Here is a 72,089-nt window from a genome sequence, read left to right as displayed (position 1 = left end):
TTTTGAATTCTTGTTCAACAATGGTGGAAAGTTTGTATCATCCATTATTAAACCTGAATTCTTAGATTTTATCTCAACAACTGGCTCTTCTGGTTTTACCGAACCAGAATCATTGCCTGAATGTGGCTTGTCTGACTTTGATGAGCCAGATTCATCGCCTGAAGGTGGCTTGTCTGACTTCGGCACGTCAGATTCATCGCCGACCTTTTCCTTCTTCTTCTCCTCTTTTGTCCCCAGATTTGTATCTGATGAATTCTTTTTGCTTGTCTTTACAGCTGAGGGAGTAGATTCATCAGAACTTTTATTCGATCTGTCGGGTGAACCCGAGGACAAAATCTTTTCCAGATATTCTCTGGCCTTCTTCCTCTTCTTTCTCAGTTTGTCTTTTTGCCCTTGAGAAAGCTTCACTTTCTTTCCTTGAACTTTAGGTTCTTGGACCTTCTGTTCTTTGACATTCTGTTCTGAAACTTTCAGTTTCTTGGGCTTGACAGTGACTGGTTTCTTTGCCAACTTCTGAGAATTAACCCTCAATCTTTCACTTGATTTCCTTGGGCAATCTCTCGCAATGTGACCTTGGATTTGGAAATTATAGCATCTCCTCGTCTCAAATCTCTGTCTCTGGCAGTTAACAGCAATGTGTCCTTGATAGCCGCAATTGTAACACACTCTGTTATCGTACCAATCACCATTTTCATACCAAACGCTCAGATCAAAGCACTGTTTGTCTTGGTGATACTCTTTCCTCTTCTTGATTGTTGGATTTGTCTTTTGAGCACTGTGGTCTGACCTGCACCACTTATTACCAACAATTTTTGAGTTTTCGTTTTTCAATTTTTGTGATTTTTGATTGCGATTGGATGATTGATCTGATGAGCTTTTATTATCTTCTTGAACAATTTTCAAATTTTTAACTTTTTGTTTTTGTTCTACACTCTTCTTAACAGGTTTCTGCTTTGAGCATTCACCTATTTCAGTAGATTGCAAAACAGTATTTTTGAATTTTTCTTTTAATTCTAAAAACAATTTTTGTTTTTCAATTTTTCCATTTACATCATCAGATTTCTCATCACAATCTTCAACTTTGACAGTGTCAAAGTTTGTGACATTGTCACTTATTGGAACAGAATTGATTGGTTTTGGACAGGGAAAATTCAAACTGTCTGATTTAGTCACAAAACCTATCAATTTCTTCTCAAGTTCATCAATTTTGTTCCTTGAATTCTCAGCTTCACTTTCAAGCTGAGATATTCTCCCAAAATGAGACTTGATTGTTTTTTCATTATCATTCTTCAAATTTTCAAGAACAAATTTTTCATTCATCAAAACTTTTATCTGTTCCTGAAATTTTGATTCATTCGCTTTCAGATTCTTGTTTTCAAGTTTAATCCAGAAATCTAAATCTTCTGAAGATTTCTGTTTGCTTTCAAGCTCTTTTTCCAACTCTTTGATTTTCTTTTGAGCACATTCACCTTCTTTTTCAAGTTCGATAATTTTCTGAAGATGGGAATTTATCATTTTCTGTTTTTCAATGTTGTTTTTACTGAACACATTTCTCCCATCTTCAAGAATTTTCATTTGCCCTGCAAATTCTTGATTTTTCAAAGTCAAACTGTTAAAATCATTTAACAGTTTGTCATTTTCTGCTTTTAGTTTCTCACAATTTTCATGTAACCAAAGAATCTGGTTTTCAGCAGCGTGCTTCTCGTCTTTCAACTTTTTCACTTCAGATGCCAAACTTGCCATGTCTTTCACAAGTTTGTCATTATCAGTCTTGACGTTATCGCATCTTGAGCACATTGTTTCATTCTTCACCGATTCTTCAGCTTTTGGAGTTTCTTCTTCCTTTGGTGTGAATGTACCTGCACAGAACATTTTAACGAAATCAAGAGGATTTCCATTATTATCAATATAACAACCTCGTTTGAAATCGTATTTCAGCACATGTTTTGCCCTGATACATTTACCAATCCTTTTGATCATCTCCTCAAACACATCTAAACTCAGATCTAGCACATTATTCTCCAATACCTTGATCATTTCTTTCTTTTTCTTTCTAACTTCAAGTTCATGAGCTTTAAGTTTGCTGATGAATTGATTTAGAGGTAGTTTTGAAAAATTTGAGTCCTCCCTTAAATTCTTCAAACATTCACCCCATTCAATCGGTAATGCATCTGCAAATTTCTCCAATTTCTCAACATTTGACGGATATATCTCATGATCTTTCAGATAATTCAGTAAAACACTATATCGGTCTTTAAGATCATCCAACGTTTCGTCTTTCAGACACACAAAATATTTAAACCTTTTTGCCCATCCATCTTTGCTCACTTTTCTATAACCCTCATCTAGAAATCCGTGATGCCAATCATTAAATCTTTCGAAATAATAGTTCTCCTGTTCATCAAACACCATTGCCATTTTTCGCAAAAACCCGATACGTATTTGTTGACAAATAAGCGAACCAAGGATGACGGAAAAGCGGACCAATCAACAATTTGACACAAAAGCGGACCAGATAGGTTAAATGAGCGGAATGGGATTAGGTCATATGTATGTGTCACAACAGAAATGATTTAACCTTTTTTTTTTAAAAAATAGTGGGCGGTGACAAATGCTTTTATTGGGCCTTTTTGAGTTAATGGGGCGGTGGAATGGGCCGTTGATTGGGTAATTTGGGTGGTGAAGCTATTGTTTAATAGGCTGATTTCACAACAGCAACAAATCAACTCATGCAATCGCTGATTGGGCCTCTTTGTTTACATGCAAGTGACGGTGTAATAAGGATATTTAATCAAAGATTGGGCCTTCACTAAAGACAAAAGGGGCGGTAAACCGTGACAGGTCTTCAAATTTTTTTATGGGCTGCACATGGGCTTAACATCACAACAGCAGACAACTTTGTAATGGGCGGTTTTAAAAGTGGGTCGGTGCACTTAAGGACTTGTCTTTATTGAGCCGCTAAACAATAAATGGGTCGATGGAAAAAAAATCAACAACAACAACTTGTAGTGGGCGGTGAACACAAAGAGCTGCAATTGGGCCAATGTTTAATCAAGTGGGGCGGTGTAAAGTTTGTTGATTGGACCTTAAAAGGTAATGGGCGGTGCTACAAATGGGCGGCACCTCCAATTACACACTCAGCCGGCAACCAATTTTTTATTGTTCAACCACAACCTGATTGAACCTCCACTTCAAATGGGGCGGTGATGCAATGATGATCTGCAATTAACCTGCTCCTGTAATATCAGATACATGTGAAGACGATGACATAAATGCGAACCCTCAAACTTACAATTGGAGCGGACCACACGCTGACAAATAAGCGGTTCTGAAATTGTCTTAAAAGCGGTTCAAAGAGTGTCTCTATGAGCGGTTTATAATACTTTCTTACGAGCGATCCAAGAAGTTCACAAAAGCGGTTCTCAACTATTGCCCTATGAGCGGTCCATGCTAATTTCAAATAAGCGATCCACAATAGTGCCACATAAGCGATCCACAACTGAAATTTTGACGCGAATTCGGACCGAAAAACTGCGATATCTCCAAAACGGCTTGGAGTTTCGAGCTGAAACTTGGTAGGGTTGTAGATCGAGTCTAAACGCACATCATATCCAAAAATCAGACGAAACGGACCGTATTTACCTGTTCAATTTGATGAAAAACGATGAAAAACGAGAAAAGTAGGTAGAAGATGAAGAAATAGGAGAAATCGGATCTGAATCGGCTCAAATCTGGTACGAAAATGATGTGTTTGATCTTGCAATCGAGCTCCTAGCTCTGATACCAATTGTAGGACCGGTTTTGCGACCGTTCGATTGCGTAATGAACGTTTCACGTGCGGAATCCGTAAACAAACGTGACCGAACACACGATAACGTACTACTAATGTGATTCCATTGCTAAACTTGACGTGTACGGTACAAGAATCACAAATACAATACTTTCTCTCTCTACTTTCTCTCTCTAGAAAGTCTTCTCACCAAGTCTTCTCCAAATCTTCTAAAAATCTAACTAAACTAGTGACATAATCCCCTATTTATATGGTCAAGGCTATTTAATGAAAGTTCACATTAATTACAAGTTTGCCACCTTGCCATTTCTAACTAAATATGACATTATGCGCTTGATTCCTTCCGGCTTTTCACTATGACTCGGATTGACGAAGGCGATAGACAAAATATGCATCAACACTTGACCCATCATCTATTGATAACCAAAAGGATGTCTGTTCACTCTTGGTTTAGATGGCTTTTTGTAAGCCTCATAAACATGTGGAATCCTTTGGTATGATGCTTTTTCCTTGCCTTTTCTGAATTGATTGGCAGGGGGTGCATCAGTCACCTGTACATCTCTTTGGACAGACTTTTGGTTCAGCTGTTTTATGACAGCTGTTTGGACAGGGACAAACAGTGGTTGTTTCTTGGTGAACTTGACAGATGATGTTGATGGACTCAAGGATGTTTTTGCAGTGTATTCATTCTTTTTTATGTCAAAGTTTTTGAGATACACACATGCCTGAGTTTTGTGATTATCTTTACCACAGATGGTGCAACTTGCAGCAGGTAAAATGATGCTTGTTTTGTTTATATCATATGCTTTTAGATGAAAACAATCTTTTGTTAGATGATTCTTCTTTTCACAGAATTCACAAAACAAGTTTTTGATCTTTTCTCTTTTCTTCCTTTTCTCAGATTCCTTTGCAACAGAGTTTTGAACCTCTGTTGGGATATCTTTGATAGGAATGACTCTTGCTTTTGGAGCTTTACACCATCAGTGGTTGTGAAATCCATTGGTTTGAAATTTTCAAGGATATCACACTCATCAGACCATGTGGGTTTAAATTGGTATTTCTCAATTTCCTCAAAAGTTGAGGATCCCACAGATCTTTCCAGAGTAATTTTGTTACCAAGTTTGTCGGTTATTTTAACCTCTTGGCCATTTTTGTTGGTTGGTATAATCTCAGAAGAAACAGCTTGCATTGCAGCAGTGCTTGCAATATCATCATATTTTCTGTGACCTATACCAAACTTGACATTGCTTTTAAGCTGTTTCTCAAGCATAACCTCATACCCTTTGCAAGACTCCATCCATCTTTCACAGGTGATCTGGGTAGACTCTAACTCCTTTTTGCAAACTTGGTATTTTTCTACCATAGTTTGGAGATGAGTTTTGGTTATGCTTTGTTCTTCTTTCAAGCTGCTGATCTCTTTATCTTTTTCAGCCAATTTGTTTCTAAGTTCTTTCAATGACTTTTCAAATTTGACCTCATCAGACAAGATTTTATCTCTAAGGTTTTCATTCACCTCTTTAATGTTAGCAAATGCAATAACACAGTTGTCTGAACACAGTTTTTCAAGAACTTGAGGTGATACCTTAGCAGCAGCCATTATGGCACAATCACATTGATGATTATCTTCTTCATCAGCTCTCTCTTCTACATCACCAGCTTTCTTCAACTCTTCTTTTTCCTTGTCTTCTTTGGACCAAGGGTCGGTCAGTGGTTCAATCAGGGTTTCTGAACTTTCTTCCAGCAGTAGTTCACCAGCAACTGCAGTAATGTAACACCCCGAAAACGGGTTTGGTAATTAAACCCCGTTAATACTAGGAACGGGTAAAATACCGTTAGGGGTAAAATACCGTTAGTGGTAAAACTAACCCGGTGAAAAATTAGGATTTTAATAAATAATTTTATGTTAATAAAATTAGAAAGAGAATAAACGCTTTGAGAAAACAAAGCGTATATAAAGCCCGACGGGTTAACGGGACTTAGAAATACTACGGGTTATGACTTCTCCAAACCCATTAAGTAACTAGGGATATCAACCTAGTTGGTTAAGTGTTGTTAAAACAATAAAAGAAACAAGAAATTGATAACCCTTTAAATAACTTGGGTAAATTGAGGGACTAAACCTGGGCAAATGAGATAAGTTTTTATCAAAACAAAATAAATAAATAAAACACACACATACGTGTGTGTATGTCTGCGATTTTAACCAGAGCCAGGAAGGCTCTCTTGCTCAAAACCCTAAAGTGCCAAGAATCACCAAATTGAAGGGCAGAACTAGCTCAAATCAGATGCATGAACACGAATTCATGATCACCTAGTCATGGGGATTACAAGGTATGTCGAATTTTACGATTTGGTGACACTTTGAGATTATGATGAATAATCAAAATCGAAATTCTGGAATGAATGTTGAATCCATGAGTGTTGTTGTGATTATATCTTAGTCTAGAAACAAACCCTAGTAGAAAGCTTGATGAATTGTTGTCAAAACTAGGGATTTGATGATTAACCTATTTTGTGCTAAATGGGTTTTGATTATGTAGTGAAGATGATGGTTTACACATGTTTAAAATCATCATAGTTGTTAGTAGAAACAAGATACTTGAACGAATTGCAAATTTGAGTGTTTAACATACATGACTTGAGATGGGTTTTTATGATATGATGATGTTAGTCTCAAACTTGTGATTAGAATCATCATATTAGTTAGTAAGACAAAGTACTTGAACCATTTAGGTGTTTGGGTACATAAATCATATTTACCATGAAATGGGTTGTTATATGATATAGAGGAATTGATGTTAAGATCGTGATATAGATGCTTGAAATCATGTTACCTAGTTGTAAAATGTGTAAAAACAATGTATGCACATTAGGTGTTTGTTAAAATGCCTAAATGAAAACTAAGGTGTTTGAAATTAGAGTGAAAATGTGCAATGAATAAGTTGATAAGTCGATTGACTTTAAAAAGTCAAATCGACCATGTGTATGATCGGATGGTAAATTCAATATAAGAAGAGTAGGATGGAATAGTCGTAAATGATTATGACTAACCTAACCATCTTACAATTACAATGATAGTTTGACGATCAACAAGCTAGGTGAGAGCTTGGGAACAAAGCGGGTCAAACGAAGCAAGAATGACGGGAAAAGCACAATTCGGATGCAAGGTAAGTATAGCTTACACTAGTCATATAGTTTAGAATGTCCTTTTTGTTGTTTTGATTTCGATCAAGACAAATGGGAAATTGAGATATGGTGTTTCCGGCTTGTAGTCGTACGGGACAAGATAACCAATAAGGGTAAAAAAAATTGAAATTTGGACACTTGTTGACAATAATTATCGGTTTTTGAAAGATACATATTTCGTAAGCCTTAATAGGCCAAAAAGCGTTAAGAGGTGAATTATAGTTAAAACGACCGTGCGATGTAAATTGGAACGAGTCGTGTAGACGAGATGGCAATAAGCTTTATCTCGCCAATATCATCGGTCATTTAGACCAACGGGTCAAAAGGTGAAAATATCACATTTTGACAATATCGACTAATGGTTTGATGAGTTGTTTGATTTCAGAAATAAATATCGAGTGGATATTTACATCGCTATTACTTAGTAGATATCGAGGCAAGGTACTTAATTGGGTCAATGTAATGATCCGAGCCAGGTACGCATAATAAGATAACTCTCATTTAAATGTAAGACTAATGAGAGTTAAACAAAGCCTAGAATAAGTTTTTGATTACCCTAATAGGTAAACCAAATGTTACGGACGATGGTCATTATATTTGAAAGGCCTAGTGCCCTTTTAAATGAAATCATAGTTAAAAGATCGGAGTTTGGGTTAAACAAGTAATTAAAAGTCATTCGTCGTAAAAGAATGACTAAAATTGACTAAAACGCCCTTGTTGGCTAATTCGAATAAACAACCTTTAAAGGTAGTTTTGAAACGAGTTTTATGATCAAATAAATAATTGGAATAAGTGTAAGAAGCGAAAGATGTAAACCTTCGGTCAAATAACTTTATATGAGTCTTTATCGTAAATTAGCAATCAGACGAGAAAAACTCGGATTATATAGATCACCTCTTTAAGTCCACCACAATTATAGTTGTGGTGGAAGATTACTTGATAAGAATGTTGTATATAACGCTAGAAATGAATGAAAGCGACTTTAAGCTTTAAAGTGCTTAAATACCCTTAACGGGTCAAAATAAGCACTTGAACGTAAACGGGTTCTAACTAAGTAAGAAACCCATGATTTATGATTTATTTGATAGGAAATATTGAAATTATGATTTTCATGAGTTTATAGATCAAGTAAACATGTTTGTTTGATAAAATCGCGAACGGGTCAAAATTTGGTAAAAATGGTAATAAGCCGAAGACTTAAAAGTCTTAAATTTTTGTTAATCCGGATGTCGGATTTTAACTCCATATGATGGAGAATTAAATTACGGACGCGTAGGAAAAAGAATCGTGTAAAACGGATTAAAAACGAGAGAGTTATGTCCGTTTCGGTAAGAACTAATGAAAAATAGACGTGCAGAGTTGACACGGGCGGGTGACTTTTGACACGGCCGGGTGGCTGGGCTGTGAAAAATATATGTTAACTGACACGGCCGGGTGACTTTTTGACACGGCCGGGTGAAGGGGCTGAAAATAAAACAAAAATAATTTCTTGTTTTGTTACGTTAAGCACGGAACTTGTTTATACTCGATTATTAAAGTGTCAAAACTAATTATTTACATGGTTTTGACCGTAGGTGAAGATGGGATAAGCGGTTTGAAGGATACGAAAGTTTTCGTGCAAATAAACGGCAAAATAGGAAAGCTGGAATGCAGGGGCCACCGTAACTTACGGTGCCACCGTAAGTTACGGTGGAGCTGAAGGCTTTACGGCAGCCCCCCTACTGAATTACGGTAGGGGCATGTCACACCAGGGGCCACCGTAACTTACGGTGCCACCGTAAGTTACGGTGGAGGCCAGTTGGAATTCCATGTTTTGAGATCAAAAGTTTAACGTTGGGATTCTTTTTCCTTCCATTATTATTACCGGATTTGTTTAGACTTATTTCAATCCCCGTATGACTAAAGCATTTCATGTTTATGAAATGTAGGTGCTTTTAGAATGCCGGAAGACGACCAAGCTCCTCGAAGAACCGAACACGATATAGATTCACGCTTCCGCACTTTGCATCGTCTCAAATTTTAAATGACAAATCTGATCACGTTATGTCAAATGACTTATGAAAATTAAAAGTTTTAATAAACCCGTATTTCCGACGTATATGTAATCTAAATTACATGGCTGTTTTTCTTATATTTTACGTTAAAACTTGATTTTTAAGAACGAGTGTTACAAGTTGGTAATCAGAGCTCAAGGTTGTTAACAAATGTGTTCGGTTCGAGGCTTGATCGCAAATCCGGTAAGTGTATGTATGTTAATCGTTTAGCGTATTAAAGTGTTGTAAACAACACATAGGGTTATCGTGAAATACACATTACCCCAAATTAAATGATAGATATGGTTAACAACATTTCGTGCGTCGACACATATAGTACAAAAGCCTTGTACTATGATACGGGCATTTAGTAAAGTTGACATTACTAACTTTGTGAATGTCTTGATTGAAGGACACTTACATTTAAAGATGACAAAGGTCAAACAAATGCAGGATGTGATAGAGGAACAGTCCGAGGCATGACAAGAGGAACATGCCCATCAAGGACTAAATCGCGTAACGACCGCGAACAAGGCTAATGGCAAGAGAAGCCCGTTAGGGCAAGCATTATCAGGTGCACGTTTTAAATTATTGCATAAATAGTAATATGCAACAAATATGTTGAGATTGAAAGTTGCATATGTAGATTGAAAACTTGGAAAGACCTGAATAGAAAACCTATCCGGGATATTGTTTCCAAGAAAAACAGATAGAGGTATTACTTACATAGGGCGTGATGTGAAAACTATAAAAAGGTCATGCGTGTCATGTGTTAATCGCTTACTCTGGCCATGTAAGTAGCGGCATATGATACCATGAACTTCTTATGGCGGACACGTTTACATCCGATGTAGTAAGGGTGGGGTGAATGGGACTAACTTAAAAGTACCCAAATGAATCAAATGAGCAAAAATATTTGATAAAAATGTAAACGCACAGCCGGGTGACGGGAGCGTATTACATCAGAATAATGAGCCCGTGTGAAGGGACAAAGAAGCATGTAAAATGATTTAGACAAGTATTGGGAGGGAGTGATACTTACACTCGAACCCAGAAAACGCAAGCATGTAAAATGATTTAGACAAGTATTGGGAGGGAGTGATACTTACACTCGAACCCAGAAAACGCAAGCATGTAAAATGATTTAGACAAGTATTGGGTGGGAGTGATACTTACACTCGAACCCGGAGAATGTAAACATGTAAAATGATTTAGATATGCATTGGGAGGGGGTGTACTTACACTCGAACCCGGAAAATGCAAATATGTCCCTTAACGGGTCGTTTTTGTAAAACGTCAAACTTAAGGACAAAGTCGGAATATAAAAATGAAACCTTAGACTACGGTCAAGGTCAATTGAAGTTCAAGAGCGAAAATAAACGATTCCAAACATAATAAGAGATGCCTTGAAGCTATATATATATATAGGGTAAAGTTCTTGTACAAATAATCTTAACATACTAAACATACAAATTGAAGGAAAACTCAAAAAGACAAGGTGGCATTTTTGTAATTATCAATAACTATCAAAGTTACTCTACAAATATACCTAAAAAAACCTAACCACTCCCCCCACCCCCAAAAAAAACCTAAACCCCCCACCCCCCACCCCCCAAAAACCTAAAAAAAACCTACCCCCACCCCCACCCCCCAAAAACCTAAAAAAAAACCTAACCCCCCCCCCCCACCCCCAAAAACCTAAAAAAAACCTAACCCCCCACCCAAGCTAAAATGCTAAAAACTAAACCCCTAAAAAACCTAAAAAAATCTAAAAAAAAAACACACAAATTATTTTATTTTATTTTTTTAACATTTTTTATTAAAAAATCGCTACCTTTAGTAGCAGCCAATTTTTTTTTTTTTTTTTTTTTTTTTTTTTTTTTTTTTTGCTAACGAAATGTAGCGATTTTTTAATAAAAAAATGTTAAAAAAAATTGTGTTTTTTAGGTATTTTTTGTTGTAACTTTGATAGTTGGTGGTAATTACAAAAATGCCACCTTGTCTTTTTGGGTTTTCCTTCAATTTGTATGTTTAGTATGTTAAGATTATTTGTATTTGATCTTTTGCCTATATATATATATATACACACACACTTGAATATAGACAAGAATAAAAGATGATCTACGGGATCATCATAACCTACGGGATTAAACACAGTGTTAAGGTCTACGGGACCAAAAAGAACCTACGGGTCAATAGTGTAAAGCAAGGGAACAAGTTATGATTCCCCGCGTAAAATGAGAACGGAAAAGAATAAATTATGGATTGTCAATTTCCTTAATATGAGTAATTGACATAGTTAAAAGAAAAAAAAACGTTAATCTAAAATTCAGTTTTAGTAAGAAACAACGTTTTAACAAACATGAATACTATAAGACGAATTTGGAAATAACAAATATCAAAGAGTATGGGTCTTAACATCGATAGGTGCAAGACAATATATTCGAAGAAGTGGTATTTTCGAAAATGAAAGGTTGATATAAGTTAAACATGACGTGACACGATCACGGTCAAGAAATGCAATGTGAAGTGTAATCACATTATCACCAAGCGAGCGGCAAAAAGAAACCGGACTAATAAGTCTAGTTAGTGAAACCGGTTAAGGTCAGCAATTTAAGTTAAGAAATTTGGTTTGCTTGTAAGCAGTAAATTCGGTATAACTAAACCGAATAAATAAATTTGAAAATAAAAGGAATTGTTGCTAAAAGTGAAAGATTTCACTAAAGACCTTTAAACGGGTTAAAGTAACGGATTCATAAAGAATTGAATGATATATGAAAGAGATGAATATCGCTAAGTTGATTAAACTAGTGGAAATAACGAGATTACGTTATTCAAGTCGCATTATGTCATGTAAGATACGTAGACAATTATTAGCTAAAAAGATGTTACCATACTTTTCTGGTAATACTAACAATTGGTTAAAAGTATAAGTAATGTTTAAAGGAATTCTCGGCTCAAATACATTGAGTGCAAACTCAATGAATTATATCATAAAAGGTTTCGAGGACGAAACCTCTTTAAGGGGGGTAGACTTGTAACACCCCGAAAACGGGTTTGGTAATTAAACCCCGTTAATACTAGGAACTGGTAAAATACCGTTAGTGGTAAAACTAACCCGGTGAAAAATTAGGATTTTAATAAATAATTTTATGTTAATAAAATTAGAAAGAGAATAAACGCTTTGAGAAAACAAAGCGTATATAAAGCCCGACGGGTTAACGGGACTTAGAAATACTACGGGTTATGACTTCTCCAAACCCATTAAGTAACTAGGGATATCAACCTAGTTGGTTAAGTGTTGTTAAAACAATAAAAGAAACAAGAAATTGATAACCCTTTAAATAACTTGGGTAAATTGAGGGACTAAACCTGGGCAAATGAGATAAGTTTTTATCAAAACAAAATAAATAAATAAAACACACACATACGTGTGTGTATGTCTGCGATTTTAACCAGAGCCAGGAAGGCTCTCTTGCTCAAAACCCTAAAGTGCCAAGAATCACCAAATTGAAGGGTAGAACTAGCTCAAATCAGATGCATGAACACGAATTCATGATCACCTAGTCATGGGGATTACAAGGTATGTCGAATTTTACGATTTGGTGACACTTTGAGATTATGATGAATAATCAAAATCGAAATTCTGGAATGAATGTTGAATCCATGAGTGTTGTTGTGATTATATCTTAGTCTAGAAACAAACCCTAGTAGAAAGCTTGATGAATTGTTGTCAAAACTAGGGATTTGATGATTAACCTATTTTGTGCTAAGTGGGTTTTGATTATGTAGTGAAGATGATGGTTTACACATGTTTAAAATCATCATAGTTGTTAGTAGAAACAAGATACTTGAACAAATTGCAAGTTTGAGTGTTTAACATACATGACTTGAGATGGGTTTTTATGATATGATGATGTTAGTCTCAAACTTGTGATTAGAATCATCATATTAGTTAGTAAGACAAAGTACTTGAACCATTTAGGTGTTTGGGTACATAAATCATATTTACCATGAAATGGGTTGTTATATGATATAGAGGAATTGATGTTAAGATCGTGATATAGATGCTTGAAATCATGTTACCTAGTTGTAAAATGTGTAAAAACAATGTATGCACATTAGGTGTTTGTTAAAATGCCTAAATGAAAACTAAGGTGTTTGAAATTAGAGTGAAAATGTGCAATGAATAAGTTGATAAGTCGATTGACTTTAAAAAGTCAAATCGACCAAGTGTATGATCGGATGGTAAATTCAATATAAAAAGAGTAGGATGGAATAGTCGTAAATGATTATGACTAACCTAACCATCTTACAATTACAATGATAGTTTGACGATCAACAAGCTAGGTGAGAGCTTGGGAACAAAGCGGGTCAAACGAAGCAAGAATGACGGGAAAAGCACAATTCGGATGCAAGGTAAGTATAGCTTACACTAGTCATATAGTTTAGAATGTCCTTTTTGTTGTTTTGATTTCGATCAAGACAAATGGGAAATTGAGATATGGTGTTTCCGGCGTGTAGTCGTACGGGACAAGATAACCAATAAGGGTAAAAAAAATTGAAATTTGGACACTTGTTGACAATAATTATCGGTTTTTGAAAGATACATATTTCGTAAGCCTTAATAGGCCAAAAAGCGTTAAGAGGTGAATTATAGTTAAAACGACCGTGCGATGTAAATTGGAACGAGTCGTGTAGACGAGATGGCAATAAGCTTTATCTCGCCAATATCATCGGTCATTTAGACCAACGGGTCAAAAGGTGAAAATATCACATTTTGACAATATCGACTAATGGTTTGATGAGTTGTTTGATTTCAGAAATAAATATCGAGTGGATATTTACATCGCTATTACTTAGTAGATATCGAGGCAAGGTACTTAAATGGGTCAATGTAATGATCCGAGCCAGGTACGCATAATAAGATAACTCTCATTTAAATGTAAGACTAATGAGAGTTAAACAAAGCCTAGAATAAGTTTTTGATTACCCTAATAGGTAAACCAAATGTTACGGACGATGGTCATTATATTTGAAAGGCCTAGTGCCCTTTTAAATGAAATCATAGTTAAAAGATCGGAGTTTGGGTTAAACAAGTAATTAAAAGTCATTCGTCGTAAAAGAATGACTAAAATTGACTAAAACGCCCTTGTTGGCTAATTCGAATAAACAACCTTTAAAGGTAGTTTTGAAACGAGTTTTATGATCAAATAAATAATTGGAATAAGTGTAAGAAGCGAAAGATGTAAACCTTCGGTCAAATAACTTTATATGAGTCTTTGTCGTAAATTAGCAATCAGACGAGAAAAACTCGAATTATATAGATCACCTCATTAAGTCCACCACAATTATAGTTGTGGTGGAAGATTACTTGATAAGAATGTTGTATATAACGCTAGAAATGAATGAAAGCGACTTTAAGCTTTAAAGTGCTTAAATACCCTTAACGGGTCAAAATAAGCACTTGAACGTAAACGGGTTCTAACTAAGTAAGAAACCCATGATTTATGATTTATTTGATAGGAAATATTGAAATTATGATTTTCATGAGTTTATAGATCAAGTAAACATGTTTGTTTGATAAAATCGCGAACGGGTCAAAATTTGGTAAAAATGGTAATAAGCCGAAGACTTAAAAGTCTTAAATTTTTGTTAATCCGGATGTCGGATTTTAACTCCATATGATGGAGAATTAAATTACGGACGCGTAGGAAAAAGAATCGTGTAAAACGGATTAAAAACGAGAGAGTTATATCCGTTTCGGTAAGAACTAATGAAAAATAGACGTGCAGAGTTGACATGGGCGGGTGACTTTTGACACGGCCGGGTGGCTGGGCTGTGAAAAATATGTGTTAACTGACACGGCCGGGTGACTTTTTGACACGGCCGGGTGAAGGGGCTGAAAACAAAACAAAAATAATTTCTTGTTTTGTTACGTTAAGCACGGAACTTGTTTATACTCGATTATTAAAGTGTCAAAACTAATTATTTACATGGTTTTGACCATAGGTGAAGATGGGATAAGCGGTTTGAAGGATACGAAAGTTTTCGTGCAAATAAACGGCAAAATAGGAAAGCTGGAATGCAGGGGCCACCGTAACTTACGGTGCCACCGTAAGTTACGGTGGAGCTGAAGGCTTTACGGCAGCCCCCTACTGAATTACGGTAGGGGCATGTCACACCAGGGGCCACCGTAACTTACGGTGCCACCGTAAGTTACGGTGGAGGCCAGTTGGAATTCCATGTTTTGAGATCAAAAGTTTAACGTTGGGATTCTTTTTCCTTCCATTTTATTACCGGATTTGTTTAGACTTATTTCAATCCCTGTATGACTAAAGCATTTCATGTTTATGAAATGTAGGTGCTTTTAGAATGTCGGAAGACGACCAAGCTCCTCGAAGAACCGAACACGATATAGATTCACGCTTCCGCACTTTGCATCGTCTCAAATTTTAAATGACAAATCTGATCACGTTATGTCAAATAACTTATGAAAATTAAAAGTTTTAATAAACCCGTATTTCCGACGTATATGTAATCTAAATTACATGGCTGTTTTTCTTATATTTTACGTTAAAACTTGATTTTTAAGAACGGGTGTTACAAGTAACCACTGCTTCAGCAACTTCATCCACTATTTCAGCACTTAGTTGTTCACCTTCAGCTTCATCCCCTTCTGGTATTGACTCTAATGCCATCAAACAGTATTCATCATTAAAAGCATCATTAGAAGCATATAGAGCAAAATTTTCATCACCAAGTTCATCAGGCATGCTGCTCCAATCAACAAAGCCTTGTGTGAAAAAGCTTTGCTGATCTGGTTGTGTCACAGTTGGAGCAGCTGTTTGAGGTGCAACAGGTTGCACATGTGCCTAAGGAACAGGGGCTTGAACATACTGAATTTGTGGAACAGTGGTTTGAACATAATGCACTGGCACAGGGGTTGCAGCATAATGAGCAGTGTTAACATGTGCTGCAGGGGCATATTGGGTATAGTGCACAGTGTTTTGTTGTTGTGGTCTATGGTTTGTGCTAGGGTGAGTTATTATGGGACCAGTAGTTTGACTCCTACATTCTCTAGCAAAGTGACCTAGCCTACTACACTTGTAACACTTGATTTTCGACTTATCCAACCCACCCTTAAATTTCTATGAAGCCCTGGAAGTTTTCTCCCTGTTCTTTTGTAGAACTTGCTTGTTCTTACACTAAGCAAGGCCAACTGATGCAAGATGTCCATCTCTTCTAAGTCAGTGGGATCAAAATGTTGCAGATCATTCAGCTCAAAACACAAATTTTCTGACATCTGGTTTTCAGTATTTGCTGTGAAAGCATAATTTGTAGAGTGAGAATCAGAGTTGGCAAAGTTACCCCCAGCAGTTATGTCAATAAAGTGATCATAACTCTGATCCTTACTGCTACTGCCAGATTCTTCCTGACCAAACAGAGTTGTGCTGCCGAATGAATAGTCATCAGCAACTTTACCAGACTCTTGCAACCTCCTTTTTTGGTTCAACTCCCTTTCATAGGTCAGGAGTCTACCATGGAGTTGGGTCAGGGTCAGATCTTTGAATTCAGCTGAATTCCTGGTGACAAAAGCAATTGTGTCCCATTTTTCTGGCAATGATCTAAGGAACCTGCTATTTTGGGTTGCATTCGGAAATGTAACCTTAACAAGCCTTAGTTCACTGATGAGACAACTAAAACGTTCAAATTGTTGGGTTAGTGACTCCCTTTTGATGTGACAAAACGTTTCGTACTGCTGATTCAGAATTTCCCTATTGTTTTCGACAACCTCCTCCGTTCCTCCAAACTGTTCCTTCAATGCATCCCACAATTCTTTTGCAGTGTTACAATGTAACAGTCCAGCATAGATTTCGTTGGGGAGTGCAGAGGCTATGATGCTAAACGCTTTGGCATCCAGTTCAAACTTCTGAAAATCCAATTCAGTGTAATTTTCAGTTGGTTTAGGAACGGACTTTTTGGCGTCCTCTGCGCTTGGCACCATAGGAACATGAGGACCGAAAACGACAGACCTGCAACATCCAGTGTTTTGTTGAGCCAGGATGTGACACATCCTTCGCTCCCAGATGTTGTACTCATTTCTTTTCAGCATAGGTGGTTTAAACAAAGAGCCAATGTTATTTTTATCATCTTGTGATTGCGACATCTTTCCGGTTTTTTTACAGGTACTGATTAATCAACTTTATCGGTGATTAAACCTTACTCTGTTTTTCAACACAACGAACAAACGATCAGTATCAACAATTTCGAGCTGAACTATTTACATCAAAATGATTGTTAGATCAAGTTTGACTATCCTGGCTCTGATACCAATTGTTAGGATCTGAGTTTGGATTGATTGTGATTTGTGTTTGAATTTAATATGAACAAATGGAAGAGTAGTGCAGCGGAATTTAATGGAAGCAAACTTTTCACAATCAAACAGAAGAAATGCTATCAATCATACATTTTCAAACACTGAATCAAATGATTAAATTTATTTTTAAACTCTGATTACAATGCGTGTATGATATGCAAACTCCCCCTCAGCCCGAGCTCAATGTTTGTTCGTGCAGAAAGAAGATGGTGAAAGAGCTAAACAGAACAGTACAGAGTACTGTTCTATTTATAGGCACTTGCAAACCACTGAGCATCAAAGCTGACGTCACCATGAAAGTGACATCTAACCTCCTAACAAACTCTAACCTCTGATCTATACAAACACTGCTATGCTAACTACTGATATTACATTTCAATACATAAAACAGACTCAAACTGCTGCTGCATCCTTCCACTGATGTGAACCCAGCAGTTCTTGTCATGATCAGCAATGCTTGAACCAAGGCAGTAGATTGAGCAGCAGAGCTTTAGTTCTTCTATCAGACTTTGTCTTGATCATCAGTTGTAGGTCAGCAGTTTGCATGATCAGCAGATAGGAGGTCAGTAGATGTTGAAACCACTTTCAGAGAGACTTGCAATCAAACATCTGCTTATTCTTAATCTACTGCTGTGATCCAGTTTTGGCTTTTATTATCTGTTCATTTGGTAGGGTTCAATCCCAACAGAACACTAACATTTTCCTTCACCTCCACTCACAACCCCTCATAACCACTATCTATAATATGGAGGAGTCTCTCATAGAAATCAGTGGACAAGATGTGAATGCTCTTACCACTCCTCAACTTTCTAAAAACTTTGTAAAGTGTTATTTTACCCCCCCCCCCCACTGACTTTTACGTGCTTATTTGTATGTACGTGTCGATACAGATTCAAGTTGGTTTACGTTCGACGTAATTTTTTTTAAATGAGTCAATGTCAAATATAATACGTTTTTGTGCTAATATTTAAGGATGTTTTCGGTTGGTTTGTGTTTTATGTAAATTTTGTTCGGAAACGAGTCCAGTCAAATATAAAAGGTTTCATTGTACAATATAAATTCTAGTTAAATTACGTTTCATGAGTTATGTCAATTATAATACGTTTTCCTGCTTATTTTTATGGATGTTTTCATTGGGTATGGTTTTTTTGACGTAAATTTTGTCTGGAATCGAATCGGGTCAAATATTATACGTTTTCATTAGACGGTATAAACTTGAGTTACTTTGCGTTTCATGAGTTATGTCAAATATAACACGTTTTTTGTGTTTTTTATTGAAATAGAAAACACAACCTTAATATTAGTTTCAGTCAAAAAACAATGAATATTTGAACTTAGTTATAAAATATTAGAAAATGACAAAATATAAAATAAAATCTAAATTATCATAAAAGTGCTTGCTAAATTTTTTGAGTTAGGATGTTATTTCACCGTTTTTTTTTGTTTTCTTATTCATCATAACTCGTTAGACTGGAAGGTATGGGGAGGGTCATCTTCATGAGGATGGGCCGTCACATAGGATGCCACATCCCCATCCTTCATAGGATGTCCCTCCAAGCAAAATCAAGGGGATGAAAGATGGGCCTACCCCACTTAAAGTTTTTTATTTTGTTTTTGTATTTTGTTATCCAATTTATAAAAACAACTTTAATTAACATATTTTACATAACCGAGAAAAAAAAATTACACTACCTAAAATTAAAAAAAAAAGACTAGATTTAAAAAAAAACACACAAACATAATAATCTGAGCCGTCCTTAGCACAACGTTTGCGTAAAACATCTCCCCTTCCTCCAAGACGAGGACCACCAAGAATTAGATTGCATTGTGGGTGAAAATGTATTTTTTTTAAAAGATGGGTATAAAAATGAGAGTATTTTGGGTTCAAAGTAGGAAGAAAATGGTGAAAGAGTGGTACTTTTATAGAAAAAGGGTTTTTTTTTTTTAAATTTTAAATTTAAAACGTGGGTATAAAGCCGTTGTAATAGCTACTTTTTTGAAAAGTGGGGCCGTCGAGAACGTCCCAAGGTTGTCTGTGTTGACAGGGACGGGCCAGGGGGCGGTGTGGCGGGGCAGCATCGTGCCTCGCCGGCCCTTGGTCGTGCCCCATACCTTCTGTTTTTTTATGAAAAGTACTTCAGAACCTCTTATGTCTGCCCCACGCAGATTACGCGCAGACGTTTGAGTACTTGTTTGTTTTTTAGAAGTGATTTCATTAAAAAACCTCTTCCCCACCTCTTCCCCAAACAGACCTTACCTCACCTCTTCTTACCTCTTAAACACTTTGCTCTTTCAAAACACCTCAAAACCCTAGGATACTCCAAGCGACCTCCAGCGAAACCTCCATAGCCGACCTGCATCTTCTTCCCCAATCGACCACCTCCATAGCCGACCTGCATCTTCTTCCCCAATCGACCTCTAAAACACAAACTCCAAACCCTAGCTTGGTTCTCTAGCCGCCACCTGCTCCATCCCCACCTCCAGTCGACCTCCACTTCCAGCCGCACCTCCACCTCCAGCCTGTAACACCCCGTGTTATGAAAGTCAATGTCAAAGTCAAGATTGAAGTCAAAGGAAGAAAAGATTGCTAATTGCGATCTGTCACTCCTTGCTCAACTCCTATTTTGACTTCTTTGACTTGTAATTGAGTCTTTTATTTTATCGCTTTAGTTGTATTATGTGGAGTATCTGTTAATAATCGAGGTTTAATCGATATTTATCGCATGTTTATCGCTTATCGCATTGCTATCGCATTCGCGCCTGGATTGATAGGTTCTGTATATTGTTTTACGTGTGTGTTACTTATGTGTTACTTGTGCATGTTTACCTTATGTTTGTGGTGATTAATCGAAACGCAATCGCAACTCTATCGCAACGCAACTTAATCGCAAACGCTAAACGCAAGTATTTGATAGTGATTGTATGTTAGATATAGTAGTTAGGTTATTTGTGTAACTAATGGGTAATTCTATTGCATCGTTCGCTCGAAACGCATCGCAACGCTTAAGACGCGAATCGAATCGCCGAAACTCAACTCGCAAAACCCACTCGATCGAGTGGCCAACCGATCGAATGGCCAACCGATCGGATGACCATCCGATCGGGTAGCCATCCGATCGAAGTGCTGTTCGATACTTGCTCCCTTTCCTTTTTTGGAAACCCTATAAATACCCTCCTGTCACATCATTTGCGATGTGACAGCTCCTCCACTCGACCAGCCGCACTCAAGCCCTGTTTCTCTCGATTTTCCGCAATTATTGTAAGTTTTCAACCTAAATCTTGTACTTCTATGATCTACACACACTTCTTCATCATTTTCACCTTTGAATCTTAACTTTTAACCGTGAAATCAGTGGACTTGAGGTGTTCTAGGGTGATGTCATCATGGAGTTCTTATGAACTTCAAGTTTTGGCCTCATTCCACCAAGAACAACTCAGATCTGAAGGATTTTTCCACAAGATTAATCAATGTTTTCGCATAGATCTATACATATTCATGGTTAAAAGGCATGAAAGATGGTTTTCTAACTTTCTTTCAACTCTTTTACACTCAATGCACTCAAAACCGATAGAATCAGAGCTCGTTCTGATCTTCTACTCCTTCTTAGTGATGTGTTGGTTCAAGATATGGTTTCTATCAAAGAGACTACCGATTTCGGGTTAAACATGAACAACCGTCTCGAACAGTTAACTGATCGGACTAGGGTGATTCCTGCTCGATTAGATAACTGGGGTCATGATGGGGTTTCTGTTGTTTAGCGCGTTATCACACTGTCTCGATCAAAACTGTAAAACTTTTCAAAATAAACAAGTACCAAGATGATTAGGTCGTTGGGACGGATTGCCGTCCGATCGGATTGCCATCCGATCGAACAACTATCCGATCAAAATGTACTTGAGGTTCAACACTTACACTTTTATTCCAACTTTTCAAAGGTCTGAACGTCGAACGGAATGTCGCTCGATCGGATAGCCATCTGATCGAACGACCATCCGACCATGTGACATTTGGAACTTCGACACTTAATGATTTTCATGATTTTCAAAGATCATCAGTAGCTAACGGATTGCCAATCGATCGGATTGCTATCCGATCGAGTGACCATCCTGCTGTGAACTTGTTTTCACTAAGTGTCCTACTAATCGGATCGCTATCCGATCGAACGACCGTTCGATCGATCGACCGTTCGATCGATCGACCTGAAGGGTAAAGATATTTCTCTCTTTTCAAAATACTACAACGAAAACTTCAAAGCCATCATACACAAACACATCCTTACCAAACAAATGTCAATCCTATCGAATGGCCATCCGATCGGATGACCATCCAAACGGATTGACATCCGATCGAATGGTCAACCGATCGGATAGCCATCCGATCGAGTTGCCACTCGTCACTTAATCACTTCTCACCGTTTTACCTGCTGCTTATCGTTTATGCTATCGTTAACTGTTCAGGCTAATCTCTCTCAGCGCTCCCTTCAATCCAAGAGAGTGTTTACTTGTTAAACGCTATCTGTGAGTATACTCAAACCTTTTTTTTTACTTTACGCACTTTTGGGTGTTACATACGTTACTTATTCAAAATCACAATCGACACACAACGCAAACACTATTTGTACGCTGACCGTTATTGCATGCTACGTGTTATTCGATGAATGCTTGTATGTTATGTTAACACAGTGATTGTTGCCTGACACCTTAGCAACGATAGTACTATAGTTTAGACTCAGCACCTGTCGTGGACAGGGGTTGTTAAGGGTTTTACTTCACGTGTCCCAGTGGGGATATGTGTTGCGCATTCTACAACTCGCAGTCATGTCTGTGCATATTTCTCTGTCGATAACCTACTTGCCTTCACTTTGTACATGTTACATGCTGGTTATGCGTAAACGATTTCGAACTCTATTACTATTATCAAACTTGTATGCTCACCTTTACACTATGTGTATTGACCTCTATTTTAATGTATGTGACAGGTGTTTGAATGCTTAGGATGCTTTGCTTGTTAATTGCTGGAATCAAGTCTAGGATGGAGTCTAGAATCAAACTAAATAAATTCTGAGTCGTCGGAATGGATTTTTGTCTTTGAGAACATCGTCTGTAATAACTATTTTCATTTTATATGTTTGTGGTATGGGACATGAACCTTTAATATATTATAACGAATAGTTGTTATGGATTCTCCTGGATAATCTGTTTCGCTCAGTGCCGCGCCCCGATGATTCCGCCATCGGTTAGGGTGTGACACCAACCGACCTCCACCTCCAGCCGCACCTCCACCTCCGGCGACCTCCACCTCCAGTCGACCTTCACAGGTAAGTTCATTTATATTTTTTGTCACAAAATTGTTTTTTTATTGTTTGTTTTTAGTTTAATTGTTTGTTCTTTTATAATTTTCATGTAATCGTTTGTCAAAAATTCTTTTGCTAAGTGTTAGTTTATAATTTTTATGGAAAATAGATGTTCAACTAGATGAATTGTTTGATTAAAGTTTGGTGTATGTAGGTTGATTAAACTTGATGAATCGTTTGATTAAAGTTTGGTGTATGTAGTATGATTAAAGTTTGCAGAAGTTAAAAAATAAACAGTCTTTTTCTTGCAGACTGCAGAGGTTTAGTCCACCTCTTCAGCTGCAGATGTCTGCAGATGTGGTCCGCAGACTGCAGACGTTTTACCTCTGAAAAAACAAACAGCACCTTAGTGACACATTCCAAAGAGGGAAATTATATTATTAAAAGAGTAAATTAGGTTTTTGGCCCCTATGGTTATATCACTTTTTCTATATTAGCCCAAAATAAGAATTTTTAACAAATCTGCCCCCATGTTCTCTATAACTAACCATTTTGGCCCCTAAGTCTAACCAAACCCCAAATCTGGTTATTTAATTGACACATGATGTCTAAAAATGTAATTTCCCCTCCCATTTTATGACTTTATAAATAAAACCCTAGATTATTTTTTTTTCACTTCATCTTCTTCCAGCTTTTCTCTAAAATTGCAGCAACTACCACAGCAAAAGAGACATAGGACACCTTACACAATGAGTTCCAAAGAGATTCGCAGGTGCAGGCCATTAAGTTACAAGGACTCAGAAGGGAGTTTGAGAATATATTTGGTGAGTGAATTATTTCTCATGAGTAATGGGCATAGGAAATCAAATACAATCCTATGTTGTGCAATCAATTCAAGCTGTTAATGAGCAATCATTCTCTGTAAGTAGCAAGACGCATAAAGTTTTTTCCTAAAAAAAGAATTCTAAGGGGCAAGGCACATAAAGTTTTTCCTATAAAAGAACGAACGATGTTCGTCCACATTGATGAGATACAATTTTGACAGCAACCCAATTATTAAATAAGCTGCAAAACACAACTGATTACAATCCAATTATTAAATCAGTTGTACAACTACTGATTCGCTTGAGTATGGGAGGTTTGAATGACAGAAGGTAACCCACATCTGCGTATGACCATCTTTGAAATATTTGCTCTGAAGTTAGGCTTTTGAAAGAAATCACGAAGAAGATGAATTAAGGAAGAAGATGAAGTGAAAAAAAATCTAGGGTTTTATATATAAAGTCATAAAAGGGGGAAGGGAAATTACATTTTAGACATCATGTGCAAGTCATGTGCCAATTAATTAACCAGAGTTGGGGTTTGGTTAGACTTAGGGGCCAAAATGGTTAGTTATAGAGACCATGGGGGCAGATCTGTTAAAAATTCTTATTTTGGGCTAATATAGTAAAAGTGATATAACCACAGGGGCCAAAAACGTAATTTACTCTTATTAAAATAAACAAGTTTGATCAAGCAAATTATCAAAATAGACATTTAGACATTGACTGCCAATCCATCTACCGCTTAGCCGACATTTTTGCCAGCTTAGCCTCTAAAATTGCCAAGCTAACCCTCAAATTTGTCGGCTTAGCCCCCAAGTTTGCCACCTTAGCCGACGTTTGAAAATCAATGTTTATGTTGATAAAAAGTGAGTCAACATGTGTATTTTGATAAATTTCCCTTCGAAACAACTCCAACATGACAAAACATACACATTCTTAACTCGGATGTGGGATAATTAAAAAGTTGGTGACTTATAATATAATATGAGTGGAATGCATATTTAAAACATAAATAATACACATTTCTCTTATGGCTAAATTGCCATGATCTTGAGAGAAAATTTTGAGGATGAAAAATGAATGAACCGAGTAAAAACAGATAATTTTTATGTCGTCTACATAAATGAGATTGGGGAGGAAACGGTGGTGAAAATGAAAAGAGGAGATTGGGGGTTTAAAATGTAACCTTGTAGGTTTTTAACTCATCGTACCTGAAGCTTGGCGTAGGCCATAGATAGTAAAAAGGTCATTGATGAAAACCTTTGGCAACTAAACACACTTTTAGGCGACCCATTCGGATTGCGAAAAATCCACAGCATTAAACTCATCCTGTATGGCCGCACAACGCCACGAGGGACGCATGAGAAATAATAGGTGGTTCAGGTTCAGGCATGACAGTGGTGATGTAATTAAGAGAAGAAATTCTGAGTTATGGTATTTTGGATTTTCTTCTGGGTTTAGAGATAGACGGATTGAGCTGTGGATTAGTGTTGGAGTGTGATTGCAATAGTATTGGTAGGAATGGTGGATTTATTTATTTATTTAATTAGAGGATGGCATGGAACAGTAGCATCCACATTGGATGAATATGTTGTTTTATGGGGTGGGGTTGTTGTGGCGTACGTGGGGTGTTGTTATTGGGTTTGTATTGGAAAGGAAGGATGGGGTTGGTGGATGGGTAGAAATAAGGTGTATTGATGTCAAGTATTTGATTTGAGGTTATGAGTGTTTCAAAAGGGAATATATTTTCCACAAAAATAGTGTGCCGGGTAGAATAAATTTGTGAGGTTACGGGATTAAAGGCATAATAAGCACTTTGAATAGGAGAGTAACAACAAAACTGTATGGTGTAGATTAGTGACGAATTTTGAGATTTCTGATCGAGTGGTCGAAAATGTATATACCCAAAAATTTATATACGGAAACTACATACTCTCCACCACTGAGCGAAAAGTTCGGGTGGTCGGCTGCCCCCTCCCTCCCCCACTATGTTGCGCCCCTGGAGTAGATCAAGTTTGAAGTTTGTGCGGAGAATATTGTCAAAGCCATGGATAACATAAGCAACCAAAACTACGTAATTTAAAATAGTTGGGTTGTGTGTTAAAGAGACACTAAAATGGATAATGATTTTGTGAGGCAGGAGTGGAGAGTCTCATAATATTAACATAGTTAACATATCCAAAACCATCAAACAAGATCACACAATCAATTAACATTACGAAACGAACTAAATAATAGACTTATGATAATAGCGTGCATTAGTCTCAAACTCCGAAGAGCGAGCCTAATACTAGGCTATAACCCATGGCCGTAGAGAATCTAGTCAGCCGTGAATCCACATGACACAATAGCATACAATAGACTTGACAACAGATAGCATATAGAATGAAGGAGTATACAGAAGACATTCACATAGTAACACTTTGAATAAAGCATGCTGATTAAATAAAAAATGAGTATAACATGAGGCCCCAAAGTTTTTAAAATTAAAAAGGGGAAAATAGAAGAGATTACTCATTGGTTGCGAAGATTATCAAGTACAACTAGCCGAGACGTAACAGTTTGGATAATCCAAAAATCCCCTGCTAGCATGTATGGTATAAGTAATAATTATATAATAAAGGAAAATTAGCCTACAATAATCCCAACTAGATATCATTGGTCATTGTCGGTCCCACCTTTGAATATTCCCCATGCCAGTCCCACCTTTCACTTATTTTTCCTCCACCGGTCCTCAGTTAAAAAAAACTTAATGGAGTTAAGATTTTTCTGAATTACAAGCTGACGTTTTAGGGCTTTTGATCAGAACGAGGATACGAGTCGAATGGTGTAAAACTTACCTTAAAATTGTGCTCCAAACGATGAAAACAGTGCTTCAATTCAGGTGTTTAAACTTTCAATTAACAAAAGTCAAGTCGTTTGGAGCACCGTTTCAAGGTAAGTTTTACATCAATAAACTCGTATCCCCGTTCTGATCCAAAACCCTAATACGTTAGTTTGTAATTCAGAAAAAAAAAACTTAACCTCGTTAAGCTTTTTTAATAAAACTTAACCTCGTTAAGTTTTTTTAACTGAGGACCGGTGGAGGAAAAATAGGTGAAAGGTGAGTCTGACGTGGGGAATATTCAAAGCTGGGACTAGCAATGGCCAATAACGTATAGTTGAGATTATTGCAGGCCAATTCCCATATAATAAAACGAATTCGAATGATTTGTAGATTCTATGTTCATATGAGTTTAGGGATTTAATTTAGGATTCTTGAATAGATAGTGTCAAAAAGTATTTATATACAACTTGTAATAAATAACTCGTATTTATACCAAGTGGTGAAAATAAATATAGTTAATAAATACGACTCGATTAATAAATACATCTACATTATATTTTTCATGAATAATATATATATATATATTGTATATGCGTATAGGTTTAAACAAAATACAATATGTTTCTATATTATTTTAGCCATTCAAGTGTTGAATAGTCTTGAGTTTGAGTTAGAATATGTAAGAGGTCTAATAATATAAAATGTAGAGTTTATAAGTATGAAAAAAAGACTAAAGCATGAAACTGAAACAAACAGTATAACTATGGGTTGAGTTATAATACAAAGTACTAAGTGTACACCCGTGTGAATACACGGGTTTGTTCTACTAACGATCGGAATCAAATACTAAAAAACATATTATAATATATTATTTAAATTCTTTGTGTTTAGTTACATATCTTTATAAAACAATGTTAAATGTTTATTGTTTTAGTGTACATGTTTGATATAGAAAATAAGGTAAGTAATTGATAATATGTACACTAAAATGAAAGCATGACCTAATTTTATGTTGTCTAATAACTTCTTATATATGATCTTATTTTTTACATATTCACGCAACATGACCTATAGTAATAACTTGATCCACTGCCTAGCTCTTTTTCTAAAAAAAAAAATGCTCTTAATCAAATTTGGCATGTCTATTTATCACATGTCTTATCCTAGACTTGATATTAATCAGATAACACTTTTGGGTGACACCGTTTGTTCAAATTCCTCTCGGTAGAAGTTATAGACAATGTTTTAGATATAACTAAGAAAAAGCCACCTCTTCTAAATATCATTCCAATGCAAGGTGCATGCTTGTAAGGTGCATGATTGTAACAGTATGATTTCCAAAGCAAAGAATAAGGTGAAATGACATAAACTATCAATGAAAACACCGATGCTACACTCAGACACAAAAATCTAAGAAAAGATAAAGGGTAAATTACACTTTTCGTCCTTTATGTTTGTATCGAATTGCAATGGATAACCTTTAACTTCAATAATTACAATCACAGTCCTTTATTTGGAAAACAATTACATCTTTCGTCCTTTGACACTAACCAGGTTAAAATTTTAAGTTAGTTATGACATGTGCATTGCACATGAGGGTATCTTAGTAATTTTACCTATTATATTAACAATATATATATACAAAAAATAAACAGAAAGTCTCTCTTCTCATCCCCCCCCCCTCTCTCTCTCTACCTAGCCCGTCTCACTTCTCTTTCACATCCACAAGAAACATCATACTGCAACTTTAAAGATCTGAGATAAACAATCAGTTCTTCTTTTTTATATACATATCCACCATATAATAGCACCACCACCACCACTTAACCATAACCTACACACCACCACCAACCAACACTTCATCGGAACCCTAGGTGGGTCGCCGTAGTGAAGACTGAAGAATACGGAGTGAGGGGAGCAGGCCAAGGCCCTCCGGCGATGATGACATCGATGACAGCTACGGTACTAATCTCACTGCTATCTATTCTACCTTTTCATTGATTTGATGTTTCAATCAAAGATTGAAGACGCCAATTGAATTGAGCCAGTTGTGTCTACAACAATGGTTCACGTCTCCTTCAACATGTATATCTGATATTTGCTTGCTCAATGTACAGAAGTTTTAGATAGAGGATTAAAGTTAGATTATTTCAATCTCTTAAACAGGAAGAACAATATGTATACCTATTTAATACACCATGACCATGGCAGAAAGCAATGCCCTTGCACAGCTGGTGATTTGGGTTTGAGATTTGGTGACGATGATCCAGGTTTGAGATTTGAGTTCAAATTTAGAGGGAGTGAAGGTTTTTTTTCAGTTTGATTTGTTTTATTTATAAATTTATTTTAGATAAATGAGTAAAATTACAAAAGTACCCTCATGTGCCTTGCACATGCCATATTTAATTGAAAATTTTAACCAGGTTATGGGCAAAGAACGTATGGTGTAATGATTTTTATAAAAAAAGGACTGCGACTGTAATTATTGAAGTTAAAGGCTATCCATTGTAATCTGATACAAACATAAAGGACGAAATGTGTAATTTACCCAAAGATAAATTTCTTTGTAATCTCAAATATTTCCAACCAAACATTAGAAAATAATTATTAAATTAAAACTTATTAGTGTCGTTATGCTATAAAGTTTTAAATGACTGCAACCTATACTTTGTTTGAAATTATATGTTTTATTAATGTGCAATTGGAAATTAACAGAAATTGTAAGTTACATTAATTTACTTGAAAGAAGACGGTCTAAATATACTTTGTTTGAAACTATATATTATATTAATGTTCTTCATTTTCATCTCTTGCAAGCCCTAAAAGTTGATACAATACAAGATATTCCATAACCAAAAGTTCTCGTCGGAATCTGCGCCTCCCATGATGCCAATAAAAGGGGTTCACCTAGTGTTTGCTTCGTGATACAGTAACTCAAAAGCACCTTATTGAGCTTGAATTTCTTCACTGATTGGATCTGCAGACTTTTATAGCTTGTTGAATACCAACTCATTTCTCGCTTTCCACAGGCTCAATTCAACATAATAAATGATAGATGGCACAACATTTTTTATTTTCTTTGTTAGCGCTTATCCTGTTGCACAACTCCAACATCTCTCGTATCGAACTCTTTTTAGTAAAGTCTGTCACATGAAATGAGTAACCTTTGCCATACGCTAGAAGCAAGCTCAGATTGGTACAACAGGTGATGCATTTCTTCAACATGTTGTGAACACCATTTGCAAATTGGCTTATTAAAAAATATATATTACCTGATAGTTATCTTCCTATACTAATAAACAAAAATCTTTTTGTACACGTGTCACTCTCTGGTGCCTCCTCCCTTTTAATAATAATATTACATATTAATTTTTATACACAAAATATAATATAATAATAAAAAATATAGTTAGAGATAAACGTATAAATTCAAATTTAATTAATAATTATCTATAACAAATATAAATGTATCAAATAATATAATAAGTATAATATTATTTACTATAGTTAGAGATCAAACGTATAATTTCAAAATTTAATTAATAGTAAATTACTTTTTGAGTCATTATGTTTTAGTGGTTTTAACCACTTGAATCCAAAATCAAAAAGCTTAACGTCACGAGTCTCTAACCGCTCATTCACACCCCCTGTAAAAAATTCAAAAAACCTTTTGTAAAGCCGAGTTCTCTAAGTTCTCACAACTTGTAGAAATTTTCATTTTACCCTAACCATATATATTTGTTAAGATAAAATATATTATTTGGATATAAACAATAATTACTAATAAAGTATCAAATCACATGTATAAGTACTTATAGTATATAACTTAGAAAACTAAAATTACAAACGGATTATCTAAATAAAGTACCAAATTATCTTTAAAGCGAACACTAAATGGTTTTTAAAAGACAAATTTATTTTTTTGCTATTAAGTATAAAACATTATATTTTACTTAAGCCGTGTAATACACGTGTTCAATATTTTCTTCCAATTTTAAATTTATGTTACTATCAATATGTTTTCATCTTAAAAATGGTCCAACTTCCAAAATAACATTGAGTTTTAAATATTAAACTTAATTTCAATCATATTATGCAACTAAAGACATTATCATCATGCTAAATAAAGACATTATATAATATTTTAAAAATTTTAATTTGAATATTTAAATGTCAACTACTAATTAGAAAGTTGTTGTAGACGCTCAAATTTATAGTTTAAAAAACTTTAGTCCTATTTTTTTAAACGTATACTTTATTTTTAGTATGATATTCTTAATATGTAATATTTTCTATACAATGATGATATTCGTATCTTGTCTCATGATCCATATATCTTTTTTTTTTTTTTTGATCCATATATCTAAAAGTAGTATTTATATCAAAGTATTTATTATATCATTAATATACATAGTAGAATTTAATTACAATTCATTTACCATAACCTCATAACTTATAATTATTTTTAAAAATAGTTACAATTTTATGATCATTATTTTTTTTAGTGTTACTTCTTTTTAAGACATAATAAAATGGATTGTAGTATCTCAAAAGAGAAGTGAAAACTTAGAAAATTATTTTGAATAGCGAAAATTGACTATTCTTTTGTTTTACTATTTTATCTAAATAAGTCATTTCATTGATAAGGATTATATACAAGTTTATAATTTACATTTTTTCGTTATTTAACCCGTGTAATAGACGGGGTTGTAAGCTAGTTTTGTAACACTTGTAAATCATGCAATTGTGACAATTGATTCTTTAAATATCAAATGATTATATAATTAATGTCACAACAATTTCTACTCATGTAAATGGTAACTTATAATTAGCAAGCTACAATAACTCTTGCACAATAATAATCCGTATAAAGTATCTATTAACACTGATGTTGGTTCACAAAATCCCCCTAACTTGATGCTCAAGTAACAACAACTAACCATGAATTTTAGTAATGATATTCTACTAACTTACCAGTTAGATGCATTGTATAAAAAGATATAGCAAACATCATAAGCTAGACAGACACCTTTCATAGTTTAAGTTGAAAAGGTTGTGCATCAATCCTAGAACTTGTACCATATAAATTGAAATCCTAAATAGTTTTCCAGACATATATACTCATCTTTGCCATTGGTAGAGAGCTCTATTAAGCGAGATATTGGTAATGTAAATTGTCATAAAGAGTAAAGGGGTAACAAATAGAGAAAATAGCAAACCTTTTATTACTAAGCTCCACGGTATCTCCTAGTCTATCTCTAGCAGAGTACGTTTACTCCCAACAATGGAATTTATTTGACGTCCAAAACCCTTTTCACCACCTGCACGAATCAATAGCTATCATCACAGGTCTCAGCCATAATAATGGTCTTCTATGTTAGATATTACTTTTAGAAATTGAAACGGATATATGTAATAATGGTATTATATATGAGATATTACTTTTATAAATTGGATAAACACACCTTACGCAGTGTAGCTACCACTCCGCCACCACATGATGCATGATTAACCATCCCCTCTTTTAACGTTATTTTCACGAAAACAGTAAAATAACGTTAAAATTAGTGCATACGCTTTATCAATATACACATAGCAAATTCTCATCTTTAGAGGTTTACAAAATCCAATCAAGGATACAGAGCAGTAAATAAAAATATTTTTTTCTTGTTCTTCAAAAGGAAAAGCACAAAGTAAGATACTTACTACCCAATGACGGGCCATTTTGAGCATCCATGTAACAACCATAGGAACGCTTGTAGCTCAAATCGTCTTGGCCTATATACAACATCACACAACTTAAATACTTTTTATAAGGACAGTAATAACATAATAAAAATTCATACTTTTTAAAATTTTGATAACATCTAAAACTATGGGCACATACTAAAGCACTGCAACTGTAGTTTCAGATATCACTAAGTCACTAACCAAGACGCATATGACTTTAATGCCTATAATTTAAATAAAAGGGCTATAAAGAGTTTAAAAGAAAAAAAAGGGGGAATACTCACTTCTTCAAGAAGAGATGTCAATCTAAGATGTAAATAACTACTCATTGCTTTAGGGGTTGCCACATCATCACCTTCTAAACCCGACTTAGCACCGCTTCTAAGCTGGTCAAAATAAATATTGTAAAATTTCCAACATGTATTGTCAATAGTAATAAAATTAAACTACCAAAGTTGTGTCTTCCTACCATAGAAGGTGAGGGTTAGCATATGAACAATCTTTCCCTCGTTGTATAAAACTTCACCACTTGTCTGGCACGCCTTGCTTCACTATTAAGAGCTAACTTCTCTTGATTTTTATCCATTTGTCTCTTTAGTGATATATAAATAAAATATCTTCATCCACTTAAAGGTATAAATTATATAATTTAATGCAGTAAATTGGTTAATAGGAATGCTCACTTGTTTGTTGGAGAATAGATGGTCCGAGTAAAGAAATCATAAGACCTTGAATATGTGCTGTATGATTCACACCAGTGATGATATATTCCAAATAAGCCTCGTTAGTATATTATCGTTAGCATATCTGTAGAATCAATAGATACAATGTTGATCACCAAAATTTTGATGTATTTTAAAACAACTACAAACCTGCAACATAACATTTATTGTTGGTCAAATTTCAAAGATAAGATGACCAAACATTGACATTTCGTTTTGTAAAAATAAGCTTGGCTTTAAAAAGCGAGAGGCGCTCCAAGGCATTTAGGTCCTGAAAGCAGAGACAGAGACACGAGACATAAATATAATAATCTAAAATAATCAGTAAAGGGTAAGAATAAGCTACTTTAACAAACGGGTCAAAGTTTTCAATTTTAATAAACTGGTCTAAGCTACCATTTTTAAGATAAGTGCAAAGTGACCTACTTTAATAGACGGATCAAACTCATCGGTTTTAGTAAATGGATGAAACTTATCTATTTTAGCGAACGGGTCGAAATAAATCGTTTAATTAACACGTTAAAAATATTGTTTTTAGTAAATTGTTAGTAAACGGCAAAAAAAAAATCAGTCCGTGTATACCAAGAGAAGCCTCCACACATTATGCATGTAATATGATATATAGAGAAAAGAATGGCGTACAAGCTGGTGAGCAGCCTTGGGGTTTAATCGCATATCTTGACCGAAAATGAATGCAGTCCCATCACTAAGATATACTTATCCTGCAAATAAATTTTATAACTTTATGAAAGTGAATCATTTCAATGAGATAAGTTGACCTTAAGTCAAATAGTTAAGCATACTGTTGATTACTTTAAATTCTTGGAACAATGAATATTCAACAGATTGAAGTTTTAATAACCAAACTATCTTCAAGTTAAGCATACTACCTCCATGAAACTGTGGAACTGCATGGAGATAAAAATGCGGTCAGCCGGAGGTATCCTTGTTTGTCACATCCTCCCTGTTTGTCACATCGGGAATCCGTGTTTGTCACATCCTCCCATGATTTTGAAGACGTAACCTTTGAATTCCTAAACGATATTAAAACGATGAAACTTAGTAATCGATCAGAAAATTATAACAGAATTTGATAATGCTTGGAATAGAGACATATAGTTAACGGTTTTTACCTCTCCAAGAGCATCTCAGCTAACTTCTTGTGAAATCCTTTTTCATTAAACGCTCTTCTAAAAAATATTTATGAACAAACAAAACACATGAGCGGTAACACTAAACAATACTGTTTCATACTTTAGCGAAAACAACACTAAAGGCGTTTCACAATCGATATAGCCCTAAAAGATTGGTAAACCAAGACATTATATATCACAAATATGCAAGAAGAAAAATAAAAAGCCAGGCAAAGCAAATAAAAGGGGGAGGAAAACACACCTCTTTAGATTATAATTGAGATCTCCATTAGGATTTTCAAGAAACATAGTAGTAGTGGGATGGGAAGAGGAGATAAATCGTTTTGAGTGAATGGAGAATAGGGAACTTGTATTGGATCCAAACTAATAGCATGCACTAATGTGATATAAATAGATGAAAACTAATCTAATCAATCTAAGTAGCAACAATTGTCTATTTGCTGACCCATCTACTGAGTTTAGCATAAAGCTCATATTTATCTTGACAACATCATGTGCATCCCACTATAAAAAATGGATCTTCCCATTCTTCGGTTACTCTACCTAACCAACTTCAAGGTCATAATAAAAATAAAAAAGGTAAGGTAACAATAATTCCAACATATAATACCAATCCAAAAGTTACTTCATTAGACCAAACTCTTAATCACTTATATCACCGGGACATGTACCATACGTCCATACCCCTGCACCAAAAAGACAATATATAACCCTTTAAGACCCTGAACCAGCATAATGTTTGATATAGAAAATACATGTCAATGTTTGAGAAAACTTGACTAAGAAGTCAACATGACTATAAAATGGAGAGATTTGGTCTTACCAAGAGAAGTGCGGAGATCATAAGATTAAAGAATTTTTGTAGTTCTTCTTGCCTACACAGTTATTCAGCCACTGCAAAATAATTATTAAAGAAATGTAATTATGTATTATTAGTTTCTTATATACCCTGCAATGATGGTCAGATTGATTGACGCATTTGTAACAAACTTTACAATGCTTGCTGTACTTGAAATCCTACACAAAACCAATCATGTACATATTCTTAGATGCTAATTAAAGAATTTATGCCAATTTTTTAAATTCACTGCATGATTAATTCTTTATTTCTTATTACAGTAAGAAATTTACCTCAACGTCACACAGACTATAGTAAAACATGCCATATTCACATGTCTGAGGTTCCAAAGATTCATCATTCAAACTCGAGCAACCCCACATCAAAGCACAAGGAACCAAAGCCACAAACCAACACGGTTTCGGTGTGTTCTTTACAGTTTCCGACACATTATAATAAAAGGAATGAAATTACCAACATACCTTTGATTATCAATGGTGAATCGGTGAAGAAGAGATGTAGCGGATTCGATTATTTCCATCAGCAGTCCAAGCTTCAAAGAACAAACATCAATCACCATTGATTGAAGTTATAACTCTGTTTTTGTGAAGTGTTGATCTGAAATTCATAAAATTCGAACTTTTTTGTAACTCGGAAGTGTTGATCTAAATGCCGATCTTGAAACCGTAGATGAATTTTGAAAGATAGAGGCACTCTGGATTTGAGAGAGAGAGAATGAAATTATGGTTTGAAATTTGAAAATGGAGCTATATTTGAGAGAAAGGGGGATTGAAATTATGATTTGAAATTTGAAAATGGCTCCAAAACCATCAGGGATTGAAATTATGTATTATTATTAAATAAATAAATTGATTTTTTTTAAATAAAGTGGGATTTATGACCTAAGCATGGGCAATGTGGCATGGCTGAGAGGCTGACACGTAAGCAAAGTGAGGTCAGCCTCTAAGCTCCTTTAATAGATAGTATAGATTTAAAAATAAGAAGGGTAAGAAGCCACCAGAGAGTGACAAGTGTCCTAGGAGGAATTAAATGGAAAGGGTAATTTTGTCTACAAAAGGAAAGAGAATATGCACATGCAAGTCAGATGTTATCCCCCCCCCCCCCATTTTTTAAACGTCCGTAACTTTTTTATACATCATTAGTTTTTTAAAAAAAAATTATACCATAAAATCGAGCGTTTTTTATCTTTAATATGAGTACCATATTGTTATATTTTTCAAAAAAAAAATTCAAAAACCCAGTTGCATATTACACAATGGACGTGATGTAAAACACAATGTAAAGTAGATCAAAAACACAATCAATGACAACAGATAAAGACACAATGGACAACATACTAAAACACAATGACCATAACGTATAACACAATGGCGATAACATATAACACAATAAGTATCAGACTATATAAAAACACAATTGATGACAACAGATAAAAGACACAATTAATGACATCAGATAAAAGACACAATGGAGAGCAAATGAAGACACAATGGAAAACAAACTGAAAATACAATACACGACAAAGTAAAACACAATGAACAAAGATAATAAAAAAAAATTGAACAAATTATTAAAACACAATGGACAACATATTAAAACACAATAAATAACATATTAAACACAATGACCTGAACTAATAACACAATTTATAGAAAACCCAGATATAACACCATCTTCATTGTGTCATATATTATGTTATAGGTTCTTATAAAAACGCAATGGATAGAACCTAAATTAACATTGTGTTATAGGTTTTGATAATAACACAATGGACATGATGTAAAACACAATGTAAAGTAGATAAAAAACACAATCAATGACAACAGATAAAGACACAATGACAACATATTAAAACACAATGATTATAACGTATAACACAATAGCGATAACATATAACACAATAAGTATCAGACTAAATAAAAACACAATTGATGGCAACAGATAAAAGACACAATTAATGACAACAGATAAAAGACACAATGAAGAGCAGATGAAGACACAATGGAAAACAAACTAAAAACACAATACACAACAAACTAAAACACAATGAACAAAGATAATAAAAAAATTGAACAAATTATTAAAACACAATGGGCAACATATTAAAACACAATGAATAACATATTAAACACAATGACCTGAACTAATAACACAATTTATAGAAAACCCAGATATAACACCATCTTCATTTTGTCATTTATTGTGTTATAGGTTCTTATAAAAACGCAATGGATAGAACCCAAATTAACATTGTGTTATAGGTTTTGATAATAACACAATGTATAGAAACTCTACTAACCAAAATCCAGTTAAAAGACACAATGACCTGAACCTTTAACACAATGCAAAAAAAAAAAAAAAAAAACCAGTAAAAATGAAATTTTTTATTTTATTTTTATATGATAATATGGTACTCATATTAAAGATAAAAAACGCTCGTTATTATGGTGAATTTAAAAAAAAAAATCGTATGAAAAAGTTATGGACGTTTTAAATCGATGGGGAATTGACATGTGCCTTGCATGTGGAGAGAGAAAATCCATAAATATAGGATTCCCTTTATGCTCTTCTATTATCTTCTTTTCCCTACAACTAATCTCAACCCTCCAAATCTAAGATCAATGGACTAGAATCTTTCTTACCATTCTTATTTATTTTATCCTTTGTATTTAATCCTAACCCGTATAAATATAAAGTGTCAACTTATGTGATGTGACGAATTCATATATAAGAAACTAATCTAAGATCCCGTGTGTTACACTGGTGGTCTCACAATAAATTTTATTATTTAATAGTGTTGACATAAACACACAAACTTTTAAATGAAATCAACGTTCCATTAGTAAGGACCAAATCTGCAAAATACCAATTTGGTATTTCACTAACTCACTTATTACCCGCATAACCCGGTATTTTATAGTAACCTATGCTCTTAGTTTGGTTTGGTATAGTACCATGTGGATATAACAACCGAAAGTGCAACTTCGAATATTAAAGTCGTGATATTCCAAAAAAAAGGATATCGACATATCTTATTAATCAATCTAGAACCATACAAACGGTATCGTTATCAATTCCATTCTACGTACTTAATTACATCGTTTTTGCTCGTTACGTTATCGGCGCTCCCTATAGCAATTTATTATTTAATAAAAGATATTTAAAATTAAACTTACTAAATGCAACACAATGTGTGATAATATGCCAAACACGATTGTAATGAAACACAAATCTTTTAACACAATCTAGCTAGTGAGACCACAAACCAACAATTATAATTCGTAAGCAACATGAAATGGGTCCCACATATCTTGATTTATATGTAAAGATATAATAAAAACTTTATTAGGATGATATAACCCTCCACAATTATATTACCTTAATGAACATCAACATAAATAACTGGAACCCGTTTGCAACCTGAATCCAAAGTGTATCGAATCGCAAGACCCGCATTGTATAGGAAGCAATAACATCAACTTGTGAAGCACCGTATACCTTTACAAAAAAACATATAATTAAAAATGTGTATATATCTTTTTATAACTGAAGCTACAATCATATATATTAGGTAACAATAATAAAAAATGAACTTACCATCTCCATTTAAAAGAACAATTAAAAAAAAGTTTTTATATCAAATATGATCATTCTAGGCTATAGATTTGTGTATTACCCTATTTGAATGATGAAAACAATTTAATTCATAAATCCGAATAATGCCAATTGCTTCAGCAATGATAATAGTACTAGTACCTCTTGGCTCAAAGGAACATGATTGCTATCTAAAATAACCCCGTAGATCAACCTGCATATTAACAACATAAAAAATCAACTTTTATCTAACAAATGAACAAAGCGGCAAATCATTTCATTAAAAAGGTCGGATATTGCGAAGAAACAATATTTATTAACATATCTGATACGCGAATTATAATTTTAAAATGTAGAAAAAGAAGTAATTCAGATCAGTATAAACCCCCATTTTGACCCATTAAATATCTAATGAGTTAAAAAAAACAAATGACCACTAATGAATTTAAAAAAATAAAACTAACGAATTTTTACTTAATGTTGGAGGTCATGTTGAAGGGTCACTCCTATCATCGTTCCTATTGTAGGCAAGCTACATTGCACATCAAATTTTTAAGTTGTTCAACTGGACATTTATACTATATCATTTCTAAATGGGTTAAACACATAAATCTAAAAAAAAAAAGATAACTAAAAAGACTAATAGTTAAACAACATCCAGCCCATAGCCATTTTGCAAATTTCCTGAAATTTACCTTATAATCGGTTTTTGCTTCCCTAGGTCCCAAACCACTAAAACAACAACAAAATGTTCATCAGTTTTCCTAAACTAAAGTAGCTTAAAACTAACCTCGATTTCTGTGCATACCGATTGTTCCATTAATAGAAGTTAATACCAAAGATCAGTTGAACCTTCTTATTCCATGATAAGAATAATATTTCACTCTGTGTAACAGATCCACTTCCCTACAAATAGAGCTTTAGTACTCTAAACATAAAGATAAAAACTAAGTTATGTATACTTGGGTATTTGCAGTATATTACTTCAACCGACATGAAAAAATCAATAAATTATCAAGACATATACATATAGAAATTGTCATAATCATGTTGTGGATAATGACTCGGTAATGTTGCCTTCAAAGGTAGAAAATTTGTAGGTTCTGCTGGTTTAGCAATATCCCATATACAGATGTCACTCAATCGTTTAGATAGATTCCCAAAAGCCCATGAGCTTTGTTATTGTTCTGTTCAGCTACCGAGCTCGAAATCCCGAACCCTTTGATTCCAGTTCTGGACCCTTCTAAACATTAATAATTGACTATTGCAACTAAAAGTGATATTAAAAAAAATGAAACTATTTATAGGCATATACGCCTATATTTCTCAAGTATATTACAACCCTTGTGGCCTATTATGAGGGTTTTAACCCAATCGCTTTCTTGCTACGAATTCTATAGTAAAGTGGTATGTCCAATAAATAAAATATTGCTCTATCTGGTGAACTCAAAAATCTTCAATTCTGCAACAATTTAATATTGTGTGTTGTCAGTTTTAGGTTAGGAAGAAGAAAAGCAATAAAAAAAGTTCATACCTTTTGAGTTTTAAGTTCACATCAATGCCTCGTGTAGTCGTGGGAGCAAACCATTGTATGCTTGTTGCCTATTCTCATACAGTTGACTCAAGTTTGAATTTTTTACTTTCATGAGGCATATAACTACACAGCGATTTCAAAGGCTAATAATTTTAGATGTCGATTTCAAAAAATAAAAAACCCAAATATAACATCTAACTTTGTATGCCAATTAATGGCTGGTGATTTAAGCTAAGGTCAAAATTTCATCAGCCAACAACAAAGTTGTATAAATTTTCATAAACAAAACTTTTCTTAAGACAAACTCAACTCAAAATCCTACGAATTCATCTTCTTCTCCAAAAAATCCTTGTCCTCTTCCCTCAAAGGCGGGTTCGTCCCACCCCAAAATATGTAGCTGATTGCCTCAACTCTTTAAACATCATGGCAACATCTCTCCCTCATGTCCCCTGATGCACCACCTCTCTACTATCAACAACCGCACCCATATTTGCGGCATTCATCACTGACAAATTCTCATACACCTGCAAAAACACACTCAAATCCTCACTATGCTATATTTCTCCAAAGCCACCTTCCTCTTCTTAACAAACCCATGCTTATGCATAGCCAGGTTCTCAACCGCACCTTTATATACATCGTGGGAACAAAGCACCCTTGAGATGACTCAATAACCGATCAGATAACATCACAACATCCTTAGAACATCTCAAGACACTAAATTCGGTTTCATTAAACTCTGGAACATGTATTGAATGTGCAGTAGCCATAGAACCTTGCATCTGCATCCCAATCACATATGTTCACCCACAATGGTCAACCAGTGGTTCAGTATCCATACAAAGTAATGAACAAAAATTCAGATTATTATCAAAATTATAAAATCTCGCCAAGCATATTATCTTAGTTTTTTGTTTAGAAAAAAATTGAAGACAAAAATGATTTTGGTTAGCCTCCTGGTTTGAACCGTTAAACGTACCTGGGAGCATAACCGAGTAGCTAGAAACAGTCTACAATATCCAAAACTGGCCTGGAACCTATAACATCTCAGAACCCCTGGAAAATGGTCTATTTATATTGTTTGCCTTGTTTAAAAAAATCCTCACTTTTTAAGCACCTAGGCCCAAGGCTCACCCTTTGCGTCTTCGACTCCCTCGCTTTCGAATCATGTGACTAACCCTAGTTAAGCCATTTCCATCCCCTCTTTTCAAACTTGCCCAAACTGACACGTTGAATACATTAGCTAACCAAATCGTGTAGTTTACCTTCAAGGGATGTCTTGGTCTTGCCATCATGAGAACCAATTCAAACCTTGACAAAAAAAAATAATAAACGATTTAACTATTAGTATCAGGTGATACACATCTGACTGCGAGCATAGAATCTGAATATATTATAGTATCTCAAAAGATAAAATGAACAGTATGTAGAAGTTGTTGTAAAACTTGAAATGATTTTAGTTTTATACTTGATAGAAGTGTAGTTGAGTATATGATATTTCAAGTGTGTATTTGAGATGAGTTTAAGATCAGCTTCCAGGTTATGAGCATACCGAAAGGTAATTTTTACCCACATAAAACCATAAACGTGTACACTCGATACCCTTTAAAGAGCCAAAATTATCTTATTACTTTTCTCGAATATACTCATTCTTAAATGCAACTGCAAGGCTTTCATGAGTCTGTGACAAAGAAGAGACAGTTAGTATATTGGTTTTGCACATTTGGGGTCTAGTAAACAAATTAATATAAAAGGCTGAGATGCATATAGGAACAAGGCTCTTGCAATGGCCAAACCTGTAACAGGAAACAAAACTGTAAAATGTAAGTGAACAGTAATTAGTTAACTTATCCAGAATAAATTAGAAATTGACTCTATAAAATGACCAAGGAGACTGTGAAAACTATAAGTAAACCAAACATGACTGACCAGGGAGCATAGAAGTCGACCAAAACATCCTTTTTGCCATCCAATACAACTTCATTAAAGTTGTTAGAATTCAGCACCACCATACTTAACTGAAGCATATTAAATATACCAATAAGACTTGAACTTATAACCTTTAAATAAAATGACATTTATTTTTGGTTGGCGAAAATGTTGATAGTAAGTACCTAAATGTGTTACTGTCTGCACTATGTTCCAATCTTACTAATTACTTCGTCTTGTCCCTTTCAAATGGTAGGTTCACTATGATCAGCATATATACAATCTAACCCACATTCATATATGTGTATGTCTGTATGTCGGTATATATGTATATATACGTAGGAATGACACTTATGGGTCAATTGTTCACAGTTGGTTTATTGCTGAATTTTTGCGAGTTACCTGGTAGAAAATAAATGAAGATATAACATTTTAATAATAGAGATTAAAAAGAATTATGTTAAAATAAACAAATCAAAACACCAAAAAACACACTCTTTAGATAAAAAAAACATATGGAAATCAATTTTGAACATACCTACTTGCAGTTAACCTATAAACTTCTTATTATAAACAACTCAAAACACTACAAACACAATTGATTGAATAATGAACTGAAACTTGCTGCAACAATAATAAACAATTGATTGATTAAGTAATAAACATTTCAGTACTCAATCCAACAATTGATTTACCTAATCAATGAAATCTCATCAAATAATAATAACCATAAAATCTATAAACTTGCTGCTGGAATAATAGTGTGGAAGTTGGAACGGAACAGAGGATCAAGAAATTTGTATAGACATCAACATAGGGGTATCCAACAATCAATTTACCTAATAAATAAAGTCTCAAGAAATTTGTCATTCTGCCCCAATTAAGAACAAAGCGTATCTGAAAAAACATACTACTAACATGAACAACTATGAGCATACCTTTTTCTTGAATAATAAGAATATGATATCACACAGGCAATTCCTGAAAAGTAAAAAAAAATATGATATCTTTATAAGAAAATGTTAACGAAAAAAATCAGAAAATGTTAATGAATTATACCAACTCAGATTTATACAGGTCCGTCATATCAACCAGAAAGCCACGATCCATTCCTGCAAACAAAAAGTATACTCATTGTCAATACAAAAATCATATGAGTAAAGGGGAAAAACATAAAACAAAACAGAGTTAGGGTTCAGATTTATTTATGAAACAAAAACAAACAATATGAAGAAGAAAGAAATGAAAATTAACGACTATTGCAATTACGCTTAATATCAACCAAAAAACAACTAACCATACCTGTATAAAAAAATCATTGTCAGTTAAGAGATTTATGAAACAATAAAAACACGTTATGAAGAACAATGAGAATAAAATTAATGAGTAATGCATTGTGGCTTCATATCAACCAAAAAAACACTAACCATACCCGAAATAAAACAAAAATCATCGTCTGTTAAGAGAAAACATAAGTACACAGTAAAATAAAATTACAAAAAAAAAATCAAGGATTATGATATGTAGCAAAAAAAAAAAAAAAAACAGAAAATATGAAGAATCACCAGAACATAGATTGAGACAAATTAACTTAGAGTTTATAATAGCAACACAAAACACACAAACTTAGATTGAAATTAGAACAATAAACTCATTACTGTCACACCCCCAAATTACCACTTAGGGAGTGTCCCTGTTAGGCGTGTGACATACCAATAACGAGCCACCAATTACCTTGAACCCATACAAGTTATAATTAAAATCCCCATTATTAATAAAAACATCTTCAATAAGTTTAAACGAAAATCAATAAGTTCAGCGGAAGCAAGTAGTAAACCAAGTTAAACTGTTTCAAAACCCAAGTATAGTTTCATGAAATCAATCGCATAAATCCTCCAGTCGACCCATGACCACTCCGGCTACCCCAGACAGCAAGTTCCCCAAATCCAAGATACCTAATGACCTGCGAGCATGCAACAAGTGTATCAGACAACGCTGGTGAGTTCATAGTTTTACGAAAACGTTGTTTACCAAGTATGTGGTTAATCCATTGAAGTTAATTTCAGAAGTAATGATGAAAGCAATGTTGATAATACCCCAATACAAGACGGCTTCTGATTATTTTGCCCTTTCTCCAATGCTCCTATCAAAGCATTGGTCATGACTAGGTCATTAGTTCAACACCCGTCCTCCCAGGTACGGGGTGAGGTTGCCAAACCTAAGTAGCGCTACTAACTAATACCATGTTACCTTCCTGGTAACCAAACAACACGGAGGGACTTTAAAGGTGATAGGAAGAGTATATTATCCAACATTCCCGTTTTTACCCAAAAGACTTGTCCCTCCCAGGAATACCCACTGACTGTCCCAACCACCGGGACGCATGCTCAAGAAAGATGAACTCACCTTCGATTGCTCGGTTAGGTTAATTACTTTGTTATCAGTTGATCAAGCACGTCCTATCATAGTTCATCAATAACAATCAGTTTTGTACCCGTATCGAATCACGTACTTTCATCACATAGTACACATGTTACACTCAAGGAATATGCACATAATTATACGCATTAGAACAATCAACTACGTCAAGCATTAACCAAGTTATCACAGCTTATCCACGTAACAGATTTTCGAAGTCACGTACAAACTCATGTGCACAATGTACAAGTAATAATCAATATAGTCCGTACACAAATCGTAGCAAGTATTTTATTTATCTTTACCAACCCGCACTCACATTACAAGTTTCACCTAATAACATCCATCATGTAACGCACCGTTTAATCTAATACCAATACTAATCATGTCGGCCCAACTTACTCCCTCGGCCCATCAGAAGACACAATCCGCCACACACATGACCCCTCCCCTTTTACCCGGTCCATTGCATTAAACCCTACCCCGAACTGTATCCGCGGCCCACATTCCAGTATGTGGCCCAGCTTCTCACCGGTTTACACATGAGGCCCATAATAATTCAGAATACTAAACACCCAAGTGTGTGCGAATACTCATCAGGTCCCTAATAGGCCCCCTAATAGGTGATTCGGCCCAAATTACATGTTTGCAACATATCCCCATATCAAAACAAGGAATTAATAACAATCAATTATTAACAACATTAACACTTTTAACTATCCCTGTAACAAATAAGATAACACATTCGGATGTTAATTTCTTTGCTATAATTGTAACCACTAGCATGAACTTCCAGTTTGGATTTAATCAATCTATTATCACAAAGAAAATTACCAAGTTCTTAATATTATGTCAAACCCTCATTGATCAGATTATTCCCTATATACTTAAAACAAGTTTAAACATGCTTTCATCTAGATCGATGGCATCATCATCCTACTCATGTAATCACTCCCTAAACAGAAACAACTACCATCGGCCCACTAGTCAGATTACATCATGTATTAATATTAATCATAACTTCAATTGCAAAGCCTATCTATCATACGTCGGACGTAACCAGAGCAATCAAACACATCGATCATACCATATAAATCATCATCACATAAGATCATATTCATGTCATTAACAAGAACAACAAACAAATTAATAACCAAGGTTCAATATACTAACCAGAATCAAGGGTACAGAATCGAAAGGTTTCGAGTGTGAAAGGGGGGTCTCCTGTCGCACATGGGTATGGGAAGCAGTAGGGTTTGTTATGTCGATATTGTGAGATGTAACAAAAGGGTTACGTAACATTTGATTATATTACCAATTAATCACAAGTGGGCCGGTGGTCTAGAAATATCAAATAATCACAAGTGGGCCGATTAGTCTATGTTGGGAATTTAGTGTATATTTAATCAGTTGGTTTTCTAATTTAGTGTATATTTATCAGTTGGTTTCTAAATCAGTTGAACGACGCACAAAACGTTTAACAATTTCATGTATATTTAATCAGTTAAACATACGTAATCACGTAGTGGTGCATGAAATAGACGGATAAGCATAGAGGTACACGCTAAAAATTGTGGGATTTCAAACAATGCTAACCTTAATTATCCGGGTTGTCACATCATCCCCAACTTGAAAGAAATTTCGTCCCGAAATTTGACAAGTAAGAACTGAGGAGTGAAGTGAGGAAATTAGGATTATTGCGGATTTTGCTCGGGTGTCACATCCTCCCCATGTTACAGAAATTTCGTCCTCGAAATTTAGGCTATATTATATTCTAGGCTCCAATTATGAGTTTGTCGATAATTCACTAAACACGTAGTTAAATACGGTTTCACGAAAGTTCACTAAATAATATATAAGTCATATAGCATATAAAGTCAGATAACATATAAATTCACATAAGTTATATTTCTTTATTTGTTCAGGAATAGTGTTCTAATTGTTCATCAACGTTCGAGTACAACCCATGTGTAATTCCGTAATTCCCGAATTACCGTTATGCGAGTGTTTATGCATGGATGAGTGTTTGAGGTAATAGAGTTTGTGTTAATTGTGTTAAACAAAAAAAATGTCTTGCCCTTAAATAGAAACACAAGTTAAGTTAATAGGAGCTTGATAATGAAGAATGTTGTGACAAGTTATGCTAAGCTCAAGAGATGCTCACAAAAGTTGAAATACGAGTGTGTCATACATCTGTATGGCATTGCCTGATGCATTTAACATGTGCGACGCGGGGGGGGGGGGGTTGTTGCACTAAATATAACTTGGGTGAGCTATACGCCTTCGAATTTGGGGACTTGCAAAAAGGCAGTGTTTAGTTATCATGGATGTTGTATATTAAGTAGCCAACACTTCACGAAGAAAGTGTATCTAATGTATATCTAGAGCTTACCAGAATTGAGGCGAATGTCGTACATCATAAACGGAGGGTCGACGAGATAAACCGAACTGGAAATGTGTTAAGGTAGTTTGTTACAGGCTAAAATGCTCAACCCTCAAGTCACGTGTGTCGGGTGCACCACCAAGATTTTCTCGAAGCAAAATATGTGAATGTGATGAAGTGAGTGTAAGAGGTATATGTTTATGTATGGTATCGCTACCGGCGATCAGAACTGGTGCAGTCACCCCTATCGAAGATCAAAGGTGATGCCATCGTATGTAAGAATTCGAGAAAGAAAATATAATTTCTTGGAACAGGTGATTCAAGCAATTCAATCAATTGATTGAATGAAAACTCAAGTTAGGCATTAATCCCTATTTCAGACGGGTATCATCTTGACTCGTTCGTTCAGAGGGAAAAGAGATTTTCAGTTGATATTGATCGTGATATTTTGGTCGCAGTTGGTTGTAGTAGATGACCAGCCTTCGGTCAAAGAGAGATAAGCATGGAACAAAGAGGTCGATGAAGCTATACATGAGTATGGTGCTTTCACACAAGAGGGAATTTTGACCTTGGCATACCTTACGTAGTAATAATTTTATTTTATGTTCTTGCACTTAATGAACTTAAGTATGACTCATTCCTCGAGTGTCGTTCGTAGAGAGTGATTTAGCCAAGCGAGGATTAGCGTATAACAGGGCTATGCAAGAACTATGGTATTCATTTTAGCACAACAAGATAAGACGCGGAGAATATACCAGAACGCGGTTATCATCAATCTGCTCCATCTAATTGTTTTAGAATCATGCGTAAAGTAGCAAATCCGATGATGAGGATGTAGCTGGTCGCAAACAAGAAGTATAAATGGAAATAAAGTGATGTACCAGTCGATGGAAGCGTTACTTTGAAGGTGTTGGCGCAAGAAGAATTATCTATGAAAGTGATAGTTGACTGAGTCTGCAGCATTTCGGTTAAATCAGAGCGTTCTCCACAGTCGTCAAGCCTGCCGTATGCGAATAAGAATGGTTCACTAAAATCTATGTACGAAATTGAGTGTGTAATTAGTCGAACATGTATGAAGCCAACTTTGAAGGGTTGAACTAAGGCGTGTGTATTAGGAACATCAAGTACGTCACCAAAAGGTTTCATTACAAGGACACGAAAATATTTTCGAAATGATATGGTCATAAAATAATACACAACCATCCTCAGAGTACAAGAAGTGATCACTACGTATCAAAAGAAGAGTTTATCAGGTTATTTTTAAACTAGAGCACAATGTTATAGGGGAGTTTATGCGTAGACAATCGAGAATGTAGTGTGACCATGATAATGGAATGATAGGTTTATCTATATCAAGAGCAGTAACTAACTGTCACCTTAAACGGTAAGCGCCGGCCAAGGCAAGGGCTAGGGGATAGACTAGCTTAGAGAGGAAAACTGTTATGTAATAGCAATTCTAGCAATACAAGGAGTAAGATTATTGTTTATGTCATCATGTTTATCCGGGAATTGATTAACTTATACCTCCGTTCTCCGTTGTCCCTCATAGTTCTATATAAGAGGAGGGAACAATCTTAAGGGTCGAAATGAGGTAAAAGTCGAGTATCACATTGAAATCTACAAACTACCAAGTTTACACACAATAGGGCAGAACCCTTCTCACGCTCATTAAGCCTCACTGGGATTTGCATACACCTCGCGCTATTATTATGTGTGCACCCATAATAATAAGGCGATTTGCATGCTTATCTCAGTGCCTCTTAACTTGCGCTAAAAGGTTCCCCGCATTCAAATAGCAAGCGAGGGGTTTTATGGGATCAAGAATCACAATAGTCGAAGGATAGTGTCACACTAATAGATCACATAACAGGGGTTGGTAACGTAAGGGCTCATGCTGTGGTTCCAAGTGTGCATTCACGTGTAATGTTATACATAAGTGTACACTAAATATGCTATGCAATCGTAAATGAAAAACGAACCTTGCAGTCTGGAGCTGAGTGTCATGGTCGGTTTCGGTACTGTTCGGTTATAGTCTGGTTTTATGAAAACGTTTTAAAACCAAGTTCACTATAACCAATGGCTCTGATACCAAACTGTCACACCCCCAAATTACTACTTAGGGAGTGTCCCTGTTAGGCGTGTGACATACCAATAACGAGCCACCAATTACCTTGAACCCATACAAGTTATAATTAAAATCCCCATTATTAATAAAAACATCTTCAATAAGTTTAAACGAAAATCAATAAGTTCAGCGGAAGCAAGTAGTAAACCAAGTTAAACTGTTTCAAAACCCAAGTATAGTTTCATGAAATCAATCGCATAAATCCTCCAGTCGACCCATGACCACTCCGGCTACCCCAGACAGCAAGTTCCCCAAATCCAAGATACCTAACGACCTGCGAGCATGCAACAAGTGTATCAGACAACGCTGGTGAGTTCATAGTTTTACGAAAACGTTGTTTACCAAGTATGTGGTTAATCCATTGAAGTTAATTTCAGAAGTAGTGATGAAAGCAATGTTGATAATACCCCAATACAAGACGGCTTCTGATTATTTTGCCCTTTCTCCAATGCTCCTATCAAAGCATTGGTCATGACTAGGTCATTAGTTCAACACCCGTCCTCCCAGGTACGGGGTGAGGTTGCCAAACCTAAGTAGCGCTACTAACTAATACCATGTTACCTTCCTGGTAACCAAACAACACGGAGGGACTTTAAAGGTGATAGGAAGAGTATATTATCCAACATTCCCGTTTTTACCCAAAAGACTTGTCCCTCCCAGGAATACCCACTGACTGTCCCAACCACCGGGACGCATGCTCAAGAAAGATGAACTCACCTTCGATTGCTCGGTTAGGTTAATTACTTTATTATCAGTTGATCAAGCACGTCCTATCATAGTTCATCAATAACAATCAGTTTTGTACCCGTATCGAATCACGTACTTTCATCACATAGTACACATGTTACACTCAAGGAATATGCACATAATTATACGCATTAGAACAATCAACTACGTCAAGCATTAACCAAGTTATCACAGCTTATCCACGTAACAGATTTTCGAAGTCACGTACAAACTCATGTGCACAATGTACAAGTAATAATCAATATAGTCCGTACACAAATCGTAGCAAGTATTTTATTTATCTTTACCAACCCGCACTCACATTACAAGTTTCACCTAATAACATCCATCATGTAACGCACCGTTTAATCTAATACCAATACTAATCATGTCGGCCCAACTTACTCCCTCGGCCCATCAGAAGACACAATCCGCCACACACATGACCCCTCCCCTTTTACCCGGTCCATTGCATTAAACCCTACCCCGAACTGTATCCGCGGCCCACATTCCAGTATGTGGCCCAGCTTCTCACCGGTTTACACATGAGGCCCATAATAATTCAGAATACTAAACACCCAAGTGTGTGCGAATACTCATCAGGTCCCTAATAGGCCCCCTAATAGGTGATTCGGCCCAAATTACATGTTTGCAACATATCCCCATATCAAAACAAGGAATTAATAACAATCAATTATTAACAACATTAACACTTTTAACTATCCCTGTAACAAATAAGATAACACATTCGGATGTTAATTTCTTTGCTATAATTGTAACCACTAGCATGAACTTCCAGTTTGGATTTAATCAATCTATTATCACAAAGAAAATTACCAAGTTCTTAATATTATGTCAAACCCTCATTGATCAGATTATTCCCTATATACTTAAAACAAGTTTAAACATGCTTTCATCTAGATCGATGGCATCATCATCCTACTCATGTAATCACTCCCTAAACAGAAACAACTACCATCGGCCCACTAGTCAGATTACATCATGTATTAATATTAATCATAACTTCAATTGCAAAGCCTATCTATCATACGTCGGACGTAACCGGAGCAATCAAACACATCGATCATACCATATAAATCATCATCACATAAGATCATATTCATGTCATTAACAAGAACAACAAACAAATTAATAACCAAGGTTCAATATACTAACCAGAATCAAGGGTACAGAATCGAAAGGTTTCGAGTGTGAAAGGGGGGTCTCCTGTCGCACATGGGTATGGGAAGCAGTAGGGTTTGTTATGTCGATATTGTGAGATGTAACAAAAGGGTTACGTAACATTTGATTATATTACCAATTAATCACAAGTGGGCCGGTGGTCTAGAAATATCAAATAATCACAAGTGGGCCGATTAGTCTATGTTGGGAATTTAGTGTATATTTAATCAGTTGGTTTTCTAATTTAGTGTATATTTATCAGTTGGTTTCTAAATCAGTTGAACGACGCACAAAACGTTTAACAATTTCATGTATATTTAATCAGTTAAACATACGTAATCACGTAGTGGTGCATGAAATAGACGGATAAGCATAGAGGTACACGCTAAAAATTGTGGGATTTCAAACAATGCTAACCTTAATTATCCGGGTTGTCACAATTACAACCCCATATCAAAGAACAATTAACGGATTAAACATCAACAACAACACAAAAATTGAGACATATAAAATTAGGGCTTTCTTATAACAACTAAAAACACACAAACAGAGATGGAATCCGAACAATATATCAACATAATCCATAATATAAGTAGCAACTGAAAGAAACCACTAACCGATGATTCAGATTTGAAGACTGATGAAGAGAAACCAAAACAGGTGAAGCTAATTGGCATTTGTATTCTCCAATTAAACATAATAAAATGTTTATACGCGATAAAGCTGGAAACGTATTCATAGTTTTGTAGGAGATTTTCAAGTAATTGATGATTGATTGAGGTTTCTATATAAAAAGCATATCAGTGGTTTCAAAATTGAATGAAACGTATTGGAGAAGATTTATAACTGTGATTGAGAATTGAGTGAGTTTCCATATAAATCATTTTGCCGCTTAAAAAACCAATTCTCTTGCCAAAGAGAATAGCCACATCAAGGTCAAATAGTCAACCATTATTTTGCTTTAGTATAAGAGATAGATAAATATATAGTTTTAAATAATGTATATGACAATAATGACTATTAAGATGCGTATAAAACTATAAAAGTGTGTAATGATTTTTGTACTAAAAGTGATTATTTAATAGTATATAATTTCTTAATAAGACCAACGACATAAATATCTATGATGTTTAATTAGCCCAAACATATATTTAGATAAATATGTCCCATGAAATCACTAGATAAATTATAAAGGCCATAACAAAGTATTTATTCCTAAAAAAATATGTCATGAATTTAGGTGGTCTAAAAAGTCTCTAATGGAATTACTCGTATTAATAAAATGTGAATTCTTAGGGTTTTATATATTATTTCTAGAAATATATATATATATATATATATATATATATATATATATATATATATATATATATATATTCAATTAGAGTGAGAGTTGGCTAGAAAGCCTAAGTTTCCTAGAAAGTCTAGAAAGCAATAGGAAGGTGACATGTGACTTTTAGTTTTTTATTTAAAAGGGCATGATGTTAATTTGATTATTAATTTAATTTTGGAATATTATATATCCTAAACTAAATATCTAGATATTTATGGAAATGTATATTTCTTTGATAATTTCAAATCATTAAGATTTCAAAAGGGCAGTTACTTTAAATTATGAAGTTTAAATCATTAACAATTTCTTCACGTTGTTTTTTATCGGTTACTGGGTTCATCACAATGTGTTTTAGCAGTTACTCGTTTCAGTTAATGTTTCACCATAATGTGTTTTATCAGTTACTGGTTGATATGATTTTTGGCATTTTTGATGTTGTGTTTTATCAGCTACTGGTTCACGTTGTGTTTTATCAGGTACTGGTTTCATCACAATGTGTTTTATCAGTTACTGGTTTCAGTTACTGTCTCATCACAATGTGTTCTATCATTTACTGGTTGATGTGATTTTGGCATTCTTGATGTTGTGTTTTATCAATTACCGGTTTCATCACAATGTGTTATACCAGTTATGATTCATGAATGGTATGTTCTTTTGTATTTTATCTACTGTTTCATCACAATGTGTTTTATCAGTTAGTGGTTGATGTGATTTTGGCATTCTTGATGTTCTGTTTTATCAATTACTGGTTTCATCACAATGTGTTTTATCAGTTACTGGTTGATATGATTTTGGCATTATTGATGTTGTGTTTTATCAGTTACTGGTTCACATTATGTTTTATCAGTTGGCATTCTTGATGTTGTGTTTTAGCAGTCAGTCACTAGTTCGTCACGTTGTGTTTTATCACTAAAACACACTACTATGAACACATCTAGATCTGATTTATCGTTATTTTTTGTATGATTTGGTGTTTACAAATGTGAGAGATTAGACAAAGAGAGAAAAAAATGCGACATTTTTGGAGGTGGTTTTATGATTGGTAGTTATTTCCTTATTTAAAACAACTTAAATGACACATTTACCCTCAATCAATTAAATTAGCCTATTTTAAAGACACGTATATTACCAAAATGCCACCAAAATGATCTCAACCATTAAACACACTCATCTGATGGCCCAAATCGCTTCCTACACTTCCTAGGAAAAACACACTTTCCGCAGGATCCCCACTCTATTCAATTATGTATTACATGGCGTAAGTGAAAATGTCCAAATAACATTTTTATGATTACAAAATAATTTATGAATATTAACTACCAATCATATGGTTTGAAATGTATAACAAAAAATTATATAGAATACATATATTATTTTTAAATAATATATAAAAACTGTGTTAACATGAATAAAAGTTGGTTAATTAAGAATCCTAGAAATCCCCAAATTAGTATGAACCCTAAAATATGATTCTTCAAATTGAGAATCAACTGCCCTTTATCAACGGAAATTGATAGAGTGCTTTTGAAGATGACATAAAATAAATACGTTTAGGCTCAAGAATTACCCAAAACGGATTAGAATCACTGAATTAGTTGAAGAAAGTTCCAAGCCCTAGAATGAGAAGTCTTGAATTGCAGAGAGTTTTTGTGACATTAATGGTGTGTATGGATGCAAAAGGTCTCGAAAATGGCTAACGAAGATTGTCCTTGCGGCATCAAAACTTGGTCGTTGGAATCTCGCGACAAGAAAACAAGGGAGATAACAAAAGGGTTTGGTTTATGTTTTTCCTAGATGGTAGAAGAGTTCGTGTATATATCTATAATATCTATCTATCTATCTATCTATCTATCTATCTATCTATCTATCTATCTATCTATCTATCTATCTATCTATCTATCTATCTATCTATCTATCTATCTATCTATCTATCTATCTATCTATCTATCTATCTATCTATCTATCTATCTATCTATCTATCTATCTATCTATCTATCTATCTATCTATCTATCTATCTATCTATCTATCTATCTATCTATCTATCTATCTATCTATCTATCTATCTATCTATCTATCTATCTATCTATCTATCTATCTATCTATCTATCTATCTATCTATCTATCTATCTATCTATCTATCTATCTATCTATCTATCTATCTATCTATCTATCTATCTATCTATCTATCTATCTATCTATCTATCTATCTATCTATCTATCTATCTATCTATCTATCTATCTATCTATCTATCTATCTATCTATCTATCTATCTATCTATCTATCTATCTATCTATCTATCTATCTATCTATCTATCTATCTATCTATAATATATTAAAAAGAAGAAGTGACGTACAAGATGGTAATTATACCACGCGTATCGATTCTAAAGCAGCATGTACAACTGATGAAAGCTTGCTTTATGAGGGTAAAATTGTAAAGAAGTCAACATTTTAAGACACTAAAAGGGTATAATAGTAAATTGCACTCACATAATTAATATCATCCTCTGCCCTCAAGAAGAAACCTAATCGACTGTCGACCGATCGACATCCTCAAAATCAAAACATTCAATTAGGAATTCCAAACTTCTTCCTCTTTATTTTTCTCTTCTTAAAAACACCCATTTCCATCAATCTTAGTTGCGTTTGAATCCAAATCAGAGACCTACAATCGCCCATGACTCCTTTTCGTGATTTTTTGGCTGAATCACGTAATTCGTTTTCTGCAAATGGTTGCTGAGTTTTTGGATCTGGTTATCAAGTGGTAATATGTATTATACAGTTAATTGATTGGTTTTGAATTACGTTTGCAGGTTGCTTCATTTTCATGGAATTTAGTTACCTAATTACCTAATATGTATTGATTGTGTCGTTGCTCGATGGGTCTGTGGCGGTTGTTCTCTTCATCAAAGCTATGTCGTCGGTCAGTTTACCTAAACCCTAATTTTTCAATTTCATGTTCTAATCTATGTGACCCCATATCGTAAATAAATCGAAATTTGTATCCAAGTTCTCTAATTGGTGTTCTGATGTTTGAAATTTCATCCATTTATATCCAACTTTGAGTCGAGCATCTATGGGGAAGATAGAAGTTTGGAAGCCATGAATCAAGGTATACTTAAGTTGTTTTGTCATTCTTTTCTGTTGATCTCTGGTTCACATTCCTTGTTTGCAGGGATTGGTGTTAATCTTGATCTCAACTTCTGTTTTTTCTGCTGATGATAGTTGAAAGGGGAACGACAATGTTCAAAATGTGAACGTGTGCTTTAAAATTTATGAATTACCTTCAGAGAAATAACTTAAGGGGAAGAACTTGTTTTTTTTCTTTCCTGCCCTTACTCTTCCCTTGTCTCTCCTCTGTTCATTGCTTGATTTTGTTATGATTTTACGTTTAATAAATGATTTTTAGTGCTTTAGAAGCTTGGCATGATCTGATCGTTGATTCAAAGAGGAGTAGAACTATGGTCTTTAAAACGCCTCACTACATCGAAACTACATGTTCTCTGGAATTACCTTGCTGGCCACAAAACCAGTGAGTCGTTTTTTAAATTTTTTTCATTGTCGACTTTAATCAAAATAATTACGTGAAATTAGGTTCTCTAGCTTTTATTAGTGGTTTTATGCTGCAATGATGATCTGATATATGTATCATTCAGTTGAACAAAAATTAAGTCAATTTAAGTTTCTTTTAAATCTTTTATAGTTATTGAAATTATTATATGGACCTGATGATAGATGAGCCACAGTTTGACTTTTAAAGCCAAATGTAATACTGTCAAATGCGAATTGGATATGGATTTCGGTACCAAACGTTTCTTAACATCCCATGCTTGCAATTCTGTTATGATTACTGATATTTTTCGGGTGCCGCTGAAAGAGCAGGGTGTGAGGGGGTTCTTTAGTGCGTTTGGCATGAACTTGCTTGAGTCCATTTAGACTAAATAAAAGCCTGTGAATTTTGTGCTGTAAAGTGAAATACTTGAGCAAAATCATAGTATCCCCCTTCCACCTTCTCTGTATTTCAAATTTGTATTTACCAAAAACATAGTTATCATTCACTTATAGGTTTTGAAACTGGTATCATTCACAGTGGGGTGGGGTTCCGGTTAGTCGTACTTGACACGGCGATGCGGTAATCAGACCAATGACCGATTGAATGGAGGTAACAGTTAGTCACTCAGTTTGTTTGTTTGTTCGATTGAGTGGTTAATTGGTGCGTGAACACATCGCCTTAAAAATAAGAATAAATCCTTATTAATATTTATGTGTATTTTATAAATTTGACTTTGGACAGCTTTCAACCCTTTTCCCTTTAGGCTAATGTTGTTTATTTGACCCACTTTTGATAAAACACAACCAAGTCAACCCATATATGGTGTTGTATAGGTTATAATTTTGAATGTGATATGAAACAGCTGGCTTAATCTTATGAAGATTTTGATTGCTTTAACCCCTTTGAAATACTATTGGATATTCAGAACGTATTCAAAGAGCCTCATGGTGGCCTTTCAGGTCTCACAAAGGTAAATAAAAGTATAATGTGATCTTCAATGTTCCCGATCACAAGTCAGGAAAGGTCAGTGATTATCAGTTGTAAAATATAATAATTATGCCTACTAAAATACTAACGCGAGATGTTTTATCTATTTTCATCTTGATGTTCAGTACGTTCATCCTTGGATTGCAATTGATTCCAATATAGGCTTGAATCGATTCCCTGTTTTAAATAGTGATTCGACATTCGAGCACTAGCATATACTACTTGGTTGTGAAGTTGGTTTTAATACTGCTTATGCTTCTTTCACCAAATACAATCCGGCATAAGTTCGAAGAAGCCTGATCTTTCTGTTGCACTTACACTGTATGTATAAACAACCTCATTGTTGTTTTTTCCACCTTCCTATTCTTTTTTTTTTGGTAAAAACAGCCAGGTCGGGTTGGGTATGGGCCACTTAGTATAATATATAGGGCTCTCATTTTAGTGCTTTCTAATTCGACTTATTTGACTCGATGAGTGTAGCTAATCGATTGCTTTCTGTGATTTGTAAAATAAGTGATGGTTCTCATTGTGATTGTTTGTGTGGGCGCTAGGTCATTGGACCGCCTTTTTTATTGTATTACACATCCAGGGCGTGACCCTCCTATTGTAGGTTTAAGATAAAAGTACGGAAGCCCAGGATTTATACACCGAAGCAAAGGGTCTGCTCAAGCCCTATCAATCCAATTCGCAAATCCAATCATGGCATATGTATATGTGAGGTATGAATCTATATGATTTCCAAGTTTTTTCTTTAGTGTTATTAGACGTTAAAAAATGCTTTTTGGTCGTTAAAAAAAGTCGATTGTTTTAATATAATCCTTTTTTGTTGGATGTTAAAAAAGATATTTGGATTTCATTTGTGCATTTTAGAGGACGTATGTTTTTCTTATTCTCTAAATGACTTTACCGGTGATTGACTTCTTGTGTATATGCCTGAATGATGTTGTATGCTATTATACATGATGTACATTATACTGTGTCACTCGGATCTTCTCTTGGTATAGGTGACTTCTTTTTTCTATATTCTATTTTCTATATTCTTTGACTTGATGTGTTGGTTTGTTGTTCGTTTTGGAGCCGAGGGTCTCTTCTGGAAGCAGTCTCTCTATCCCTAGGGATAGAGACAAGGTCTGTCTACATCCCACACTCCCCAGACCCTATGAGTAGCTTTGCTATTTGTGGGATTTACTGGGTATGGTTGTTGTTGTTGTTATTGTATTTGCCGCCTTCCAGTTATTGTATTTGCCGCCTTCCAGTTATAGAGCCTACTAACTCTTTGTAGTTATGGAATTCTTTTCAAGTTGGTGATATTTATTATACTACATAGGTTTTTTTTATTTAGTCAGGAGTAAAGAGTACCAAATAATGGACGAGACTTCGTGATGGCTTTTATTAATTTTATTGGATCCGTGATGTGCCTTGTTGATTAATTTATCCAACCAAGGTTCATTTCGTTTCTACACAGACACAAAAGTATCATTGATCTTAACTTTTTTCCCATCCTCAGTTTATTCAACCTAACCGTTTTAACCCGCACTAAAAGTTAACTTTGAATAGGGGAAAGAAACCGGAAGACATTATGGACTGTGTGCCAACATGTATTCTTCCTCAGTTTTGCTCGGTGAAAATAAACACCGGTCAATTGCTGCTTCACCCATCGATAAACAAAGCTAATAAAGCTGATGGTTTTTGAGGTTGTTTTCCCAGATATGTTTTCCCCATTTCAATTGATTTGATCTGAAACGACATGATAGAGCTAATGGTAAACACATCATGGAAGCTACAGTCCTCGTGGCTGGCTGATCACCGCCACTTCGTAGCGTGTCACCCCCTCGCAAGACTAACTACATCATGCAACCTCCACATCGTAGACGAGACGAGTTTCCAACACAAACGGGTGTTTTTATATCCGTTTCTTTTTGAAGTTATATGTAAGTCAAATGTACCGCATTTGAAAAAGGCCTTGGCTTTTTTGGAAACCAGCATTTTAAGACAAAAGCTTCTAAACTAAAGGAGGTCTCCCTTTTAGTTTTTTTTAGTTACAACTTGCGCTATTTATGTTTAATGTAAACTAAAAACCCCTCTAGACTTTTTTTTGGGTCCCATAAAACCTTGCATTGCCATGAAGTGCGGGGGCTTTTACACGCATACACACCTTATATAGTTTTTTTTTTTTTTTTTTTTTTTTTTTTTTTTTTTTGTAATCATTTGAAGGCTTGATTTAAGTTGACCCTGCCGCAACGCGCGGGTTTCCCAGTAATATACATAAATATTGAAGTTAGTAAATAATTACTTACAATCAAAAAGAATGTTTATGTGATTTAAATGCAAACAAGTGAAAAGGTTTGTAACACTTGGAAGGAATTCAATATGAAGTGGTTGACTTGGTCAATATTGTCATCCTATATTTTATATTATCTTTTAAGAATATATGTATAAACTAGAGCCAATATGAGTTAGGGGTAAACACGAACTACCACCAATAACAAGCTCCTCCGTTTTGTCATATGGTGCATGGAGAGATAAGTTATTTAGGTAACATGGTGAGAAGCCCCTGAATCGAAAAGCCAGTTTGTAGTACGTGACCTAGGAATGTTCATCATATTTTCCTGATGAGATGCACAGTTTAGTGTTGCCCTTTTGAATGTAGAAAACCGAAGTTGGCCGGTGAATGCCACGGTTTACAATCTATTGAGCCAAAGAATGTTCATGGTTAATGAGTTTTTTATGTAACTAATTAAAACAGATATGATTATCTCTAGCATGTATTGCATCGACTATGGGATTGTAGGTGGTTTGATCAAGACCGTTAAGAATAATGAATGTTGTCCGGTATGGTAGTGGCAGGAAATTCGTTATCAGATAGAAAATCAGAAAAATGAATATAACTACAAGTACCATTGTTGTCCGATATGGTATGGTAACGATACGGTGTCAGTTTATTATTAACAAAGACAATATAAATAAATACCGGTACCGATGTGATACATATATTGTTGGTGGTTTTGTTTGGTTTTGTATGATAACATCATAGTACGTGTTTTCAATATATTTTATCTCAATGTAAAAAACAATCAATTTCGGTTTCAGTTTAATACGATAGCGACACAATATCCGTTTTCAATAAAAAAATTATCACAGGAAAAAATTAACTTTTAAGGCAAGTTATCTAAAAAAGAAAACCAACTACAAGATTAATAAAATATTATTAAAAAATTAAAGTATTCATCCACACTTTTAACTAATAAAGTTAACTAATCTTCCATCTCCAGGTGGATAAGCATCTTCACAACCTCACTCATGGTAGGTCGAGCGTCTTTGTCATCATCAACACATTGTAGAGCCACTTTTAGAAGATTATTCATTTGATTTTCTTCATACTCACCCGTAACCATAGGATTCACTATCTCTGTGATGTGTGTCTCTGTCAAACTTTCACTAGCCTCATGGACCTTCTCTTTTATCCAACTTACGAGCCTCTTTTGTTCCAACCTTTCGTTATCATCACTTGGTTGATCATATGTGGGACTTCTTCCTGTTATCATCTCTAGCACCACCATCCCGTAGCTATAAACATCAACTTTTGAAGTGACTGGAAGATTAAACACCCATTCTGGAGCCATGTACCCTCTGGTGCCTCTTATCCTTGAAAATACAAAATTTTCTGTTTTGCCTTGTTGGAATAGCTTGGACAGACCAAAATCAGCCACCTTTGGGTTATAACTAGCATCCAACAATATATTTTGTGGTTTAACATCACAATGTAAAACCCACTCCAAGCATTCTTCATGTAGATAAGCTAGCCCTTTCGCAACGCCAGATGCAATTTCAAATATGTTTTGCCAATCAAGCTGGTTACGACCTATGTTGTTAGCTAATGAGCCATTCTCCATGTACTCATAGACCAAGATCCTATGTTTTCCCTCAGCACAATAACCATATGTTTCAATCAAGTTCCTATGATTTATCTTTCCGATTGTGCTCATCTTTGCTAGAAATTCAGCTTCTCCTTGGATAGCCTCATGAAGTCGCTTAATTGCTACTACCCGATTGTCTGGAAGTTTGCCTTTGTACACAGTACCACCACCGCCTCTTCCAATCTCTTCTTGGAACTTATGAGACGCCTTCACTATCTCAGCGTATGTAAACCTTTTGAATCCAGTAGCAATTGCTAGGTAGGTTTGGGTTGTTGTACCTGAGGGTTCTTTGGTGATATAATAGAAGAATACAAAGGATGCAAATTCAATTACACCAAAGATGATGGAGAACCACAACATGAACTTGACGGACCCATTTACACTCTTTCTCTCATGCTTTGGCTGCATTATAGAAGTCACACAATACAAGTTGGACTCATTGGCAATAGATGAATTATATGCTAATACATCAGATTTAGGTAGCTTAAGAAAAGTGTCGATATGAGTATCCTTGTGGTGGCCATTGAACAGCAAAGTCTTGACATAACATCTTGAGGAGCGTGTGTGTTCATCGAAGGAGAGTTGGAATGCTTTACAATTTGAGTTATTGAGGCATGCCTTCTTGCATTCTGTGAAATCGGATCTTTCTATAGATTGAGAATCAAATCCATAAAATTCCACACGAGGGAGCTTGAAGAAGTCATAGTTTTCATAATGTCCAGAAAGATCATGTATAGGTTCACACCCGAAAGACAAGTCAGAGTGGTTCTTGCTCTTGTATCCATGCATGCAAGCACATTTCCTTCCTGATTCAGAGTTGTAAGTACAAAGACTGTTTGGACCACAAATCCCACGTATAGTACATGGTATTGAGATTGCTTGCCATGAAAGACTCCAACTTCTTTGGTTAAGTGAGTAAACTCTAATATTGCCATCAACATCAAGGGTGAGTCTTCTTTGAAGGGCATCACCATAGTCTGTGGTGGTAAAAGTAAGATCGTCTGAGGAATGGAAATACCCATTGGAATCAAGCAAAGCAATTCTACTATTATTGTAAATAGACCTTCCCGATTCCCATGATTCTAACCAAGGCATAGGCCAATAAATGCTGGGAAATTCATTGTTGGTGTAAAGAAGGCGAAGTACATGGTCATTGTCAAAGTAGAATTTGTAGAAGCCAGAAGAAAAATTTGTTAAACTTGTGGAAGATATAAGGACGGTATCTTTGGTGAACGGCTGATTGGGAAGGATGGTATCGGTTGGAAAACTAAAGCTTTGCCAAAGATACGATTCTTTTTCTAACCGGGTAAGAACAAGGTTACCCGAGTCAAGGAGTTGCAGTTGCAAGGACGAATTAGAATGAGTGTTGGTGGTCCAAATGCTTTGGCCAGCGTCCGTTAGAACAAGGTTACCGTTTTTCCACAAGGAAAGCCTTGAGCGTTTTCCGTTAACAGGCCGGTCGCGGTTTGCCATCCAAACTAATGTATGATCTCCATCCAATGTGGGCTCAGAAAACCATATTGCAAAGCAATAAGCATTTTGGCCAATCTCGTGAAATCCGGCTGTGAAAAGGCCATTTGATGAAACCAAATGATCTTTCTTTTCAACAAAGAGTGATGAGCCTTGTGCTAATACACTTGATGAAGAAGAAGAAGATGCAACAACTTGTGGAGAATAACATAGGGTTATTAAAGGTAAGAGAAATACGAAGGGGAAATGCATGATGTATTGTGAATGAATACGCATCTACTTTGTGCGTGTATATATACCAATACTGGTTGAAATATGCTCAAATCATATGCTGGTAATCGAAGGATTTTGTATTCAAAGTTGTCTACTGGCCTAGGGACCCATTAACTGACATTATACTAACTAACAAAATGTGATCAACCGCCTAAAATACTTGGTCAGAAGAACAAACAGGGTCGATCAACTTGTTGTGAATAATAAATCTACTGATTGGAATAGTCTCAAATCCCATGGTCGTAACTCGTAATTAAAGTATTTTGTATTCAAATTTCCACGTAATTAAAATATTCCTATTTTCTTTTGGAATGAGATCTTAAAGATATGCAATGACACAGTTTCTTACATCATTTTAAATCCAGGGTATGAGACATAGTTTTGCTTTTCATTCGAAGCATCTATATGACTATATAATATGATTATGTACGCATGTAATAGGAATACTTAAAGATGCATGAATATCGAATGTTTTCTAAAACACAAACACCGTGAATCTGTTGATTACAAAGGCTAGAGGTGATATCAAGGTTATAAAGAAAAAAAAAACTAAGCTGTTGAATTTAGGGGTATTGGATTTTAATAATCCCAAGTTTCACTAATTGGCCGGTAATAATCCCAACTTCAAAAATTGCCTACAACAGTCCCAACTTGTAAGATTTTGGCCACCAATGATCCTTGTCTAACTAGGTTATAACCTTGTTGGGCTGGTGACCTTCAACTTATTCCGGCGACCCGTTTTACCCCTGAAACGACCAAACGAGACCACCACCAATCATCTCTAACCTCCTGTAATCTTCTCCACTTCTCAAAAGTTTAATATTTCCACCATCTACGCAACTCCGGTGACCTGCAACTTATTCCAACGACCTTCTTTACCCCTGAAACCACCAAAGGAGACCACCACTTGTCATCTCCAACGTCTAGTGACCTTCTCCGCAGCTCAAAACTTCAAAAAACTAACTGGGTTATAACCCAGTTAGACAATGATCATTGGTGGCCAAAATCTTACAAGTTGGGACTGTTGTAGGCAATTTTTGAAGTTAGGATTATTACCGGCCAATCAGTGAAACTTGGGATTATTAAAATCCAATACCCCTTGAATTTGTTGCAAAAGATGAAGAATAAAAATATAAAACGTTAGAAGACACAAGTAGAATAACACTCAATTTGCCAAACGAAGTACACTAATATTTTATATTTATTTATGAAAATTTGGTTTCAAATTTTCAAATTAATTTTATGTTGGAAAAATTAGTGAATGGATATTTAGTTAAATTATAATTGAATGAAATTATAATTACTAATTAAACTCCATATGTGAAACTCTTGAGTAGAGTTTTATGTCACTTGATTAGCTTTTATTAGAGTTTTATGTCTCTAATTAAATCACTAATTAAGTGAAACTTTTATTAGAGTTTTATGTCTTTAATAAAATCACCAAGAAACTCTTCACTACATACAACTCTTGTAGTAAATGGTAGGGTATGTGACTCATTGGTATGATGAGAAAACTACAAGAGAAAGATAATATGTATGAAGAATTCTTGGAGAAGTGGTGAAGACTTGAACATCCATATGTTGGATATTATAGAGAGATGAGTTTTCTGTACTCAATTCAATCATCTTCATATCATTTTTTCCACAACTTCTAACACTATAATTTTATCTGGTGTAACCTCGGGCGCGTGGCCATCTCTGGCAATACATACTGCTTCGGCTGTTGTACCCTGGGAGACAGACGCGTCGTCTTTAGTAGAGGTGCGAAATCTGTTTTAAGGGAAGTGTGTTTGAACACGTGCCTCAGCCATAATCGTCAACGTTTGTTTGTTTCTTTTGTAGGAAATTATTGTATAAGAAGGCGTGGTTCAAGACCTTGTTGAATCATACACAACGGACTGGAAACACAACGAACCATACAAATAGACGCGGTTAAAGATCAAGTTGAAGACTTTATCCTTTGAAGATATTGGTTTGAATCGATTGTTTTATTAAATATGTTTTACTTCATATTTATTTTCGTTTGAATATATACACGGTTCATGTGCTACAATTTCCTAAATATTTAAAGAGAGTATCTCTTTTTTTATTAATTTTATTAATAAAAATGTGACCCATTTCCTACAAACTTAAAACAGATTTAATGAGATTGTTGGTACAATCTTAAAAACCTTATTTATAAGGATTTTGGGTTTACGAAAGGATTTATAATAGAATAAAAAAATATTTTAGAGATTATGAACTTATAAATAATTATTTTGGGAAATATGTATGTAATACAACTTGTTGTGTTTGGATTTTTTTTTGAGATTGAGATACAATCTTAAATCCTATACCGTGGTACAAAACGAATAGTTTTAGTTCCAACGTTTGATTTTGAAACGATTTTGGGAATCGTTAATTTTTCTAACTTTTGTGTTAGATCGGGTTTATTCGTGTAAACCATACGTTTTTTTTAAACGTTAAATTCTCTAACATGTGTGTTAGACCGGAATTATTGGTGTAAACCATACGTTTTTTGTAAACACTAAATTCTCTTAAGAAGAGTTTTTATGTCTTTAAATAAGAGTTTTATGTTACTTTATTAGAGTTTATGTCTCTAGTTAAGTCTCTATTTAAAGTAGACTTTTCATCCACCCATGGATTGATATGGACAAATAAGTCTTATAATGATTTTTGTAATCATTTGTCTTCTAACATGTGAGTTAGAAACGTTCATGAAAAGAGTTAGTTTGGAAGCAATTTTTTAATTGTTTAGTTTCTAACGTGTGTATTAGAAATGACTTATTTATTTGAACTAGATATGTGTTTTTAGCAAGTCGAATTAACATTTTGTGGAAATGTTAATATTTCTAACGTGCGCGTTAGAATTTCTTTCATTTTTAACATGATTGTTAAAAATGGTTAAAATACAAATGCTTTGAAATGTTTTATGTAAACATTTTATATAAGTAATTTGTTGTAGCATTGTTTTTAATGCTTTGTATGATTTAGAAATAAAATGTCATACATTGAAGTTGATGTTTAATTGGCTTCAAGGAAATAAATCACCATAAAATGATGGTGTGGTATTTATATGAATTTAATGAAATTAAAATCATTTACTAGACTCTTTATATGGAAGATAAACTCTTAAGGAGAGTTTCATGTCAATTTATTAGTTTTTATTAGAGTTTATGTCTCTAATAAAATCTTTAATTAAGTGAGAGTTATCTCCACCCCATGCCTCTTGTATTAAAAGTAGGCTATGTGCCTAACTTGATGAGATTGAAAAAAAAAAATATAAGAGTAAGAATAAAAGAATTAAATCACCATAAAGTGATGGTGTAGTTGTGTGTGATTTTATCACCAACTTTAATTTGTGATTTCTAAATCTAAATGGTCATGTTTTATATAAAATGACTTAAATTTTCTAACACTTGTGTTAGAAAATGTGTATCACGAATACGAGGTTAGAGATTGTTCATGATGAACAGAAATGTTTTATGTAAACATTTAATTGCATATGTGTGCATTAAACATGATGAGAAATGGTTTATTTTATAAACTATATCTTTCAAAAAACGTTTTATGTAAACGTTCGATTCTATAATGTGCTTGTTATAACATTTTTTCTAACATGCGTGTTAGAAAATGTTATTTGGTGAAAAACAACTTGGTGTTGTTGTGAACAAATTTTAATTGTTCAAGTTTACTACTTAAATGTAGTATTTGTAACAACTTGGTGTTGTTTTGAGCATAATTGTCCAAGTTTAAAGTTTCAAGATGAAATGGGGAACTTGTACTTACAAGTGCATGGAGTCTTATTGAGGGAGTACCTCAAGACATGCCATGGGACGATATTGTTGAAAAGATTTCGGTCAGATTATAAAGTGTTGAAGATAAAAGCACTTTGCAATTTGATGTCTACATATTGTCTATGCTTTCGTTTAAATTTCAAAAGTGATTGGCACTTATGATTTAGTTTCCAATGTATTTTATTGTTTTGTGTTCAATATCTTCGGATAACACATGCAATTTTTTTTACAAAGAAATAAATCACTAATGGTTGTGACGTATAAATTATTTTTGTGGAAAATAATTATAACGTCGGTTATACATTGTTTAAAGGAATATGGTTTTAAACGGATAGTACATGAAAATACTTGGACATAAACAACTTGAGAGTTGTTACATTGACTAAAAGTCAAAGATGAAATATCAAATGTATAACCAAATCATGAATGAGTAGTGAAAGAACGTAGTGAGTGTATTGAGATGAAATACACTAACGACATTCATGTCGCATACTTCATTAGAAGTCATTGAAAAAATTCACAAGTGTGAATTTTAACATATGGAAGTAAAAGTACTATATGTTATTGTATACCTTTAATAAATCTTGCGAGATTTATAAGTAGATGCGTCTACCACTTGATTATTGTTAGATCTATATGGAGATTTTACATTCATTTGGGAGATCATCCTAAATATACATATCTCCTAATGAATAACAATACATGTGTGCAAATCACTTATGGCAAAATTATGACGCCATGTTGTTGAGTGTCGATCTAGTTGACTCTATCTCACACATAATAGTGATTGTAGACGAGAAACATTTATCTTGTTGGTGATGAATGTGTTCACCAAGTGACTTGGATTAAGACTTATGTTTAAGTACTTATGAGTCAATGGTAGATCGTTGGAGATCAAAGGTAAACAAGTTATGTTCCTTAAATGAATGATGAAATTTAGCTGTGTGCTATATACAATAATTTGTGAGACCTTCCTAAATATTGATGTTTTAGGATTATGAATAAGTCTCATTATTTTGTCTTAACAAGGGATGAATGTTGCAAAGTGATATTATGATATCCTTAGGGCTGTGAAGAATCAGAATGATGCATCTTCTGTTCACATGCTAAAGTATTGTAGTCTAAAGCATGCTAGACTAGTACTTGGTTAATTATGGGTCTTGACGGAGACTAATTAACTCTAAACATTCAAATGTGTATGAACACAAAAAGAATTTGTGTATGGACAAAGTTGAGAGAGAATTTTCATTCATTATAAGGAAATGACATGTAACTTTTAAGAGTTTATTCAAAAAGCTAATGAGGAGAACTCATTGTCTAAGCTTATTCTAGATGTTAAATTAGAATTATTCTAAGTTGGTGACAAACTTATGACAATGGCATGTGTTGCTTTGGTCAGCTCGGAAGCTTGTGTAAGCTAATGCAATATGAGTTGAATTCACTGATACAATAAGGTTGGTCTTGTTCAATCATATTTGTATAAATGTCGCCATAAGTGGTGTTACGGAAATGTTGATCAAATGGCAAGAAATGTGGGGGAGGAACCATTTAAGAAACAACCCTATAAGGGTATGTAGAAATGGTTCTCATTAACACATCTAAATGTTATCCAATAACACATAAATGTGGGGGGTGTCTTGCATTTGTTTTAGCAATAAGGATTTTGTAATCCAATCTAACATTGCAAATAGACGACTAAGTGGAGGACACAAAGGTCGTAGTGCATAATGGAGATGTGTTTGCCTTAAATGATACACGTATCTTACGAAGACATATGTTATAACCAGATTCAGATGGCCACTGAGGTTATAGTCTTAGAAGTTGACAATAGGCAAAATTAACTTATGAGTTAAGAACACATCATGACAACTGATCTCAAATACGCAAAGTTATTTGCTAATGTTATGGATCCAACAACCTGAGGGTTTATTAGAGATCAAGTTGTGGAATGGGACTGAAGCCCTTGAAAAATGAAGTTCATATGATGGAAACCTAACTCAGTAGACTGGAGATCCCAAGAATTGAGTTCAATAGGAAAACCTAATTGTATGAATAAGCGAGGTCACTGTGGGGGAATAACCCTACGCATTTAATAAGGTAGTTTACTATAAAGATTAATAACCTTCCTAGTCCATTCCTAAAAGTGACAAGTGTGAGGCTAAGCATAATATGTGGTAAATGATTTGGATAGATCACGATAACCACAATGCTTTTAATGATCTAAGGAGAATCACCTATGTTAGAGAGAAGTGGGGTCGCTTCGAATGGAATTGGGGGCACAATTCCTAGAGCTCTCGCAGAACCAGGAAAGTGTTCCACGACCATTATTGGACACGACTATGAGGAGATGACCCGGCTAGGGAGAGTCTTGTGTGAAGTGTATTGTCGTCTACACAAACGGCAGACGAGTTCAAAGACATCGAGATCTACTCAGAGCTAGTGGGCTAAGTGCATTTCATAAGCGAAGGTTCAAAGGGTAACACCTACCTATCGTATGCAAAACTCAACTGTCGAGGTTACATTGGAAATTTTAAGTGTTTTGAACAATCTCCATTCATGTGGGGGATTGTTGGAAAAATTAGTGAATGGATATTTAGTTAAATTATAATTGAATGAAATTATAATTACTAATTAAACTCCATATGTGAAACTCTTGAGTAGAGTTTTATGTCACTTGATTAGCTTTTATTAGAGTTTTATGTCTCTAATTAAATCACTAATTAAGTGAAACTTTTATTAGAGTTTTATGTCTCTAATAAAATCACCAAGAAACTCTTCACTACATACAACTCTTGTAGTAAATGGTAGGGTATGTGACTCATTGGTATGATGAGAAAACTACAAGAGAAAGATAATATGTATGAAGAATTCTTGGAGAAGTGGTGAAGACTTGAACATCCATATGTTGGATATTATAGAGAGATGAGTTTTCTGTACTCAATTCAATCATCTTCATATCATTTTTTCCACAACTTCTAACACTATAATTTTATCTGGTGTAACCTCGGGCGCGTGGCCATCTCTGGCAGTACATACTGCTTCGGCTGTTGTACCCTGGGAGACAGACGCGTCGTCTTTAGTAGAGGCGCGAAATCTGTTTTAAGGGAAGTGTGTTTGAACACGTGCCTCAGCCATAATCGTCAATGTTTGTTTGTTTCTTTTGTAGGAAATTATTGTATAAGAAGGCGTGGTTCAAGACCTTGTTGAATCATACACAACGGACTGGAAACACAACGAACCATACAAATAGACGCGGTTAAAGATCAAGTTGAAGACTTTATCCTTTGAAGATATTGGTTTGAATCGATTGTTTTATTAAATATGTTTTACTTCATATTTATTTTCGTTTGAATGTATACACGGTTCATGTGCTACAATTTCCCAAATATTTAAAGAGAGTATCTCTTTTTTTTATTAATTTTATTAATAAAAATGTGACCCATTTCCTACAATTTATCTATTTGTTTATTTATTGTAATTGTTGCAAAAGTTTTAATCTGTTCCATTATTATTTTCTTATTCTAAGACCATGTGTAGTGGTTTTATCAATAATGCCTCCACCATGGGGCGTTTTCTGCCATGTGGCAGTCCAGTCAGCATGGTGACATCATTGGGGGTTATTGCAAAAGTGCCGTAGTGGCATAAATATGAGTAATGCATTAAATGGCATGAAGATGAGTAACGCATTAAATGGAAACAAGTGATGATGGGTCGAACAGCTTGGTCGATCGAACTGTAGGTTCGATCGAACGGGTTGTTCGTTCGGTTGAACAGTCCGTTCGGACAGCCTGTTCGTTCGGCCGGTAGGCTCGATCGATTGGACTGTTCGAGTGGATTGTTTCTTCCTTTGAGTAGGATGTGTTTGTGTATGATGGCTTGCCCTTTTGAAGTTTTCGTTGTAGTATTTGAGAACATTGAAGTGTTCTTACCTTTCAGGTCGATCGATTGAACGGCCTGTTCGATCGGCCAGCTTAACCGATCGGTTAGGTACTTCAGAATGGGTCCTCAGTGGGATGTCACCTGATCGGACAGCATGTTCGATCGGGTGGCACTCCAATACGTCGAACGAGTTGAAAAATCGATTAAGTGTTGAAGCATAGTATCTCATGATCCGAAGAGTATTTCAACCCAAACCGTAGTTCGATCGAACATCACTTCGTTCAATACTATACTTTATGAAATTGTCAAAGTGTGGGGCCATGTGCTAGCCGATCGGCTGGCCTGGTCGATCGGCTGACATGTCTGATCGGTTGGGCTGTTCGTTCGAACAGCCTGTTCGATCGGTCAGCATTCTGACCTGGTCGGCCTGTTCGTCTAACACTTGGCTGTTCTGATTGTTTGACGTTATATCGAGGTATTTTGACAACGAGCTGAACCATGGCACCTTCGTTCTTACTTGTTTCCCCTGCTCGGACATGAATCACCCAAGTCCGGCTGGTGAACGGTTCGGAACGGTAGTTTAACGTTTAACCTGAAATCGGTGAACCTCGTAGATAGAGTCCGAATCTTGAACCACACAACCACTAGAATGATTAGTGAGTCGGCTCAAGCTCCGTTTTTACCGTTTTGAAAGCATTGAGTGTAAAAGTGTTGAAAGAAAGATGGAAATCCTTCTTTCAATCCTTCACACCATGTAAATGTTCAGATCTGTGATAGATCTTAGTTTGTTCATGTGGAAATCGGCTAGATCTAAGTGATTCTTGGTGGATTGAGGCCAAAACATGAAGTTCTTGAAGAACACCATGATGACATCATCCTAGAATACTTAGATCTTGATGATTTCTCAGTTAGAAATCAAGATTTGAAAGATAGAAAGGTGTAGGAGCGTGCATAGATCAAGAAAGTACAAAATTTAGGATGAAATCTTACCGCGATAGATCTTAGTTTGTTCATGTGGAAATCGGCTAGATCTAAGTGATTCTTGGTGGATTGAGGCCAAAACATGAAGTTCTTGAAGAACACCATGATGACATCATCCTAGAATACTTAGATCTTGATGATTTCACGGTTAGAAATCAAGATCTGAAAGATAGAAAGGTGTAGGAGCGTGCATAGAAGAAGGAAGTACAAAATTTAGGATGAAATCTTACCAGGATTGAGAGAAATCTGAGAAATAGTGAAGAACACGAGCTGGTCGGTCAGAGGGTTTCCAAAAGTGGAAAGAATGACAATGACAGGCCTATTTATAGGCTTCCAAAAGGGGAAAGAGTTGGCCGATCGGCCAGGCATCCCGATCGGACAGCCTGCTCGATCGGACAGTCCGTCCGATCGGCTGGCCTGTTCGATCGGCTAGGAGCCTGATCGATTCACAGCCTGCTTTGAGCGGTCGGTGCAACAATTTCTGATATTTCGATTTCGATTGAAGATGATATGAATACGATAGAGTTTCCTATTCAGATTACTTTTAGTTCCAACCACTATATCTACATACAAGCATCTACATTTCACACTATCTTTTCGCTACCATTCATCATAATTCGATTTCGATTGAGTTCGATTGAGTTTCGAGTTCCGATTCGATTGATTACCACACATAACATAAAGTAAGCACGCACAGGTAACACGTAAGGCACACACACACACACACACGTAATATAACACCAAATTCGCATAATTCGAGTTTCGAGTTCAATTGATGATTCGATTAGCTTGATTATTGATTGATTGACTTTATTGCATTGTTACTTCTACTATTCACAGTCGTAAAGCGTTTCGCGTCGATTAAACATTCGATTACTTCGATTACTTTGATTAACAACACTTACTCAACATAATACAAATAATAAAACATAGAATAGACTAATTACAGTCAAAGAAGTCAAACTTGACTTGGACGTTGACTTTGACTTTGACATTCGATAACACGGGGTGTTACAGCCTCCCCTTGTTTAGGGAATTTTGTCCCAAAATTAGGCTGAAAGCTGCATAGCACCGTGAATGATCTTACCAATTTCTCGCTTCAGATCTTCATTTAAACAACTGCGGGTACTTAGCCTTCATGTTGCTTTCGAGTTTCCAAGTAAACTCCGCGCCTCGTTTGCCTTCCCATCGGACTTTCACGATAGGG

The 72,089-nt window shown here is 35.0% G+C and overlaps 1 protein-coding gene and 2 long non-coding RNA genes across 17 annotated transcripts; 1 reads left to right on the top strand and 2 right to left on the bottom strand.

Annotated features, from left to right (window-relative positions):
- Positions 1 to 29,943: 29,943 nt before the first annotated feature.
- On the bottom strand, positions 29,944 to 35,564 carry LOC110911655. Of its 14 annotated transcripts, none has more exons than XR_004880837.1 (10): positions 34,764 to 35,564; positions 33,920 to 34,626; positions 33,677 to 33,820; positions 33,429 to 33,508; positions 32,748 to 33,057; positions 32,534 to 32,656; positions 32,349 to 32,450; positions 31,800 to 32,112; positions 31,554 to 31,655; positions 29,944 to 29,981 (listed from the first exon to the last, which is right to left on the bottom strand). It is a non-coding gene; the product is annotated as an uncharacterized LOC110911655 (long non-coding RNA). The 14 variants fall into 14 exon arrangements; XR_004880836.1 differs by lacking the exon at positions 29,944 to 29,981 and having other exon boundaries at positions 30,847 to 31,655; positions 31,800 to 31,855; positions 32,041 to 32,112; XR_004880835.1 differs by having other exon boundaries at positions 31,554 to 32,112.
- An 18,982-nt stretch (positions 35,565 to 54,546) lies between these two features.
- On the top strand, positions 54,547 to 55,638 carry LOC118487219. 2 transcript variants are annotated; one of them, XR_004880829.1, is made up of 4 exons: positions 54,547 to 55,137; positions 55,201 to 55,278; positions 55,443 to 55,557; positions 55,620 to 55,638. It is a non-coding gene; the product is annotated as an uncharacterized LOC118487219 (long non-coding RNA). The 2 variants fall into 2 exon arrangements; XR_004880830.1 differs by having other exon boundaries at positions 55,435 to 55,557.
- Positions 55,639 to 59,801: 4,163 nt separating this feature from the next.
- LOC110913727 (putative receptor protein kinase ZmPK1) lies at positions 59,802 to 62,194 on the bottom strand. Its single transcript, XM_035983840.1, has one exon. The coding sequence runs from the start codon at positions 61,953 to 61,955 to the stop codon at positions 59,820 to 59,822; it is 2,136 nt and encodes a 711-aa protein (XP_035839733.1). The 5' UTR covers positions 61,956 to 62,194; the 3' UTR covers positions 59,802 to 59,819.
- Between the last annotated feature and the right edge of the window lie 9,895 nt (positions 62,195 to 72,089).

This window comes from Helianthus annuus, chromosome 15 (assembly GCF_002127325.2).
Source record: "Helianthus annuus cultivar XRQ/B chromosome 15, HanXRQr2.0-SUNRISE, whole genome shotgun sequence".
NCBI classification, from domain to species: domain Eukaryota; kingdom Viridiplantae; phylum Streptophyta; class Magnoliopsida; order Asterales; family Asteraceae; genus Helianthus; species Helianthus annuus.
Note: the sequence above shows the minus strand (reverse complement) of the source record. Positions and strands in the feature narration are given on the sequence as shown.

Bases quoted from the DNA above. Each gene is read 5' to 3' on its own strand.
- LOC110913727 (XM_035983840.1), bottom strand. From the start codon at position 61,955: ATGGCAAACCGCGACCGGCCTGTTAACGGAAAACGCTCAAGGCTTTCC.